This window comes from Meleagris gallopavo, chromosome 8 (genome assembly GCF_000146605.3).
Source record: "Meleagris gallopavo isolate NT-WF06-2002-E0010 breed Aviagen turkey brand Nicholas breeding stock chromosome 8, Turkey_5.1, whole genome shotgun sequence".
NCBI classification, from domain to species: Eukaryota; Metazoa; Chordata; class Aves; order Galliformes; family Phasianidae; genus Meleagris; species Meleagris gallopavo.
The window spans coordinates 12,503,386-12,560,097 of NC_015018.2; the positions used below are offsets into that span (position 1 = coordinate 12,503,386).

Below are 56,712 nucleotides of genomic sequence, written 5' to 3' on the forward strand. Positions count from 1 at the left end.
AAAGAAAAAATGAAGAAAAAAAAAAACATAACAAGATCAAAAAATGAGTTTTTCCCCCACAGTAGCATCCTTGTTTGATACAAGATTGAAGATGGTTGTTGTTACCTTGACTGGATGTATGCACTTGCATGCAGACACATGATATGTTAACATGTTCCTACTTCATTCTTTCCCCAGATTCTTCCCTATGACACGCTTTTCCTTGACTGCTTCCTACATGGCATAAACTGAATGGAAAGCCTTAGCAAGAGTGAAGGAAGCTAGAAGGAAGGCATCTTATGCATAGAAATAAGAACACTACTTATACAGAACAGGGGGAGTTAGGAAGGCCTAAGAAGAGAGCAATGATGGGCTATGGAGCCAGTTTGGAGAGACAGATGGGTTCTGCAAAGCTGGAACTCTTTACTCCACCATTGCTCTCTAACGCAATCAAAGGAATGCAGTTTCCTAGTTCACAGAGTCATCCTGGAGACTCTTTGACTGTTGTATTTAAATTTAATTCAGCTCACTCAAACTAACACTAAGAATCCATGTTCTGTCTGGAGTAACTCAGATGGAATCCATATATCACAGTGCTTCTTCCTCTGGGTAGTTATAGAAAATAGTATTTATATCAATGTCTTCAAACATCTCAATGATTATTAAAGACTTCAGGCTTTAATAAAAAGGAAAAAGCAATTCTGAGAGTTATTTCCAAGGGAACTGTCCTGAAGATGTGCCTTCCTTATGGTGCTGGTTGCTTGTCCTTTTCTACCCATATGAATTATGAGACATTCACCCAAGTGATAGAAATCTCATCACTTACCCTTATCTAAGAGATATTCTCTAATTTGATATGAAGGTGTAAAAATGTTTTGAGATATAGATCTCAGCAGAATTTACTGCAGATGCCCTTCAAGCCTCTTCCAGTGGAATCATTTATCAAATATGTGAGAATATGTCAGTGTGAGGATTTCTGAGCCTTGTTCTAAATTGCATTTTATATATGGATTAATGAATGAAGTAATAAATCAAGAAAGACTGCTGTGCTCCGATTACTCTCAGTCCCTCGTATACAACTTCCTTTAATGTCTTACCCGCAAGTCAGTGGGGAAGTAAGGGGGAGGAAGTAGCACAGAAAAAGACGGGACTGGATAGAATCAGAATTTCCTCCTTACAGTGATTCTACCTACTTGCTGCCTACTCTCTTGTTTTGATCACGTTCGCATTGTGCTGCCTAAAAGCTAGGCTGAAAACAGAATTCCTCTCTCCTCAGAAACACCCATGTGAGCTCTGTGAGCTCTGGGAATAGATTTCTTCACATATAGGGCAATTACTGGCTACTTTATAGAAAAATCTACATCTTGCAGCATATTACTTCTTTATCTAAAGTAAAGTGTGGAAATACATCCCAAATGTAGGCATTATACCTCATATTCCCTCAGAGTTGTCAGCTGCAGCCTTACTATTAACTTCAGTACTTAGGTATCATTGTAAAGGTCTCATTGATAAAAAGCACTGGTTCAACTGTCTAATCAACCTAAGAAAACTCACTAGAAGACCAACTGAAACCGAGTGAGAAAATCTACATGAAGGGATTGTACCTCAACTGTTTTATCAAATGTTATTGATGTGAATTTGCCCTATCTCTGAAACCAGAACTTCACAGAACTGCACTAACTTTCACAACACACACTAAGATAACTCCCAGCAGGCAGTAAGCAAGCAGAGTCCAAGAGGCTTTTCTAAGATTCATGAAGTAAATCTTCCTTCTGTACTTTGTGGGATCTGTCTAGATATGCTTACTTTTAGGCATTATAATGTCCTTGGAAAGGAGTGTAAATGATAGAGAGATATTTCTGGCTCCCTCAATGGACAAATGTATGACTCGTAGTCGCAAGTACTCTGACCGTGTTTGCCATTGTGTTGCAGGAAAATCCCCCTTGCCCATCCTGAAGTTTTTATCTTTTCCTTATCCCTCATTTGCATTCTCTCTTCAATTGAAACAACAACACGAGCTCAGCTCAGTGCTTGGACAGGTTGCCATCAGTATCATTTCTATCCTGAGGGTATCATTTCTATCCTGAGGGCTAGATCCATAACATACAATTGTTCTCCACAGCCTCTTTCATCTTTACTGTAGAGTGTTAAGGAAGATGCAAAAACATTTTGATGTTTTAACATGCATGACTGTAGAAAGGGAGGGTAGCGCATTTTAGCATTCAAAACGGTGGATTCCAGATTAGTAAGACAAACCTGGAAGAAGCTGGATAGACAGCCAGAAAGAGATGACATAAGGTACAGGAGAATGGATTTTAAATTGATGCTGAAACAAGCCATGTTAGCACTGATGGCGTGAATTCATAGTGTGTTTGCATACTGCAGCAAGTGTTTGTTTTTTCCTTGGGGACAGTTTGTGTTTGTTATATCTGACAAGAAGAAAGGTGAGGAAGGAAATGCTGGTATGTTTTAAAACATGATAGGGAAAAAAAAGTCTTTTATATTTTCCTTGTGTTTGGAGAGCAGTTTGCTGTCTGCAATTTAAACAGGTTCTAAGTGGTAAAGGGTGGGAATCCCTCAAAAGGAGAGACAGAGGAAAACAAAAGCACACTTGTGGGCTACAGTCAGAATGCTGAACCTAACTAACTAGTGATTTGCCCCTGTCACATCACATAATGCATTACCTGGCGTTTCCAACACATTAAAAAGGGAATTCAAGAAGTCTGTAGGTTGCTCAGACTGCATTTACCCTATAGCACAGGGTACCCGCCAATCCAGCACCAGGACATATATTCACTTGCAGTGTAATTTTGTTCCAAAACATCCCAACAATTAGGGTGGTTTTTTTTGCTGCTGGCCCTGTGCACACAGATGGTTTAAAAAACTGTGGAACTGAGAGATCCCACTGATGACAAACAGCAAAGGACAGGTCATTCTCCCTCATTGTCTGGGATGGCTCCTTATAAATAACAATGCTAAAATCAGGAAGAATTGTCTGAGTACACTGAGCAGATAAACTCACTGAACATACATGAACATATATGGAAGACTGCATTGGAAATTAATCTAAAATAAGTTTTCATACATAAGAGAAGTTATTTTACTTCTAAAAATCTTTTTAAATCTTTCTCATTCATTAAAAAAAAAAAAGAAGAAAAGAAAAAGTTTTTTTCTGATGTATAACAAGTTTTATGAGATAAAAATTGAGATGGAAAAAAAAAAAAATTAGTCCTTTGGCATGGAACTGTCTCTTACTGCTTGTTCTATGGTAGCCAGAACAGTGCCGTATCCCTCTGGCATACAAGAAGTTTAGTTCATTCCAGAAGCTCACATTGCAGAAAGGTAATGGTATTGCTAACTTCATCATTTCTGTTTAATCTTGCAGATATCTCTTTTCCTAACTGGAGATAACATGTTCTAAAAGAGACAGAGAAACGGTGAATTTTTATGCCTACAGAAGTGCTTAGAATGGGTTAACTACTCGCAGGTGACACCTGGTTCAGCAGGCAATTTTTTGCCCCATTCCTACACTAATGGGTGCTTAACAACCTGGGTAAGGAGAGAGTGGAATCACTGAGGCAAGGAAAGCTTTAGCAAACAACAGAATTTTCAAGAATTTAAGAGTTTGTATATTTGCTTTTCTCATGTAGAAGTCTTGGCCTCCATTTGGATTTACAGCATTAGGGAATGCTTTTAAGTATTTTATCCATGTATCAATTATTCTCTGAAGAGTGCTTCACTGTATATCTACAATATTGCACTTGTGCAGTAAAAACAAGCATCTGAAGAACCCTCATGAAAACACGTAAAAGCCAATTATTGTGATTTGTGTTTACATTCCAGCTGTCTTCTAATGAGATTTTTTTTCCCATGCCATTATAAATACATGAATAAATAAATAGAGGATGGTGCTGTCGCTTCTGGACTTGGAGATAAAGTTCAAAGGAGCATTGCAGTATAGCCTTAGAGTTGTGAGATTTTTCTGAAAATTTATCATCTAAACATATACTGGAGTGCTTTCATGACTTAAAAGATTGATGTAAAATACATAAGTAGATGCAGAGTGAATCTGAATTCAACCATTTGTCCACAGCAGAATGTTTTTTCCCAACTCAAAGTAACCTCAGCGCAGTTACTGATCTTTGATGATGAATGCATAACACATTCCAGGTTTAAATGGTCTAGATCCTTCAAAAGGACAGTCAGTAGGACAGATCCAGCTTCCAGAGCATTTCTTCCAGCCTGATAACATAACTACTTGATTTTGAGCTAGGGACTGATAACAAAAGGCTCTCACAGCCCTCAGGCCCAAACCAGTGGGAAGATCTATGGTCTATAGACCCTTGTGGATGTATGTCTATTTGCACATGCCTCTAGAAGCAGCTTCCTGTGGCAGCCCTACACAGGCTTCTAGCCTGTGTACTGAAAGTGTACTGAAAGGGCTGAATTCCCTCCTACGGGAGACAAGGAATGAATACACTGCTGTAATGCACCCAATCTGCTGCAACAGCACAGAGATTGTTCCTGTTTCTTAAAGGGCATCATGCATATCGAACACTTCTCAGTCTTAATTACAAAACAAAAAATAATACGATCTTCTTACTGTATGTCTTTATTTACCATCTCATCTGCTCAAGCATTTTAATATCCAAGTTTTAGTAAGAAACAGATGCCTTGGTTTTAGCACCTTCTTGTAATGGCTTAATATTCTAGGTAGGATTGAAGACAGAGGAAAAACACTATGCTGAGCACAACTTTTGAGCAAATGGGCTTGAATATTCATTAAACAACATTTAATTTAAACACCCAAACTCTTAAAGCAGCAACATATGGGCCTGTTTTATTTTACATAAACTGAATAGGAGGTTGTGCCATTAGTTTCTGCAGACATAATGTTCATTACAAAAGAAGTATGTTTTTCTTTAGGGAACGTGCCACCATCTCTGTGTCAGCGCAGCGCTGTGATTCCCCCAAAAGGTTCAGTATGCGGCACGTAGGAAGTACTCTTCTTGGCAATGAGCTTCCAAGTGTAAACAAAATTCCCATAGATCTTCATCAACAAAGGGAACCTGGGGCAAATTAAATTATTTAATGAGAAATAAACAAAGAACACAGCCCTCACTTTTCAGTATTTTACCACACTTAAGAGATTGCCTTTTCTACATAGCTTGCTACGTGGTTTTGCCCTTTATTCTTTGTGATTGAAAATTTTTGCATCATTAACTATATGATATGTGGTTCTACAGTCCTCTGCTGGCTAAATGACTACTTTGCACAACTCCTTACTAATCTAAGTACTTCCTTTCATGCACCTCCAATGAAAAACAGAAAACGTTTTTCATATCAGTAGCTTGTTAAGATGTTTTTGATTACTCCACAAATTCCATAAAACAAATTCCATAAAAGATACATGGTTGTGCACTGTCCATTCCAAGACAGCTACTGAAGGGATAAGGCAAATAAGAAAAGAGACTTTGAGTACTGAGCTGAAAAATAGGAGAAGCATAGCAGCTTCTGAGATTGGAGGGTCTGTTTTATCACTGTAAAACAGTATATCACTGTAGCTGTAGTATCACTGTAAGCTGCCATTAGTTACCAAGAAAAATTGAATAAGAGAATAACAAGTACAATTTAGTATTTACGTGAGAGGTGCCTGCTGTAGTGTTCTTCTTTTTCCAGTTTGAGTGCAGAAAAAAGAGCACGACCAGCAGGCCGGGGGACCTGATCCTCTCCATTCGCTCTGATGAAGCCACAGCTGGAGCACTATCCAGTTCTGGGCTTCTCAGTTCAAGAAAGACAGGAAATTCCTAGGGAGTCCAACAGGAGGCCACAAAGATGTTGAGAGTCCTGGAGCATCCCCCTCATGAGGAATAGCTGAGACACCACCTGAGGCTGTTCAGCCTGGAGAAGAGAAGGACAAGGGGCAGAAGAGTTCTTACCAGTGTTTATAAACATTGAAAGTGTAGGTGTCAAATGGATGGGGCCAAGCTTACAGCAGCAGAACAAGGGGCAACAGGAGAAAACTGCAATACAGGAAGTTTCATACAAACATGCAAAACTATACTGTGTTGGGGACAGAGCACTGGAACAGGCTGCCCAGAGACATTGTGGAGTCTTCTTCTCTAAAGATATTCAAAACATACACAGATAAGCCATGCAATAAGTAAAATGTTGCCCGTAGCCAAGAAATTGTGTTAACTTAAAAATTATTTTCTCTAAAGCAAATAGGAAATGCAACTAACAGGCATTCACACCCCTTAATAACAGGAAAGAATGGGCAGAGACAGATTTTTAAAACAGATTTTTTATTTACTTTATACTCAGTGCTAGATATTTATTTTTTAGCAATTCAAATCTGAGCAACTCAATTTCACAAAGTTTTCTCTGGTTTATGTACAGTGCTCCAGTGTTTGTTTAAACAAACGCTACAGAGTTGAGTGCTAGACAAAAATATACTCTCCTCAAAAAAAAAAAAAAAGCAACTTCTCAGAATCTTGATTTGTCACATTTTTAGTTGTTAATACCACAAAATCCAGGAGCAGAGCTTTCAATAAACTTTTCTTCAATAACCAGATCTGATCAGTTAAATACTTATCATTTGAGTTCAGACAGCTCCCAAGTTTTATGGTAACCCTCTCTATTTTTTAAAAAAGGCTTCATCTTATTTCTGCCCTGCAACAGAATCCATCAAACAATGTGAAAAACAGTGTAAGAACTACCATCATCTTGAAATCAACCTTTTCCCCCTTGAAATTTAACAATACTAAGCTACTTTCATTATGATTTTTTTTAAGTTGGTTATTAAGGCAAACAAATAAAGATCAGAAAAGGAAAATGTCAGACCCAATTTTCTACTTACAGCCAATGCTGTGCAGAAGATACAGATCTGAGGTCATTTGCTGCAGAAGTTTTATTATCTGTGATTGAAACCCGTTATCAAATCAACACAAATGATGCCTGGCTCAGCAAACAGGCTTGTAAGAATTGACATGAAGTGATAGCAGGGTAGTAACTCAGAACAATCAAATCAGACCATCAGAAAAGGCAGTGAAGCATGTTTCTCTTAACACAGGTATTTCCAGTCTGGCCAGTTCATTACATATCAAGCAGGATTTGAACCCAAGGAATACAATCACAAACCGTTATCTGTAACAAAGCATTGCACTAGCACTTTTCTTTTGCTGATCGTATGACATCTAGTGTGACAAGTCACAGGTGCTTTGAATATACCTCTGCCTCAATTCACTACTTACATAGGAGCTCTATGAATAAGTAGCAGCAATTGACAAAGACGATGGAGGTTTTTCCCCATCATTATTTGCAGCATTGGCCAAGAAACCCCCACCACACAATAGTCTCCTAGTGCACAGGATGCTTTTTAGAGCTTTTGCAGCTGTTTCACTAACCACAGCATTTTACAGAGAGCCAAGATAAATCAGGAAGAAGCTTATTGAGTTCCAGATGGATAGAATTCCACAGGTGTTTTGTCATCGTCTGGGTTTTTAAGACAGAACACTGTAGAGTTAACAAATTACCAACATACAAGTTAGGACTATATTTCCATTTAATCTCTTCAAAGTGAAGAAAAACAAAGCACATGAGAATACTAGAGCATGTCTAGTTCTGAGGTCGACCCGTCAAAGCTTAAACCTTTCTTTCTACTTATTAGAAGCATTGCAACCAATGCATTTACAAACATAACTTAGGTTTATTCCTATGATGTTTTGAATGAATAAATGAACACTGCATTATCAGTGAACAAAAATATTCCATACTGAAAACTTATGCTCACATTAAAGTCCACCAGTAACTGGAGCAAAAAACAAGCCACTTCCACCTGATTTTTAAGTGCCACAAAAATATCCACTCAGAACAGTCACTATGTGGTTCTGGTCAAATACAGACGTATGAGCAGAATACGTTTGGAACTAGACTTTCAAACTTATCTTATGAATCAAACACCAGTAGCCGCTACAGAACCATGTTCTATTTCTTCCATGTACAAAAACTGAAGACTAAAAAGTGAATTTTGTAGAAGAACAAACCAGGATAATAAGGGCAAATTAATTTCTTCTGATTTTGAATACAACTGGTTGAACTGCATATCTTATTACTTAAATACATGTGTTTTTCCCCCCCTGAGCAAGGACCTACAGTGCCCTTCGCACTCATCACACTGGTACAGCATTCTTCTTAGAGCATGTTATCTCACGTACTTCAACTCACATTCAGTTGCAGCTTTCTCCCACCTCAACATTTGCTCTCATGCCTGCTCCACGTCATTCCCAAGACAATCTCTTTCTCAGCTAAAGCCAAATTTTATCATGTTCCATTTGTGGTATGGTTGTTGTCCTTAGCTGACCTCACGACACTCTTCTCCTAAGATTTATGTGGGAAGCTGAATTTGACATGCTGTAGCTTTCTTTTATGTCTTCAAGAGTACACTCCCTCAGATAAGAACTGCCTTTTAAGGCATCACATACATCTCAGTGAACCTGGAGGTGGAACCTCACTAACAAGTTGGGCTACTTGAGCCAGCTTAATTTAAGTCACCCCCTAAGGCTTCTGTGTAATTTTTAACATATATCAGAGGAAGAACTCATTTTACCTCCCTAGTCAAGCAATTGAGTCCCTGTGACCACAAGAAAAATCCCTCCATGATTTCTGAGACATTTCCTTATGTTCTAAAAATAAAAAAATTCAAACAAGTCCTATCCATGAATATAGTGGAGTTAATGAAAGTCTTCCCATGCACATCAATTTACAATTAGTTCCAAAAATCTTCTACAAAAACCCTGTTGTCTAACTTAGGCTCCAGACTGCTCATTAAATAGATACAAAACATAAAAGCAGTCTTTGAAATCTGCATTTTTAGAAATTGATATTCTAATATTAAAGGCCAGGCTGATGTCCAAAAGGAGCTTACTGTGACAAAAAAAAAAAACTATCACTTATAAATGATGGGATGTGCTGAGATCAGCAGGAAATAAAAGGGTACCTTCAGCACACAGTAGGGAAAGAAGTGAAGATTCCTGCTCATCAGTGCTTTCCACTTAATTGTTCTACCTCCCACAGGAAAGGGGATTAACCTGGAGTCTCTCCACAGCGTGATACGTGCATTTAACTTTTGAATTACAGAACATCTGCTACACATTGCTTAGACTGTAGCATACAAAGGCAAAATGTTGGCAGAATAGAAACTTGCATGAGGAGCCACTTCTCCCTCCAGGCTGTGGAAGCACAGTTCTGACAACAGTTTGGTTGTCCACTATTTTTGAAGTTGAATGATAGCACAGCCACATTGAAAATGTTGCAGAATTGTGGAAAGATGGATGACCTGATTTGACCAATTAATTTCAATCATTCAAACATTTCCTTCCCCTTTCCCTATTTTTTTCTGCTTGATGCCTCCCACTGCAAGACAAGAGTACAACTTCTCAGTAAGTGGCTATAACCTACTCACATAACAAGGGAAGTCTATTGTTTGGCTGAATCACTAGGTAAATATTTTTTGCCGTCAATCTTACATTATCATAATGGAGCACCATAGTACCAGGCAATTACACAGCCTACTTTAAACCATTTGCTTTGAAATCTTATTGTATTGAGCGAACCTGTAATGAAAACACTTTAAATATTACAATATTGAGGAGGGAACCTTTAATTCCAAAACTAAATTATGCTTCAGGAATCAAACATCCTTTAAAACAGTATTTTTACAACATGAAGACTCCACAAAACCTGTCTATGCAAGTATTTATTCAGACCATTGATTGCTTAGAATTAAGGTAAGAGAGATTCTGAAGAGCAACTTAAATTTGAATAAGATTACTATACAGCTTTGAAGTAATCAACACACTTGAAAACTGCGAGGTCCTGATTAAGTTTCCATTCAATTAAAAACCTAACAGTAGAACCAATATATCACAGCTTCATATCCTCAACAGCTATTTTAAATGCTTACTTTCAAAGGAGTTGACCTCTTGGCCAGGACAATTCTGCTTCCTTCCAGCTTTTTTTTTTTCTTAAATGAAAAATTGTTGTAGTAATCTTCCTTATATTTGTATCACTGTGTTCACACCACCCCCTAGTGAGTACTGAATTACATTTAACATGGCTTCTCCAGTTTCAAACAGGTAAGAAGTGCTGTTCCAGCAGTTAATACCTTCAAGAGATTTAGGTTGAATTCCACCCCTCATATGAATAATGCTTGCTGCATATCTCTGACAATCCATTTGCAAGTCAGAAATTTACTCTCACTTGCTTAAAACACTCCAATGGACTGGAGATTTCATCATACATGAGCTATGTAGCAACACAAATCTCATTTTTAATAAGCTTACAACAACTCTTCAGATTTTAATTTGCATATATCTTTTTGAAGAACTTCTAAAAATAATCCCACTAGTTCAACTAAAGGCATTAGAATAGATTGTTTCATCCATACCTACCAGATCTCATATGGAATTGACTGGAACATTAGTATTCCCTTCCAATCACACTGACTCAAGGACTGCTTCCCCTCCTTGGCCTCCAAACACGATTCATCTTGCATGTATTACAATCTTCTACCTCAGTATATGCAGTATAATTTTTTTTTTTTTAAATGCACTTAGATTAAGATTGGATTAGAGGTTTCTTAAACTCACTTTAACACTACCAGAGAAATTAAAGATGCGCTTCACAGTTCACAGAGCAGAGACCCCCCCAGTCTGCCCTGAAAACCCAGGAGCGAAAAGCTAGTTGTACTAGACACTCATATTAGTTAAAATCTCAACTGTTAAGTATTCAGCTCTGAATCTCTCTGCTATGATTGTCTTCCTTCCACCCCTCCACAAGTAGAATATATACAGGCCATCAAACAAGCATATTTTAAAAGGGCTCTTGAAACCAGACTGAGACCACAAGACAAAAAGTATGCCTACCTCCACTGAATAAATACTGCCTGTTCAAACTTTAAAACTATTCACTATAGAAAACTGATTCATATTTCAGGTTAATACTCAAAACAAAAGATGTTTAATTATGAAAAGACTTTAATATAGTGCAAATAGCACACCAATATTGAAGTTCTCAAGCTTTACAAAATCATAACTATTAAATCAAAACAAAATGGCAAACCAAGATTTGACTGACATAGTTTATTTAATGTTAAAGCCAGATGAGCAGCTTCTTTCCAGAACAGTTCTTCCCATACTTCTTGATGGAATTATGTAGCCTGTAAAGAAAGAGAAAGGTCAGTTCCAGAAGATTACAACAGATTCCATACTCACACTTTTATGGGGAATGAATAACTTCTTTCCAAATATTGCTCTCCTTAGAAAAACATAAGATTCAAAGCTTCACAGTCCCATAGTCATGGGAACGAGCCCAGATAACAGCATTTCTCTAGAATTCAACAATCTAGAATTCCTCTGCCAACCTCCTGCTCAAGACATTATATTCACTGGAGCATCTGTAATAAAACCACACTTAGATCTGCAATGGTTACTGCCCACTGCATATCCATTTTACTTGTTTCTGCAGCAAAGACTAAAAACAAAGTCTAGCACTTGTCTGAAGTAATATCAGGCATCTAATTAAATATCACTAAAACAGAATTGTTTCCAAAGCTGAAGTTATACAAATCCAAACAGCCTCAGAAAATACGAAGTTACCCTATCCTTATCATATTTACTTTAGTTTCACTGCAAGTTCTATGAACAGTAAAGCAGAACTTGGCCCGAGCTAGAAAACTTCAGATTATCTATTAACCAGATATTTCATGCAAGTTCAAGAAACAAATAATCAATTCAGTAATAAGCAGAATAGTGATCTGTAAACATTAGTCTTCCTCATACTGATATAGAACATGCAGACACTGTCTTCACATAAACCAACATTAAACTTACATCACAGTATAACTACAGCCTAATGTCTACTTTTACAAAGTATCCCCCAAGTCATACCTGTTATCCATTTTCCCCACCTGAAGTACATCCAGTTACTGAAAAAGAAAAACATTTTATGAGAATGGTTTACTAATATTCCGCTACTGTAGATGATATAGACTTGAAAACACAATTTGCTTTTTCCAGTTACCACAATTACATGTGATAGGAAAACCTCTGAATTTTTACTACCGTAAAGGTTAAATACTTGGATTTCATGCATTCCCTCAAGCTTAAAATCAAATCTAAGAATGACTGTACAGAGCTTAAGTAACTCTCAGGATGCAGTTACATATTCACTTATAGCTGAAGGCTACAATGGTTAAGTGCTTAGCCATTCACATTACTGCTTGGTCATGTTTGAAAAAGAAAACAAAAACAAAACATTTCTGTTAAAAAAAATCCACATGCCAAAACCTGTCAATGTCTTGACATTAGAAGGCATGGGGTTTTATCCTTAAAAACGATACTTTCCTGAAGACGTCTAATCAAGTGCCTACAAACATCTGATATAAACAATTCTCACAGACTGCATAGGTGAACACTAAAATAAATTTCACGATTCCTATTGAAAATGCAGGTGGCTGTGAATAAGGATGTTATAGCACAATTACGTATAAGCATGCATTTTACAAGACAAAGCTTTAAGGCGGGAGTGTATTCTGCAATTCCTTTGTGATACAACAAATTTCCCCAAACAGATTTTCCAGAGAGCATGTTAATTAATTTGTCCTTAGTTATTAACACATGGATCACCAAAGGTCAAACAAAGAACAAGATCTTAACTATGCATACCCAAATAATACCCGAAGATAATTTTAAAGGACATCAAAAAACCCTTATACCAAAAAGCTGTCCCCTTACTACTAAGAAGGCATGCTAGTTTGACAACCATTTGATAAAGATGTCACATTTGCTTTATAGTCATCACAGCACACATCCCTACCCCTGATCACAAAAATGCTCAGAGTTAAGGAGATTTTAAATGAACTGGACAACTTTAACTCAAATAACAGTTAACAAATGTAAATACTAGACTGTTAACAGCTATCTTCAAGTGCCAGAACTCCTCAAGGCAATTAGCCATACCAGGTATCAGTGCAGCACTGACTCCCCTCAGTATTCGCAATAGATGCATGCTAATGTTACAACTACAGTAAAGGATATTTTGTACTTTTCTACTTTGAACAATGTATGACTTCACTATTCAACTAGCATTGAAATGAGAAGATGAAAAATGTTCCAGATCACAGCGAATAGCATCCTCATCTATCCAGTGACTGCAAGAACTTCATTTATACAAGACACAACACAATTTTAGAGTAGCTGCTGTCATTTGTATCTCTGCTTAGAATAGTTAAAAGTTTAATGCTGACAACAGGTGCAGTTTACAACTGCTGGCTGAACTCCATTAAGCTGTGATGCGACTTAAGTCCTCAAAAAGATGCATAAGTATTTTTAGCTTAAGGTCAAGTTACACATCCAATTACACTATACTACTCCTAACCAGAATTGCAGTATTTTGAATAAATATATCAAAAGCAATGAGCTGTCCTGCCTTCTTCTCACTGGAAACTCCACATTTTCCATGTACTTTCACTAGCTCAGAAAAAACTTCACTAATGTAGTCATCTGAATCCTTACAAGACAGAAGTTCGAAGCTAGCACATAAGCATGCAAGGGAGCACAGTGCTTCAATGTGACAGGATAAAAAAAAAAAAAGTGTTTCAGTGATGTATAATTCAGTCACACCCATGCTCGTTTTCAGTACCTGCTAGATACTTCATTTCTGATGGAGAATCCCAAGAAAGTAGGAAAAAAAGCAGAAGCGAAGATTACTGAAGTTCAAGATGTTAAAGCAATATAACAGTTACAGATCTATGCAATAAACCCAACAACCTCTTCTTATTCAAATGCAGTTGCAAAACCCACTTAGCAGCACAAGCCAGTGCTCAAACCTCAGTGTTATCTAAAGTGCAAGAAGCTGCTGAGCAAAGAGATCACCTTCACACCCAGTTTTCTCCTTTGTTTTGATGATTTTGCTTCATCATAAAGGAACTCGGTCTCTCCTCAAGCTGCATGCTTTCTAGATTTGTACTGACTAGCAGCCCATAGCATAGAAAGCTCCCAGCAGCAAAAGAAAAAAACCCAGTTGTTAATCAGTCCTTAGAACCAATATAAAGCACTACTGTTCCTTATTTCTACTTCGTCTTCACCACCTACAACACAAATCCTTAAAACTTAAAAGAATACTAACTTAATAGAATAAATGTTAGATATTTAGGTAGTCTGAGTAACTAGCATTAAGTAATTAATTTGTACATAGCATTACTGAGTTATGAGATTAGAGCATTACTGTTAGGTATAACAAATCTTAGCTTTAGTTCAAGTGACATGTAAGAAACAATCATTTAAGAAGCACTGTCTCATTTTTTATCAGCTAAGCTGCAGCAGTGAGGAGCAAAACTAAGCTACTGAGCTAATAAGCTATATATGACCACACAGATTACCTTCTGTGATCCAGTAGAAGAGGTAAAAGAAATGGAAGAAAGACAAGGTTATTCTGTTGAATAACTTCTTACCAACATTTCAAAAGTAACATGCCAACTCTAGCCTACAGATAATCTCATCATACCTTCTTGCCAGCACCAACATTTGCCTTAGCTGTACCCCTGACTTTCTTCATTCTGTTCTTACGTTCCTTCCGCTGCTTCCTAGAAGTCTTCTTCTTCTCATACAAACCATGCTAATAAAACACAAAGTTGCATTCAATATCTGTTCAGTGGTTTTCATTCTATGAAATACAATTGTTTTAGTACTTCTAGACTTCTCAAGTACTGTTTCAATGAAATAGCAGCTAAACAGCAAGACAACTTCATTTACAGATGATAAAATAAAGGAAACACTAAGCTCTTGCACAGACCAGCCCCACTGTTCAGGGTTAGAGTGTTTTAACAATGATTAAGGAATTCTTCTTTGCATTGGATCACAAATAACATCAGTTTGGCCATCCCAATTCTAACTATAGTACATTATACCAGAAACAATCTATTTTTCCAATGCAAAAGCTAATCCATGCTATGTTAGGACCTCTTACATAACACTAAATTCCCTATGCACAGCAATATCTCCATAAGACCACACGTATGTTGCTTGTTTGTTTGTTTTGTTACATGAAAATGAACTACTAAACACAGCCAAATTGTTTTCTGGTTACTGCAGAACAAATAACCTACCCTGGCAAGTCTGTGTTTTGGTTCATTTTTCTTTGCATAGTCCAAGGAATCGTAGATCATGCCAAAGCCTGTTGTTTTGCCACCACCAAAGTGAGTTCTGAAGCCAAATACGAATATAACATCAGGGGTCGTTTTGTACATTTTCGCCAGCTTTTCCCTGATTTCTGTTTTGGGGACTGTGGCCTTCCCAGGATGAAGAACATCAATCACCTAAAAAAAATTTAAGTCAATAAAAGCCAAAGACAGTCAATACCCAACACAACAACTGGACTCCCACCCCCAACTCAAAACCTGAACTAAGCCACCCTAGCCATACAAAGTATCATTATCCTAATCCAGCTGTGTTCCTAACAGTGTCCTGCTTCAAATGACAGGTCTACATGCTATCCCATCATGAAGATTTACCTTCAGCATGCAGGAATGTGTTTAAACCTCTACACACCTGACAATGTTAACACTTCAAAGGCCCCTTGCTTATAATGATTTAAAATACACGCAGTCAAGAACCAATAAACAACTGAAGATAATATTCAGTGTTTTTCTTACCATCTGCTTGCGCTGAAGCAGTCTGTTTGTCATGAACTTCCTAGTTCTTATGGTCACTGTGTCATTCTGCAAAACAGAGTACAAAGAAGTGATACAAAACCATAGTTTACAGAACCTAATGTATATATAATGCATGACACCACTGCAGTCACCACTCTACTTGAAGTTAACTGCATTCCAATTAAACACACTTGTCTCATGCAATAGGATTCACCCTAGAGAACTAGGGTACACTGAAGAACAGTCACTCCCAGCCCATGAGCCAGACAGAAACATATATATCACCTTTATTTTAACATACTGAAATAATTTTATTCAAACACATAGACTACAAAAAGGAAGCTATAACAAACTCACAGAATTATCAGGGTTGGAAGGGACCTCAAAGATCACTGAGCCCAACTCCCTGTGAAAGCAGGTTCCCTACAGCAGGCCACACAGGTAGACTTCCAGATAGGTCTTGATATCTCCAGATGTGGAGATACCACAACCTTTCTGAGCAGCCTGTTCCCGTGCCCTGCCACGCTGGTATTAAAGTAGTTCTTCTTTGCATTAGTATGGAATTTCTTATGTTCCAGTTGCTGCCCACTACCTCTTATTCTACTGCTGCTCATCACTGAAAAGAATCTGTCCCCCATCAACTTGACACTTTAGATATCTATAAACAGTGATGATTGCGCTCGTGGCTTTCTCTTTTCCAGAAAGAAAAGTCTCAAGTCTCTCACAGCCTTTCCTCACACATGAGATGCTCCACACCTTTAATTATCTCCAGGCACTACAACAAGATAAGGTTCTTTATGAAAGCTACACATTTTGTCTCGACAAGGCTTTTCAGATAGGAAGCACCAAAGAAGTAAAACACGAGTACAACCCAGAGTGCTCCACCAAAACACAGAGACACAGCACTTCAGTACCTCAGTGCCGCCTGCACCTACGGCCGCTCCCCCTGGCAGCGGCAAGGCGGCCCAGCAGGCCCAACACACGCCCAGCCTCGCTTCCCCCCAGCTCCTAGCAGCATCAACCAGGCCGCAGGAATGCCGGTTGTAAGCAACACCGTCCCCCATCCGCTGCACGCCATACCCGCGCAGTCCCTTGCAGGCAAGCCAGCCCAGCAGGGCATTGCTTCCCAAGAGGCTCTCAGAGCGCGGATGGCAGCACAGCAGGGCGGATAGCACAACCTCAACAGCCCCACACTCACCATCTTGTCGGCACCCTCCCTGCCAGCGAGCGAGAAAAGGAAGTGGCGCCGCGGCGCAGCCAATCATAAGGCGGTGCTGGGGGCCTTCAGCCGGGGAGGGGCCATGAGCGAGCCTGACTGTTCCAGTGCCGGAGCTGGGTGGGAAGAGTACGAGTGTATTGACGGGGTTTCACGTAGGGGTTCTGCAGCTAAGCAGGGTGCTTCAGTAGGCTCGCGCTGTGATCTGGTTCTGCTCGTTTGGCGATTTGTTCTGTCCTGCTCCCGGTGAGGGAAACTGGGGAACACGGGACTGGCGCGGAGCCTCGGACCCCGCACCTGTAAGAGGCCGTGAGCTCTCTCCGGCAGGGGGTGCTGCAGGAGGGCGCTGCGTCGCTCTCTCCATTCTGCTCCCATCGATCTATGGTAGGCGATCTGGTGCTGGTGCTGCTGCTGCCGCATGCAGTCTCCGTGCCGCCGGCGCCATGGTGAAGGAGCAGTTCCGCGAGAGCGATGTGGCCAAGAAAATGTGAGTGGGACCGTGGCGCGGGAGGCAACTGAGACCGGGTGGCTGGAGAGGCCGTTGGGAAAAGCGGTGATGTGGGCGGGGGGGGCCGCGTGTGCGCAGTCAGCCCTGAGTGACCCTGTGTGAACTCTCGCTTCCCAGAAGCCACATCTGCTTCGGGATGAAATCCCCAGAGGAGATGCGGCAGCAGGCCCACATCCAGGTGGTCAGCAAGAACCTGTACAGCCAGGACAACCACCATGCCCCGCTGCAGTACGGTGTGCTCGACCACCGCATGGTGAGGAGCCTCAGTTTCCTACAACGTCCCTTTTGGGGAATGGCATGAAGTAGTTACAAATGAGATATCTGAAGTTTACTATTCAAAATATTTGCAAATGTATTTCTACTTCCACAACATAGGCTGTTAGTTGCAGTGGGATCTGCAACTTGGCAATTTGGATGGCTCAGTAAAGCACTCTTGGGAGTTAGCAGACGAGATTTCTCTGCCCAATTCTTAGAGACCCAGAGACATTCATCCACAAAACATGGAGCTGAGGTCCGTGGGCTGCAGATCAGTTGCCACAGCTGCATGGTTCAGTGTCTGCTGTTAAGAGGCGCTGTGTGGAAAACTTTTCTCCCCCTCTACTCTGCTCCAGTGGGACCACATCTGGAATACTGTGTCCTGTTCTGGGCTCCCTAGTTAAAGAAAGATAGGGAACTTCTTGGGAGAGTCCAACAGGAAGCCACAGAAATGTTGAGGGTCCTGGAGCATTTCCCTCCTGAGGAAAGGCTGAGATACATGGGACTGTTCAGCCTGGAAGAGAAGGCTGAGAAGGGATCTAATCAATATGCAGCAGTAGGATAAGGGGCAATGAGAACAAACTGCAACACAGGAAGTTGCATGTAAATATGTAAAATAAATTCTTTACTGTAAGAGTGACAGTGCCCTGAAACAAGCTGCTCAGAGAGGTTGTTGAGTCTCCTTCTCTGGAGATATTCAGTATCTGGCAGGACTGCTGCCTACTAGACTTGCTGTAGAGAATTTGCTTTAGCAGGGAGTTGGACTCACTGATCTCCAGAACTCCCTTCCAACCCCTGTGATTCTATGATATGTATTTCATGAAGTGCCACTGACATGCTTCTGTTACTGGGAAAAAAAAAAGAGTGAGGGCTGTTGGTCTGCTATCAAGATAGTTGCCTAGCCTAAGGACTGTTCTGTCTTTTACATATTTAGCTCATTACAGCTAAAGCTTTATTCTGTGTATGTGTTCCCTTCCTTTCAAAGGGAACAAGTGAAAAAGATCGTCCCTGTGAAACCTGTGGAAAAAACCTGGCTGACTGTTTGGGACACTATGGGTACATTGACTTGGAACTGCCGTGTTTTCATGTTGGATACTTCAAAGCTGTGATTGGCATCTTGCAGGTAAACTTAATTTTTATTTGCCATCAATATCTAGGCTGGTAAAAGGAAATGATGGAAGAGAAATGAGATACTGAGGCGATACAAGAGGTACTGCTTGAAAAACAGTGGTTCAGAGGACAAATGTAAGATTGTGTTAAATATTTTATGCAATTTGTGTTTTTTAATAGGTATGTTTAAGTATCAATTCTAGTAATGTAAATGCATTAATATTATTCTTTGTGATCCAAACAGATTAGAATCAAAATGTAGAATCATTAATCTGATATCTTTCTCTAGTTGTTTGAAGTAAATGTGTACGACATAACTTGCCTTTTAGACCATTCTAGTGAATCACAGCTCTGTTTGCTTCGTATGTTTTTTTAAGTCTTGCAAAACTTAGACAAGGATTTTTTTTCTGTATTTTTTTCCCATGAACTTGTTTTTTTGTTGTTGTTGTTGTTATATAAATTCATCTTTCATCCAAGCCTACAGTATTTTGTTAAAAAATCCTGTTTGCTAGTGAAGAGCTCAGGTTGTGGTAGAGGTTACAACTCTGCATGTTTGTGTTAAACGACTGTGCTTACGTGTTCACATTAAAGATGATCTGCAAAACCTGTTGCCGTATCATGCTGTCAGTAGAAGAAAAAAAACAGTTTTTGGATTATTTGAAGCGGCCAGGCCTTACATATCTTCAGAAGAGAGGGCTGAAAAAGAAGGTGTCTGAAAAGTGCCGGAAGAAAAACACTTGTCCTTACTGTGGTGCCTTTAATGGTGAGCACTGACATTAACAATTTTTCATAATTCTTTACTGCGATGGTTTTTATCCTTGTTCTTTCCACAGTTAATGGATATTTTCTTTGTCTACTCTTAAGAAACAGGTTGTTGCATTCTTTATACCAAACAAAGTCTTATTGACATTTCACGTATGCGGAAGTAGACATTGAGCGAGTAACTTATTTTTTATGCATCTCTTCATTACAATGACCAATACTTAATACTTGAATAAGGTGTGTATTGAAAATGTTAAGTCATGGCCTGAAGCAGTGATTGAACACCTGGTGGGAAGGCAGGGCCAACCCAGGGGAACTCAGGTGCATGCAATGCAGCTAAGTGACCGAAAGGGGTGGAGCCAGGATCCATACCTTCCCACACTTCATTTAAGGATTGGCAGCAGTGGTTTGTTTCTCTGGAATTCTTTGTGTATCTGAGGCCTTTTGAAGATGAGTAGCATCTTTTCTTTGTTTTAGTGCCTACAGCTGTTGTATTTGAGCAAGTCCTTGCTGCAGTCTGGGATCTTGCTGTTCTACTGTCTTTGCTGTGTTTTCTATCATGCTACAGGGGCCAAAAAAAATAAAGTCCTGTTTAACCATTTGTTTAAAATGTGGCAAGCTGTTGTTGATGACTGGTACCTTATCTTGGAAGCATTTGTAGACTGTAATTCTGATTTTCATTTTTCATAATCCTGTTAAACTGTTCTTCATAGTGTTAGATATGCTTGCCATTTTCTGGGACGGTGACTTGATTTTGAAGCAATTCTTTATGTTTTTCTGTTGTTGTTAAGTTTTTCTTTAAAACAACAACAACATTTTCTTGCAGGAACTGTGAAGAAGTGTGGTTTGCTGAAAATAATACACGAAAAGTACAAAACCAATAAAAAAGTTGTAGATCCGATAGTATCTACTTTCCTGCAGTCCTTTGAAACTGCCATAGAACATAACAAAGAAGTAGAGCCCTTACTGGGAAGAGCTCAGGTGAGCTTTGTTATTACTTCAACTTTTTGCTCATTTTTGTGCATAATAATATAAAAATAAAGCTTTTGAAGGGTTTTCAATGTAGCAGTTTTTTGTGGACCAGTATTTTTAAATACTGAGACACATGAAGAATGTTTACTGTATTGTGACCATTACTTTGTTTCTTAGTGTCTTCTGGTATGTAGTTTTCTGCCTGTAAGTGAGGGGATTGTTCTTCATATGTGAGAATTCAAGAAGCTTAAAAAAAAAAAAAGAGGGGGAGAGGGGGCAGGACATGTAGATTCACTGTAGTCTGAGTTGATTGTAATATGTAGAAATTCGTTTTCTTCAGAAGAATGTAATAATGATGAGAGAGGAGGCTTAATCAGCTCTTATTGTTTCATACAGCTTTGCATTGTATGAAACGATGCAGTTTGTTCTGCATTGTTGTTCACAGTTGTTTCTGTTCTTGGTGAGCTGGGAAGGTATCAGGGTAGATATATGCACAGCAAAAGTAATGAGCATCTGGAGTTTTTCATACTGCAGAAGTAGGTGTACTAGAAGAGAAATGAAAGGCGTTTCTTGTCTTATTTTTTTTTAAAGAAAAACTAGAAAGTACTGTAGTTCATGTCAATTTCTGCTAATTAAGTAAGGAAAGTATTTTAAGTTTGTTGTAATGCCTTTATTACATTGCTTTAAGAAGTAACTATGAAATACTGCTAAAAATGACATAATGCTGATGAACAAAGGCAACAAAAATAGCAAGTATAAGAAACTATAAAGGTTGGTTCAGAATTAATAAACTAAAACTTAGCTTTATGTGTGTTGATAGTGGTTTTCTATTTGTCCTTTTTAAATACTGATTGTTCAACGATTGAGTAGACGAAGGGAGGAAGGAAGAGTTGCAAATTGTTACATGATGGCTCGATTTTTACCATTCTCTGTTGGATTTTGTAGGAAAACTTGAATCCTTTAGTAGTATTGAACCTCTTTAAAAGAATCCCAGCAGAAGATATCCCTCTGCTTCTAATGAACCCAGAAGCAGGTAAGCCTTCAGATTTGATTCTCACAAGGCTTCTAGTGCCTCCGCTGTGTATCAGACCCTCTGTTGTGAGTGACTTGAAGTCTGGCACCAACGAAGATGACTTGACAATGAAACTGACAGAGATCATTTTCCTCAATGATGTAATAAAAAAGGTGAGTCATCCTTCAAGCTCTCTGAGACTGTTACTTTCAAAATGTTTATTACTGACTATAGCAAGCAGTTTTATATGCTGCTCCCAGTCCTGCAAACAGTCTGTGCTGTACCACTGGTGTTTGGAATTCTATTGAAAGACATCAAGTTACTTCAGGTAGAGCTTGCTTTCTGGCTGCTTGTGTTATACGACCTGCTAAAAATGTACTGGAGACATGGGACAAGACTTTTCATCTTGGTTTTGGCCTGTGAATTCATTTTTTGTTTGATTGTAGGTTTTTTTTCTGCCCCCTTCTCATTATTGTAACATTTTTTTTGAATGGTTGCGTACAGTGTAAACATATTTATTGTCTTTTGTGTAAACCTTTCTAGTTCCTAACCTTTTTCTATTCTATCTGTTATTAAGAAATCAGCTTTCAGTTAGTGCATTTATCAAGCTGAATAGGAATATATCTGACAGTTTACCATTTGTTTATAGGAACTGTTCTACCAGACCAACTTTTTTCAAGATTTTCAAAACTGATCTTTTGTCAGAAAGACAACACTAAGTTAGCAAACTTCCCGTGATTGAAGAATGATTTAAGTACTTGATTGTTTTCTTGGTTGTGAAATTATATTATCTTCAGCAGATTGGAAAAATATACAATTTAAAGGAATTCATAGTTATTGTTTTTGTCAGCTTTTGACAAATGCACAATTTCTTTGTTGTTTTTGTGGAAAGACTTATACTCTAGCAATAGAAAGTTGCCTTGCCTTTTTCATTCTAATGAGTGTGAAGTTTTTTGATGTTATTTTCCGAAAAAGAGTTGTGCTCATTGTCAGAATTAAAACTCTTTACTAGTTTAATTTGTTGCTTTGTTTATTTTCTGAAATGGATGACTTTTTTTTTAGCACAGGATATCAGGAGCCAAAACACAGATGATTATGGAAGATTGGGACTTCCTTCAATTGCAGTGTGCCCTTTACATCAACAGTGAGCTTTCTGGAATTCCTCTGAACATGGCACCTAAAAAATGGACCAGAGGCTTTGTCCAGAGACTTAAGGGAAAGCAAGGTTTGTCTAGGAAGTTGGTTTTAATTAAGTTAAAACTATTTTCTATTCCAAAGCATCTCTTTGTTAGCATTGTGTTGTGCTACTGATATGTACCTTGAAAGGTATTCTAATGTGTTATCATAACAGGCAGCATTTTGAAATTAACTTTCTCTAAAGGAGTTCTTGTTTGTTTGTTAGGTCGGTTTAGGGGGAATCTGTCTGGAAAGCGAGTGGATTTCTCTGGCAGAACGGTTATTTCCCCTGATCCTAACTTAAGAATAGATGAAGTAGCAGTGCCTATTCATGTTGCTAAAATACTGACTTTTCCTGAAAAGGTAGGTAGCGCAGAGCCAAAACTTTTCTCTGCCTTTTTGTGTTTTTTTTTGGGGGGTTGTTTTGTTGTTAGTTTCTTTAATCGTATATAAGTGTAGTTGTTACTTACACTGTTCTTTTAAAACAGAATAAATGTGTTATTTATCTGCTCAGCATGTGATTTGACTGCTGCTGGTAAACAAAACTTGTACTATCGGATGTATACAAGTACTGCGGAAGCATGTGGTGTAAGGAGTGACAGACCAGGATAGAATGGTTTACCTTGATGTCTTCAGACTTTAAATATAGCTTCATATTTTCATTGATTTATCTGTTTAATAAGTGATTGTTTTATTTCTAAATTTCTTTCCCAGACTTTTCATGTATTTTCACCATTGCTGTGCTCTAAATTTTTCTCTCCTTACTTCACAGCTGAAGGCTGTGAGGGTAATTATCATTTGAGCTGAAAATTTGCAAATGTTTCATTTGTTCCTGTTTGAAATGTTTATGCAATAGGTGAACAAAGCAAATATTAATTTTATGAGGAAACTTGTCCGCAATGGTCCCGATGTTCATCCTGGAGCCAACTTCATTCAGCAAAGGCACACTCAGATGAAAAGGTACCGTGTTTATCTGTAATTATTCACTTTTCATCTTTGCTCATGAGCTTGTTCTTACTGCTGTTCTTTTGTATCTAAAGAGAGTGGCATCATTTTTTCTCTAGCATCTTTCATAAAGGACAGTAGCAAGAAAACAATTATATGAAGAGGACTTATGCATAACCTCTTCAGGTTTAGAGTGTGTGTGTGTGTGTGTATGTAGTGAATATATACTTAAAATTCGCATATTAATGATAGTGAACTGCAATTAGATTACTTTAGGGCAGTCTCTATTTGGTATTGAGGCCAAGATACCATAGGTAGTATAGAAACTTGAATGAGATGAATGCTTTACTGAGAGGTGGTAAGTGGAAGGAGACAATATTGGTCACTTTGTGCTGTCTGTTTTCACCCAAGGGCTATCAGTTTATGGATACTAAAAAGTAATTGTATGAGAATGAAATTCCCTGTTCTCCCTGATACATCTGAAATAATTGGTTTGTCTTTGTAGGCTTTCTTAGTTTTTGTGGTAATAACTGTCGTTTTTACTAATATCACAACTTTGTTACTTAAAATAGCAACTGATCTAATATTTAGTGATGCAGTCCCTACATTTTGTGATCTAGTCACTGCAGTACAAATACTCCAACATTTAATGAAGAAGCTTGCATTGTGTACACAGTATTTATTACAAGTTCTGTTTGTCTGTTTTTTATGATGCATTGTTGTGTGGTGTTATAAGATTTTTGAAATATGGAAACCGAGAAAAGATGGCACAGGAGCTGAAATTTGGTGATATCGTGGAACGGCATCTTATAGATGGTGATATTGTCCTGTTCAACCGACAGCCCTCTCTCCATAAGCTGAGCATTATGGCTCACATTGTGAGTGCACAGTCTCTAACAGTAAGATGGAAGTACATCGTGTGATTGTTAAGAGGCCTTCATTTGCAGCTGTTTATCTCTTGCATGTACAGAAATAGCTTCTTTTCTAACTGTGCAGTTGTGCTTTTCTGTGTGGGAATTGATGTGTGTAATTGGACAGTATGCTGCCAGACAGTTTTTTTTAATAGCTCTATTTGACTTCAGAATCTGTTTTTGAGTAAGCATTTCATTATTGTAGAGTTCTTGTAGCCTATACAAAGCATTCTGTGTAAATACTTCATAATAGAAGTTAGATGTATTTGTGTAACCAATAATGTGTTCAGTTTCTGTTGTTTCATGGCTGTGATGAGTCCTACAGTCAGAAATTTTGATGCATATCTGTAATAAACAGAATGTATAATGCCTACGAAGAAGCACTTGAGCTTAGTTTTTCATCTCTCAACATGCTTCGCTGCATGCAAAGCACTTTTTTCTCTGTTTGCAGGCTAGAGTAAAACCCCATAGGACATTCAGATTTAATGAATGTGTCTGTACACCATACAATGCAGACTTCGATGGTGATGAGATGAACCTTCACCTTCCTCAGACAGAAGAAGCAAAAGCAGAAGCACTTGTTTTAATGGGGGTATGTATGTAGCTCATGTACTGGGACTTTGCTAATGATGGCCATGCCTTGTAATACCTCTCCTACATGTGAGATCCAAAATCATCATCAGGTTCAGTGAGTATGGATAGTATGCAGCTGTGAAACTCCTTAGAAGCAAAAAGGAAAAGGGAATTGAGAATAAATCAGGGCTGTTAGTTTGACAGTAGACTGGATGATAGTCTAACACATGTGCATTTAGCATTCCTGGCAAATTCTGGATTTTTGAATAAGTACATGTTGTCAACATGTTTCTGCTTGACTACTATTATCAGTTGCTGCCAAAATAGTGTTTGTGCTGAGCTAATAGTTACTGGAGAAGACAGATGAGTAGGTTTTTATTTAGGAGGGGGAAAAAATGGAGAAAAAAAAATGGTAAGTAGAGGAATATGGTAGTTGTAGTGCCTTATCTCTAGCATGAAAGTAGAGTCAGTAGCACTAATTTGAGGATTTTCCAGTACATTGGTCCTCTCGGGTGACTACTCTTGTGCGAAGATAGCTGTTGTTTGCAGCATGTACTGACTTTCTGAGGTGAATTGGGAGCTTAAAAAAAGTAAGCTTAACTATTAAAACAAACAAAAAAAAACCAAAACATAATCTAGGTTTCTGTTGTCCTGTGAATAGTTCAGGTAAATCTAAGGCAGCCAGGTACTGAATAGATGGGATTATGGAGATGACTAACTGGAGCAGGGAATACTATGAGTGGGAGCTCCGCATCCTAAACTCAAAATTTGTTTGCTGTATTTGTTTGAGGAAAAGCAGTATTTCAGTTTGTTTGTGATACATGTTAAATCATAGTTTTTAATGTTTAGTGCATGGAAGTGATGTATTTTAAAAATATTTGAGTGAAGTGGATACATGTGTCAGTACCTAAATCTACCTAAATGGAATATCAGTGTTTTGCAGTGTGTAACTTTTAATTTTATATCATATAGACTAAAGCAAACTTGGTAACACCAAGGAATGGGGAACCCCTAATTGCTGCTATTCAAGATTTCTTAACAGGTATGTACTTAATCTTATTTTAGAGCTGTGTAATATAAGAATTCTTTGAGAATCTTTTTGTAATAATTTTTCTATACTAACTTAAAATTTGGCTTTTACAAGTAAAAGTGACTGTATGAGAGTAAGGCTATTTTTTTTTAGTCTGAAATAGAATGTTCTTCAGATACCTTCTGATACTGTCAACTTGAGTTGGTGCCATTTTTAGTAGCTTTTTATGGTTTCTGGTCTTTTCATTGTCAAAAGTGAATGCTTGGTATCTTCACATGTGTTATGTAGTGTAAATTAATTATGATTATGGTAGATGAGTTAAATCTATTAGCCTAAAATGAGTTTTAACCTACAGTAAGTATCTTCAGTTTGCATTATTTCTTCAAGAGAAGTAATGAATATATGAGAGAAAGTGTGCAAAGTCAGTGTTGAAGTTTTTTTTCTACTTATGATATAGTGTATGAAAAAGAATAGATAGTAGTAAAGGGAGAATTGTGATGAAGAGGGGTTTGGCTTCTTCTCCCAGACAGCAAACAGGACCTGAGGAAATGGCCACAAGTTGTGCCAGGGGAGGTTCAGATGAGACATAAGGAAAAATTTCTCTCAGAGAGTGGTCAGGCACTGGAATGGCCTGCACAGGGAGGTGGTGGAGTGGCCATCTGTGGCAGTGTTCAAGAGGCATCTGGATGAAGAGCTATGAGATGTGGTTTAGTAGCTTGTGGTAGCAATGGTGATGGGAGGTTGGTTGGACAAGATGATCATGTTGGTCCTTTCCAACTGTGATTCTATGATTCTGTGTTTCTATGAAATCTGAATATGATAGAATTAATTTCATCTGGAAAGCTGTGTAAAACCATTGTTACTTTGTGCTGTACATAGTTACTTAGTATCAGAATGAGGTCATTAATACTGAATATGCAGTAACCTCTGAATGTAATCACTTCTACATTTCAGGTGCCTATCTTCTTACACTAAAAGATACCTTTTTTGATCGAGCAAAAGCCTGTCAAATCATTGCTTCTATTCTGGTTGGCAAGGATGAAAAAATTAAAGTTCGTCTTCCTCCCCCAGCAATTCTGAAGGTGTGTCACACTGTTATTTAATATTAAAAACACTTCCTCTGTATGTTCTTTACCAATGATGATGATTTTGGCGAAGAGACCATTCTTATGTTTTCTGCTGTTTGTTTTGTGTTAGATACTGTAAGGAATAAAGTGCATTCATTTTATGAATTTATATGAATCTTTTTAACAAGGAGCAGTTTTTCTTTGACTGCTTTTGCTATTCAAAATGAGAAAACAGCTTTTTTTCTTAGCAGTGATGGATTTGCTTATGTTTAACTACAAGTGAGTGAAGTACATAATTACATAAATCTTTAATTTCTTATAGCTTCAGGTGGCATTACATAAATAAGTAACTTATAAATGATACCTAGCTTGTGAAATGAAATTGATGTAGCATCAAATTTTTTTTTCTTTTCTAATCAGGGAAATGTGACAATGAGAGGGAGCAATAGAACATGTCTCAGTAAATGGATGCACATACCCTTACATAAAGAACAGACACTTAGGAATCTGCATGTATATGTATATATTGTTTCTCTATTCAAAGGAATAGCATTATGTAGCTTTCTATTTAGTATGGAAAGATTAAGAATTAAAAACAGAATTTTACAATTAAGCTCTTACTTGCTGCTTCTAGTACTTGTATCATAAAATCTCTAACCCTAATTCCTGTCATCTTATTTTCCTAAGCCTGTAACACTCTGGACAGGAAAGCAGGTTTTCAGCCTCATTCTCAAACCCAGTGATGACTGTCCTGTAAAAGCCAATCTGCGAACCAAGGGCAAACAGTATTGTGGCAAAGGGGAAGATCTGTGTTACAATGATTCTTGTGAGTGACACTTCTAAAGCTGTGTTTTGGAAGCTTACAATAACATTGTAGATGTTCAAATTCAGACTGCTGTTGGATGTCTTTCAGAGGTGAACTGAGTGTGAGAATCTTTGAATAAAGAGAACTGTTGCTTGGTTTCTGAGATTTTTTTTGGCTGTAATTAATAATAAATTGACTGTAGTTTACTGTCCATGATTGAGGACTTTATTTCCAGATGGGTAAGATGAAAAGCTTGATTTCTTTAAAGAATTAAGTGTTTAGTGCTTTTATTTTATTTTTAAACAAAAAATAATTAAGATTTGTGAGAAACATTGTGAATAAAATAGATACACTTGCATTCTGAGGTGGAAGGAAAATACGTAAGTGTTCAGTTTTGTAGGTAAGATCAGTTTGTAGACTGTTCCTTCTTAAATACTCATTCATATACTTATATATATACTTATACATATTCTTTTCTTGAACAGAACTTTTATTTGAAGAACTGCTCTTTTATTTAAAGAGTTTGAATCGTGCTTTACAATTATTTTTGCTTTCTATTTCTAGATGTCACAATTCAGAATAGTGAGTTAATGAGTGGCAGTATGGACAAAGGAACCCTAGGTTCTGGATCAAAGAATAATATCTTCTACATTTTGCTGAGAGACTGGGGACAAGTGGAAGCTGCAGATGCCATGTCAAGGCTAGCCAGACTTGCTCCTGTCTATCTTTGTAAGTTTCCTTGTAAAACAATATCTTAAAGCAGAAATCCAGAACAGTCAAGCAAAATTTTTGCTTCAAATACAATGTATCCTGTTCAAAACAAAACAGGAAAAAAAAAGACAGTCATTAAACTGTCAAGTAGTGAAACAGTTAGTGTATTTACGAAGTGCTTATGTCTGTCACATGGTGGGAGGAAATAACAAAGTTCCAAATGACAAAATTTCCTGATTTTCATTTCTATTTTTTATGTATGAGGTTGAGCTAGCATTATAATCTTATTATTTTATGACAGCTAATCGTGGCTTTTCAATTGGAATTGGTGACGTTACCCCAGGGCAAGGCCTGTTAAAAGCTAAGTATGAGCTGCTGCATGCTGGCTATAAGAAATGTGATGAATACATTGAAGCACTGAACACCGGCAAGCTACAGCAGCAGCCTGGTTGTACTGCAGAAGAGACACTAGAGGTAAGCATTTTAGATTAAGTCAATACGTATTTAGAAAAGAAATTTCATGAATGTATTCACAGAATCTGTGAAGCTAAACGTTGTCTCCTGATGCTTAAAAGTATGAGTAAGTGTGGTCTGTCTGTGCTTGACTTTTGTTGTCTGAATATCTAATCCTTTAGATGCATATAGCCACCTAAATGTTAAAACGTTAGCTAGATGCTTAATAACCAGGATCCTTCCACCCCGCTCGAAGTATTGAGGTGACATTAGAATAAGAATGAAAACAAGATTAATTGCATTTACCAATATTTACTGAACTAATGGACAACAGTAACAACAATTAATCTAGTCCAAGAAACAAAACTCTTTTAATTAGACTTCTGTCTACAAGCAGTATTTTTTCTTATATCCTATTAGAGTAGCTGTTAAGTGGACTTCAGTTACACTTTTTTCTTTTTACTTTTTTTCTGTTTAAAAGAAAAAAAAAAATTAAGATCAGTTAACATTATCCAAAAGCTTAGGGACAGGATCTTAATGATATCTGCTGAAGAATACTATGTTAATTACATTTAATAGTTTTATACATCTGTTCTCTTGGCTATCCATGTATTTTCTTTGTTAGTAGGAGAAAGGGGTGTAGGGGAGGAAGTGTAAGAGGAAAAAACAAAGACAGGAAAACCCACCCGTGAAGTACTTCCACATTTGTCTAGTTACAGTTTGCCTGAAAGAAGTCTTCCCATGTTTTATGCTTTTCCTCTTCTCAGAGACCCTGTTTTTTTATATATTTAGTTTATAAAAAATCAGATACTAACATTGTACATTGTGAGAGCATTCCAAAATTACTGCTTTACAGTAATCTTTCACATAGTACAGCTTAGCTTAGTTCAGTACTTGGTTTAACTAGCTTAAGAGGTTGTAATGTCCCCAGATACTGCTGCATTAACCCAAAAAAGAATTACTTGGCTGCAAACTGGAAAGTTACACGAGTTATAAGTTGCAACTTCATCAAAACAAATTCCAGGCTTATTTCTCTTAATTCTATTTTTAATACTTACTGCTGAAAGTACTGCTGGGAAGTGGTAGTATATCGTTTGTGTATGGCTTTTTTTTTTTTTTTACTAATACCAAATCTGTTTTTGGATTTCAGGCCTTAATACTTAAAGAACTTTCTGTTATCAGAGATCATGCTGGCAGTGCCTGTCTCAGAGAACTGGACAAGAGCAACAGTCCACTTATTATGGCTCTTTGTGGTTCTAAAGGTAGGGATAGCTGAGTTCCAGAATTAGTCTGCTAATTCCATCTCAGTTAGAATTACTTCTTCTGTCATAATAGCTTATTTTATGCAGGCAGTTGTGCAATTACTAAATTCACATCCTGCAAATTTGAAGTGACTTCATTTCAGTCACTTTCGATTTCAGTAATTGCTAGTTGGCTCTCATTAACTGAAAATGAGCTGGTGAACTATTTATTGTCTTTAATTTTTTTGTACTAGTTAAAAAGCATCCTACTAGAACTTGTTCTTAAGACTTTTGTTGTACCTCCCACTTGAAGAATCTCTGTCACATGGAAAAATTAGCCAGAAATGATTCCTTGAGAATTAGAAGTAGCAAAAAGCCATTTTCACTGCAAAAAAAGCTTTTTCATTCTCTGAGGTTTATGTTGTTGTAGAAATCATGGTGAACACTTAACCCTTCTTTTAAAATAAATGCTGAAATATGCTTATTGGAGAAACTGTGATTCAGGATACTAAGGCTACGATCATGGCTTTTATAAACTAGAATCCATATCCAACAGGATAGTATTGAGCTATAATGAGTGTCCATGGCTCTGAGAAAATACAGAATTGTTAGCTGTCTTCAAATAAATGAAGGCAGCTCTGTCAGGGTGTTAATATTACTCATTTGTAAGATTTTTTTCCTTCCTTTTTAGGCTCCTTCATTAATATATCCCAGATGATTGCATGTGTAGGTCAACAGGCTATCAGTGGGTCCAGAGTTCCTGATGGATTTGAGAATAGGTCTTTGCCTCACTTTGAGAAGCATTCTAAGGTAATTCTGTATGTTAAAACACTGTAAAGAAAAGTGAAACAAATCAACTTAGAACACTTTAAGAAAGGTGCATAGTAAAGAAACAGGAACACATACAGTTAATGTAAAATGTTTTGAATGTAATGTGGAGCTTAGAATTAGTATTGTGAATTGTTGTGGGACACTTCATTAGCCTAAATATTTACAGCTAGAACTTTTTCCATGCTGTTTCCCATGGTAGAATTCTAATTTAGTAATTTAAAGTAAGTTTGTGTTTTTGTTTCTAAAATTTATTTGCTAATTTGTCTTGCTGTCTCTCACTGTACTGAGAGTTTTCAGTACACCTTTTGAGTGTATTATCAGTCAGTGAAATGTCAGAAAAATCGTTCTGGGGTATGTTTTTTTTCTTTCTGTACTAGGATATATATCATTGGATGCTTTGTACATAGAGCAATGAGGAGTCATGCACTTGTTAATGCAAATCAATGAGAATTGTGGTTTATTGGTTTGTTTTTCCTTAAATGCTCGTCTGAAGTTTAATGATCACCAGAGAAATTTCTTTACACCAGTCATCAATCTTGTTAACAGATTTAACTCAAGTGTGAGATAATAACCATGACACTTAAATCTGTTACTAAAGTCCAAATTTCAATTTATGAATTCTGCAATGTAAGATCTTACATATTCTGAGTAAATTCAAGAAGGAAAAATCTTCTTTGGTTACGTAAGGATGAAAAATTCAAGTTTCAACTCTGGCTTTTTTTTTATTGATTTAGAAAGCATTTCCTATTATGTAGTGGCATATGGTAGTCTTCAAACTTGAACCTTTTTGTAACTTATACATGATTCTGTGTCGTCACGGAGACAGCTTGGTGTTTTTTTGACTTCATAATGCCTGCATAAAGTTCATTGTCAAGAACTATTCTCAGTCATCATAGGAAAGCATTCACAAGAATTAGTTATGTACATATTTCCATATTTTTTCTGGATTCCTTGGTCTTTAGCATGAATGTTTGTATAATCCTTTCAATTATCTTATTAAGTGAAGTTGACTTGTTAGAAGTTGGTGTAATGTTTGCAAGAGTGGCTAGAGGCATGGCTGGACTTAAAAGTGAGTTAAAATCTGGTTTGGTAGTTTGGAGAAACTAGGTGAGGATACTGAAACCTGTGTCAGATTTAAAATACATTACGTTTCAGAGCTAAACACAACTGAGACAAATTGTTCAATGCTTGTATATCACCTATCTTTATTTTTCGTTATATATGTGAAGAATGTTAATTGTATTTCAACTTCTTTCCACTCTTTCCGGTAGCTTCCAGCAGCAAAAGGCTTTGTTGCTAACAGCTTCTATTCTGGGTTGACTCCCACTGAATTTTTTTTTCACACTATGGCTGGTCGAGAAGGCCTGGTTGACACTGCTGTAAAAACAGCTGAAACTGGATATATGCAGGTAACTGTCATTGGATTAGGAGCTTCATCAGTTTTTCCAAATGAGGCTATTAACTTTATGCTTGATGGGACAGGGGGCAGTGCGTGTGTTTCGTTTAGTTTTTATTATTGTATGTTTTTAATGTAAGAATAGTTTATATTGGGAAGTAGATTTTGATCTGCTCTCTGGTAGGTGTGAGGCTTGTGAGAGACGTCAAGCAATAGTGCAGTAATATGCTTGTGTTAAGCTGTTTTCTTTTGAATGTAGGTGATAAAAAGCCCTCATTCTAGCATTGAGGACTGCTTTCAAGGCGCTTTAATTTTTGTGCGGATATAACATAGATTTGAGCTGAATGCCTTTTCAGGTTTGATATTTTGATGAGAAACAGAAAAAGCATCTACAAGATGTCTGGATGATATAAATATGTCTAACCCTTTCTTTTAGTATCTGTGCTCTTTAGGTGGCAGCCTGTAGAGACTTGGATTTGCCAGAAAATGAATCTATGTGGGAGACAATAGCTAGCTAACACTGATGGAAGAATGGCAACTACTGGCTTTGGATGGATGAGCTAATTGTTTTTCGTCAGTGAAAGCAATTGTTGTCTGATTTTGTTGCTGTATGCAAAATTAATATCACTTGAGAAACAAACCTGAGTACAAGAATACAAAAGAATACAAGACTTGAGATTTTTTTTTGTCATGAATAACCACAAATAGTCTTTATTGCAATCTGGCATTCAGGAATTCTGTTGTTTAGAAAACAATAACAAAATTGTATTGTGGCCTGAAATACAATGTCTCTCACATTATAGGGAAGGTCTAGGGAACGTGTGACTTAAAATAGTCTTTTGTGCCTGCTCTGTCAAATGTACTTCCTGACTACATTTTCTATAATTTTTATGGTCCCAACCAATAAAACAATCACATTTTATCTTCCCTGCATCTTTTTTTTTCTCTCAGAGGCGGCTGGTAAAATCCCTTGAAGATCTCTGTTCACAGTATGATTTGACAGTCAGAAGTTCTACTGGTGACATTATTCAGTTTATTTATGGAGGAGATGGCTTGGATCCTGCAGCAATGGAAGGGAAGGATGAACCACTGGAATTTAAGCGAGTTCTAGACAATATCAGAGTAAGGATTAGTGACATTTTGTTCCAAGTGAAAAGACTATGATGCATGTGGGAAGGAGAGAAATTTTGCAGAGCGTTGTTTCAATTAAAGAATTTAAATCACTTTTTTGGCAGTCCTGATATCAGAGCCTGTCTGCTAAGACTTACAGATACCTTTCACATTAGGTATTTCACAACTGGAACTTAAGTGTATGAGCAGTGAAAATTTGCATACACAGGTGTATGTAACACTACATGGTAGCAAAGTTACTACTGATTCAGTCAGATGTTATGTTGGATTTAAATTACACAAAGCAGTTTTTATTTAATTCAAGACGTTTTAGTGCTAAAGTTTTGCTTAGATCATCCTAGCATTTTGCTAAATAACTCTTGAAATATTGTGATTTTTGAAAACAATATTGTTTATTTTTGGTTTTGCTTTCTTTTTCCCAACATGCATAAAACCTTTTGCTGAAATTACTGTCCAGGTTTCTGTAATCTGAGCGTTGACAGAATAAGTTTGTCAACTTATTCTGTCAAGAATTAGAAATCTGGATGTGTACAGCTTCAGATTTATTTGAACACAAATGTATATGGACTGTCTTTTCACAATCATCAAACATTATTGAGTTTAAAAAAAATACTTAAGTACACTATTAATCATTTGCATATATCTCTATTCTTTGTCTCTATATTGAAATTTTATTTTCATGTTTATAATTTTTTTCCTCTTAAGGCTGTATATCCATGCCGAAGTGAACCAGCCCTTAGTAAAAATGAATTAGTGTTAACGTCTGAATCGATCATGAAGAAGAATGAATTTCTTTGCTGCCGAGACAGCTTTCTGCAGGTAATACCATTATGTCACTTTCTTATTATACTGTTAGTAACCTTACCTTATAATTCAAGGAAATTAAATAAAATGTTTTTATTGATCTGTAGAAGCAATGGTTGAATTTGTTGCATTAGTAACAGGGATAGTAGTTAGCTCAGTAATATATTTCTGTACATTTTAGAGGTGGGGAAGTAGGACAAGTTGTTCTTCCTATGGTGCATGTTCACACCACAGTGATGTAAGTTAGTGATTTTTTGGGTATAAGTTATTGCTTTCGTTAGAGTTATGTAGCTGGAATTTCTGCTTATAGCACAACGGTACAGTTATGTGCTTTCTCTGGAGTGTCAGAAATTAAATAATCCTCACTGATTTCATTAGAAACTATTATTTAATCTGTTTCGTGTGTGTTCTGATATTATTGACCTTCTGAAGAGCTGCTTTTAGGCATTTGCTTGTTTTCCTCCAGTAAACTATATTATTAAACTTTTTTTATGTTGCTTTCCTTACGAACTAACCCAGCTAAAAAAACTTCAGCCATATGAAACACTTCACTCAATATGGCTTTATCTTTTGAGAAATATTAGCATATCTTTCAAGTGTGAGGAAATGTTCACATGACTGCTTGTGCTTGGAATTGTTAAAAAAAAAAAAGCATTGAGTATTGGAGTATTTGGGAGAGTATCCTACTTGAGACTACTTTAGGAGACAGATTAAAAACAGCAGAAATAAGCTGACCATGGATATGTAAAATCTTGATTAATCTTATGATTTTTGGCAGTGTCAGCGACATGTATTTAGTAACCTAGTTTTGAAGGGTTTGTTTTTAATAGATCAGAGTACTTTAGAGCTCTAAGGTAGCAAAACCGGTGAGTAATCTGATGTGCATTGCTGGAGCAGAGCAGAAAAATCATTTTGTATCTATAGTTGAAATACACTGTGAATCTCAACTGCACCAATATCAGGGGAAAAAATGAAATATGCCAGCGTTCATAGACAAAGCTGGTTTTTTTGAGGTGTTACTCATTTTTAATCATATCAGTAAAAGTTAACTATATTTATCCTTTTGAAGTGTTACATTTACATAGCATTAATGATAATGAGCTTCATTTTTGATTTTTAAGTTTCAAATACTGTTACTTTTTCTTATTTCTTTTCCTTTTTTCTGTTCAACCTTGAAGACATTAACTGAAACAGGTTATGAAAAATATAATGAGGTAATTGTAGCATGTGTGTGCACTGTGTGAGCATTAATGTTAGTGCTTTTAGCTACAGATGTGTATATAGTGCTAAAATAACTGATTAGCATATATACAGTACTGCTCGTTAAATTCTAATCTAGGTATCCATCGAAGTAATTTAACCAAGTCCTTTTTTTAATTTTGAAAACAATGACATGAATTCATCACTGCAGTAAGTTCCTTAGTAATCTGAGGATTTGAGAAAGCTTTCTTTTGCTACCTAACTTTCCTTTCTAGAATTCATTCTTTCGACTTGCATTAATGTTAACATGGGGTTTCTTATTTCTTCTCTTCCTCTCCTTTCTCTTCTGTTTTACGAGGAGGTTATCATAATGGGCTTAACCACTCTAGTCGAGAAGGCAGGATATGTAAATGACCTGTTTCAAGCAGACTGTGCTCATTCAGCTTGCACTGTTTTCTCACTAGAGGGAGATCAGCTAATGGAGAAAGTGCGTTGTTGGCTTGATCAACTTTCAGTATGCCTTAACATTTGATTACAGATGTAAGATGATTACAATAAATATAGCAGTAGGAAAACTTTCTTCATATGGAAATGAGGAAACTTTGATTTTTTTTTGGTCAAGAAAATTATTTTCCTATTCTCTGGAGATGACAAAAGATAAACACTGGGAGGTGTGGTACAAATACAGAGAAGACCTAGATAGTGGAACATGTAGAGCTTACCTCTGGATTGACTAGATTTGAATGGCTTCCTGCTGAATCACTTTGTATTTCAGTGGGCTTCCTAACTGAGAATTCCTATATCAGCTGTGGTTAACATACATAAATACTCCTATTAAGTTAGTGTTGAGAAAAATGATTTAAATAGCTGAGTGACCAGGCTTTGTAGACTGCTATTTTAATTAAGTGTTGGCTATTATAGAAACTTACTGAGTTAATTTAATGCCTTTTTATTAAACGTGTCGTGACTAAAAGACTTGATAGGTTTGGACTGTGTGAAAAAGATGACTTGGGAGCTGTATTATGTCAGTTTATGGAGCATCATGTTCCGAATGGTAATTCCATAAACAGGGACAGACTTGAAAGAGATCATCTACCTCTTCTTTTTATCTGTAGCCTGAACTAACCCATAGATGAAATAAACTATTAAGAGATCATGGAAAGCTGAGGGTCATAGGTCACTTTTCTCTATTACTTCCACATGAATAAAATGTTTTGATAATGAAGAGTTTTATCTTAATTCTTACCATTCTTTCTTTGTTCCTAGTACATGAAAGTAAAAGGTACTGAAATAAATTATTTATAATGTAGAATTGTATATAGAACATAATGGTTTATAATGCTAGAACTTGAATATATGTATTTTACTACTTAGGGACTGTAAAAGAATAAAAGTTGGCAATAAAATTGTCCACAATGCCATTTGCTGCCCTGTACTGCTTTGGTGTTGTGTATTTTCCTGTTGCAGACTTTCTCCATATGACCACATGACTAATTCTTCAGTCAGTATGATAGCCTCTCTTGAATTCTTGTGGTTGTTGCTATTATTGTCCCAGTCCCTCAGTTTTCAGAGAGTAAATAAAAAGATAAGAGCTTATCCTGTGGTGTTCTAGAGGGAGAAGTTAATATCATATTTTGTCATTTTCCCTTCCCACCCTTCCACAAATGAAGTGTATTTCAAGGTGGAATTACTTTTAAAGCATCTCTTGTATTTTTTTTCTACTGATAAAGAGTTACCAGCTTCTCTAAGTCCCGCAGTACTCTTTTAGTCATCCAATGAGAAGATTAATCTTTCTAGTGCTGCTTTATTACTTGAAACTTAAAAAATAATAAAATTTGTCAATTTTATTCAAAGATCTAATGATCAAAACTATTCAGAATAGCACAGTATTTCATTTGTGAGTTATGATTACTTAGTGCAGGGCAAAAGGGGCAGAAATGTATGAATGTAACCTGTTTCATCCAAATGAGAAACAACATAAAGCATCCATTTCAGCAACACACTTCTGTTGTCAGTTCCTTCATTTGATCTTAGATCTAATAGTCACAGGACATAATGAACTGTTTGCAAGTACTTGGAATGTCAGTAACAATATTCTATTGTGAGAATCTGAGGATTCTGTTAGGTTGTAAAAGAAGTATTTTGATAGTGATCTATGAATGGAATAATAAAAAAACGGCAGTTACTCAAATATTTACTTAACTTTGCAAGTTATTTTCAGTGCCCAGCTGCTGCAGGAGTTAGGAGTCCAACAGTGACTGAAAAGGTGATACTACATGATCATTCTGGTGGGCGGACAGGATTGTTAGGGCTAAAGGGGTTGAAAATAGACTCTAAAAATAAAACTTTTTGCTCTTCTGTAGAGGCTTGCTTACACTTATCATTGTTAAAGTGGATGGAAAGAATTTCCTCTTGATTTTTAATTTTTTTCATTTGTTTTAGTTTTCATTAGCTGTTATGGTAATGACTTGCCCTGAGTCCACTTTAATGAAAAAGTTCTATCATGAATCTCTTGTTTCATATCTATATCCTAAGCATAATACCTGAATGTTCCATAGAAGTGTTGGATGTTTTTGTAACAGTACTATTTCAGTTGGCATTTCAATCAAGACTATCACAAGTATCTTTGGGTAAACCTAATAAGAAAGTGACTGGTTTATGTATTAATCCATACTAAATGCTCTTGTTTGCAAAGCACCTCAGCAGTATAGAAAAATCATTTAAAGTAAGCAATATAGACTGACATATTTCTATCAGTTTTAAGGGGTTATTTTTTTGTATTTGACTTTTTCTGATTCAATCTCTTTCACCCCAGATAAACTATGAACAGTTTTCATCAGGAATCCTTTACATACTTCTCTTATTGCAGTCTTTCAATTTTGATTTATTTTGAATACTGAGAAATGAGTGAAGATGATTTTGTCAGTGGAGTGAGAAAATAAAATTTTTGAGGGAGGGGTTCTTCTTTTATATGACACTTTTGACTGGAGAAGAGTTTCAGTGAGTAGTGAGGAGGAAGAAAGAACTGACCACTGTCAAATCTCTTCATTTTCAGTATGTGCTCAGGAAGGATGCTTTTATTCAGTGTGGACCATACTCCTCTGTGTTGCTACTAATTCACAAAAGTGAATTTGATTTGCTGAATTTTAGTGTTAGTTTAGTTTTAATGTTTCTCTTTGTATTGTGCAGTTAATATATTGTTGTAAACATTTCATCTGGATCCCTAAGCAAGTAATCGCTGAAGATTTCAGTATAAAGAATGAATCTTTCCTTACTTTTGTTTCCATGTAATTTCAGGAAATAAAAAAATTCATCAAAGGTGTTTCTGAGAAGATAAAAAAAACTAGGGACAAGTATGGTATCAATGACAATGGCACGACAGAGGTAAATAGTTTCAGTTGGTTATTTATGTTGTTAATTTAAGTCTTCATAAGCTTTTTCTTTTTTCAACTGCTCTATTCTCTTTATAGCCACGGGTTTTATATCAGTTGGATAGGATTACTCCAACGCAACTAGAGAAGTTTCTCGAGACCTGTAGGGACAAATACATGAGGTAAATGTTTGGCTTATTTTATCTCTATTTATATAACCAGCTTAGTATTTTTGCTTTCTTTACCATCTAGGAGTAACTCAAATGCTAAAAACAACATCTTGCTATTTTACTCCATGGATTCTGTTGTAACTGCAACACAAATAAGTAGTTGACCTCAATGACCTCAACAAAAATTGGAAGACCAAAGTAGGGTGTGAATAAAAAGAAAGCAGAGTTGAGTCTTGTGAGACAGTTCTTGAGATTTGACTGATACAGTTTTCATCTTTCTGCTGTTGATTCTTAATCAGATTTTGTTAGATGACTCTCCATTACTTGTTTATTTCACTTTAACACTGCAGGAAGATAGTTTGTATTTTATATTATGTTTCTTCTTACATCAGGAGATTTGACCATAAAATCTAGCTGCTTGTATTCAGGCATATTTCTTTTGAGATAATAGGAGTCATACCGCTGTAGCAGAGAAGCTACAAAAATAATAGGGGGCATGAAGCATCTCCCTCACGATGAAAGGCTGAGAGACCGGGGATTGTTCAGCCTAGAGAAGAGAGGACTGAGAGGGGATCTTGTCAACACTTCTAAATATCTAAAGGATGAGTGTCAATTGGCTGGGGTGGGTGCTTCTTCAGTGGTGCCAAGCGACAGGGCAAGGAGCACTGAGCACAGACAGGAACGCAAGGTTCTTCTGCACATGAGAAGAAACTTACTTTGAGGATGATAGAGCACTGGAACAGCCTGCCCAGAGAGGTGGTGGGGTCTCCCTCTCTGGTGATAACCAAAACTGCCAGGATACTTTCCTGTGCAAACTACTGAGCTTCAAACGGGAGAGGTTGGACTTTATGGATTTCCAGAGGTCCCTTCCAATCACTTTGATTCTGGGATATCTGCAGAGGCACGGTTTTCTTTTATAGCTAATTACAAGTTATGTCCACAGATCCTGTTTTGATAGCAGATTCTCATAAAAGCCAAAAGCAGTGTGTTCAGAGTGGGAGAAGATATCATGTAATACCCAGCATTTTTACATCCACTGGTATAGATGTTCTCTTCCTCCTCTGATTGCAAGAGACTGTTGCCTCCAAAGGCTCTGTGAGAATAGATGAATGTCTGTTTCACTCCATAACGGTGTTAATGGTTTCTCTTGATCTAAGCTGTCCATGGAGAGCTATGTCACATTTTGTACTAATGTGTTCTCAAATCTGTTATGGACTGTTTAGAAGCTTTTTTATTCTTTATCATAGTAAAGTAGTAGTAAGAGATGCGAACATCTGCAATATCCATGAGTTATTTACTTAAAGGTCTCCAGTCTCCTGAGATTTGCTCACTGGTATACAGTTGTTGGTGGCATCTATTTTGTTTGATTTTGTTCTAATTGGATTACTCACATAATCTGAAGATATTTGTCTTGTGTTGTTAAACATGAAGAGCTAGTAACATCACATACTTTGTGAGCTTAAGAATATTAATTGCAGGGTCTGAAGAAAATCATAGGAGGAATGTAAACCATTTTGAGATTGCGTGGTGTACTGTAGTCAGCTTCATTTTCTGTCTTGTAGGGACAACCAGTAGTTCAAGTACATACATTTTAGAAGGGAACAAATATGGGATGCTCCCATTAAATGTGGAAGTTGAGGGGGAAGTCATCAGTTTAAGTTTTATTCTTAAGGTGAAAGTAAGGAGGCATTAATGTCTGGATTTTGCTCTAACTAGAAGTAGTCTTCCTAGTAACTTATTGAAGACTTAATAAAGATCTCTCCTGCTTAAAAATATAAAGGGGAATTTTGAAAATATTGGTAGGGGAGTTCCCTGAATGGGGAATCTAGAATTGCTGTCTGATAGTTTTGGGGATGAGAAGACAAGCATTTTATTTTCTATTCCAGATGTTATTGTGAGGCTGTGGCATGTCTATATGGTAAGGCATCCTCTTGCCTTGAATTAGATCATTGCCTTTGTGCATTAGTTACCTTTTAATCTCTCCTATTGCTTTTTTATTTAAAAGCAAAGCAAGCAACCCCCCCAAAAAAAGAACCTCACAAGTAATAAAATCCTGTTAAATCTACCAGAATAGTCTCTATCTTTGCTTGTGTAGGATAACCTTGAGTTCCATGTTTCTTGTGTTTTATGAGACTCTTTCTTTCTTTGTCAGGGCACAGATGGAGCCTGGTTCTGCAGTAGGAGCTCTTTGTGCACAGAGCATTGGTGAGCCTGGCACACAGATGACTCTGAAGACTTTCCATTTTGCTGGGGTAGCTTCAATGAACATTACTTTGGGTGTGCCAAGAATCAAGGAAATTATTAATGCTTCAAAAGCAATTAGGTGCCAACATTTACTTGTTTATTTTTAATTCCTTAAGTGAAATCTGATGGAAAAACATAGTGATAGTATTTTCCTATTGTCAGTAACATACTAGGCAATACTGAATCCATACAATACCCAAATAAGAAGAATCTAATATCTTTGCAAATAAGTGATGATTTTAAGCCAGAAAATAGAACAGTTTTGTGGTGGTTTTGCTTTTTGTTTTGAAAATTAAATGAGACAATTTTTTTACTCAAGTTTAGTACTCTGTTGGTATCTGTCATATTGTGAAGCTTTCTAGTGATAGTTAAAGCTACCCGCATATCTTTGAAGTTATTCTTTAAGTAATACCAGTGTAATGTAGGCCATCAAAATAGTAACTGTTATGTTGTTACAATCTCTTGCGTATTTGCTTAATTTTTACCAACCTGAAATACATGAATATTCCTTAAATGTGTCTGGGAAGACTCAAAGTCTTTCAGTGTTCTTAAATGCCACTCTTAGACTTCATGAAGTGAGCTGTAATTCGTGTTGCCATCTCTAATCTAGTTTAGTAATTTTCCACCCCTGTTTTCTTGTGTGTTTATTCTTTGTAGCACACCTATTATAACAGCACAGTTGGACAAAGATGATGATCCTGATTTTGCCCGCCTGGTTAAAGGAAGAATTGAGAAGACTTTGTTAGGAGAGGTGGGAAAAACAGTGTTATTGGTAATGTCTTAAATATAAATATCAGTCAATTACAATAAAGCATTTTAACCATCCTTATATGCTAACTATTATATCTTCAAGATATCAGAATATATTGAAGAAGTGTTTCTTCCAGATGATTGTTTCATCCTTGTGAAGCTGTCTTTGGAGCGCATTAGACTACTGAGATTAGAGGTGGGTTTTTCAGCTCTTAATCAGAACATGGTTTTGGAAGGCTCCAGAGGGTGTCCTAATCCTTACACAGAAATTAAAATGAAATAAAAAAAATGAAAAGTCTATGAAAGGGGAAATAGAAAGTGATCAAAGGATGTTCTGTGGCTGTATTACATCTATATCTTTTACCTTTTTTTTTTACTAATGAAGTGGATAATTTTCTATGTATTTGGAAATGAGAATGTAAATTAATTTCTTGGTGTCGTTCTCAGTGCAAGAATATTAATTTTTTTCTGTCTATTGGGAACATACAGGCCTGTATGTACCTTCAGCATAGGTTGGTGTATCATGTAACTTAAGAGTAATTTTATGGGCTTTTTTGTTTTGCTTTTTTGCATTCCATTTCTTGACTTTTCTGTTGGGAGGGCAGAAATATTGTCTACTGCATGTCTTTGAGCAGATTTATATACGTTGAGATATTCAGATGTTTGCTGACTGATTCTTGTCACAGGTGAATGCAGAGACTGTGCGCTACTCAATTTGCATATCTAAACTCAGAGTGAAGCCTGGAGATGTTGCTGTCCATGGAGAAGCAGTCGTATGTGTGACGCCTCGTGAAAATAGCAAGAGTTCAATGTATTATGTATTGCAGTCCCTGAAAGAAGAACTACCAAAGGTTAAAACCAAGGCTTTGTTTTGTGTTCTTGTGGGATATATTCAAATTATTATTGCTGAATATTTTGGTGGGAAGCTGAAATAGTTGGTTTTGATATTGACAGTATTGAAGATAATCTGAGTTCAGAACTTTTGATTTTGATGCTACTGCTTTACCACTAAAACTAAGATTCTGTTAGTAATCTTTATAAGTAAAATTGTAGCCTTGGTATTTTCATTACAGCTGGTGTTTTTGCAGTTTTATGAAGAGGCTGGCCACTTTGACTTTTAATAATACTGGTAATTTACTTACTATTGGCAGAATGTTCTTTTGGTTGTGTAGATCTACCATTCAGAGAGACGGGGTCTGTATGTGTGAGGATTTGTGATGGCATAAAATAGAAAATACAGGTAGTGTGTAAGGTTACTGGTACAGTATGAATGTCATATTTCAGTAATGTAGATAAGAGCCCAAAATCTGATTTCATATATTTTTAAATTTGGTATCCGTTCCAAAGAGTGAAGTTTCAAAATGTTCAAGTTCTGATTAGGGTTTCTGTTTTATATTGCGTTGCTGTAGATATTGAAGTAACTTTTTTGTTGAAGTAGCATTTTTGTTTTGTGCAGGTTGTAGTGCAGGGTATACCAGAGGTTTCCCGTGCTGTCATCCATATTGATGAACAAAGTGGTAAGGAAAAGTACAAACTTCTAGTTGAAGGTGATAACCTGCGAGCTGTTATGGCTACTCATGGAGTGAAAGGAACAAAAACATCCTCTAACAACACTTACGAGGTAATGTGCAGTTGGTATAGTTGTTTTTTGGCTTTGTTTTTCCAGTAGCATCCCTATTACAAGTGCTTTTTTGTGTTTAGATGCTCCAATGTATTTATAACGAAGACTAATTTCACTAATAGTTATCAGGATGCATTAACACAGGAGAATAATTTGACTGGCATCACAGTTCAGAGTTTTTTATAAATATTTTTAAAGCAAAGGTGTACAAGATGCTATTAATGTCAGTGTTATCTGACATTGGGTGGTATTCAGGCACATGTATTGTCAAGGGTCATTCATTAATTCTACATAATCTTTCTTATAGGTAGAGAAAACACTTGGAATTGAAGCTGCTCGAACCACCATTATCAATGAGATTCAGTATACAATGGTGAACCATGGTATGAGCATTGACAGGAGGCATGTTATGTTGCTGTCTGATCTTATGACTTACAAGGTTCGTACTGTGCATTTTCATTTTTTCAGTCTAACATTAGTCTGCTTAAACAAATTAATTTTACCATCACTGATAATCTTGAGTCAGATAGGGAGATAGGAATCAGTTAAAAGTTCAAAGAGTTGTAACTTGTACCGACTAAATATTGTTGATTGATGGTGTATCAAACAAAAATGGCTGATGAATCATGGGGAATGGGTGAAAGTTCTATTTTGATTGAAGACATGTTGATGTAATGGATAGAGAATCATAATCTCATACTGGAAATCAAGCTTGAAAATAACAGAATGAAAATCAGCTGGGTAATTCTGCATGCAATTTAAGGCTTGCTTTGCAGAAAATTACATGGGGTGTGGTTCGAAGCAGCTATAAACTGTGCATAGGAGTCAAAGAATACAGACCTTACAAATAGAATCAGATTGCGTTTAAGAGTATCAAGAAGCTTCCAGAACTTTTTATTAAAAGAATTATCTCTGTTATTGATTTCACTTTTTTTGCCTTCACATCCAAAATGTTTTTTCAGATGTATTTGGGTCCACTTAGTAAAGTCAGATTTTCCACTATTGCCTGCCAGAGCACAAGGGTTTGATGTGGGGGAAATGCATGAAGAAGTTCAGACATCTCTCAAAACTGTAGGGCTTTGTTGTACTGGGCAGAAGCAGTCCCTGGGGCTGGCTGTGCAGAGCTGCCACACAATGAGGAAAAAGGGCATCGGAGTGCAGCACTTTACACTTTTTGGGCTCCTACCGTGCATTCTTTCAGCACAAAACTGCACTGAGTCTGTTATAATTGGGATGTTTGTTAGAAACAGAGGCAGAAATACACCAAGATAGTTTTAAAAACAGAAGTGTTTTTATCTGGAGATTTTACAAATGAAGACTTAATATGTTCTGTTGTTCTCTGGCAGCTGAAGTCAGATTTATTGTTAGACAATAGGCAGTAGTTTCAGTATAGTGCTTTCATAGCTCTATCTGAGACACCACAGAAGTTTGTAGCGCAGCAACTAGCTTACTTGTGTTTTTTTCTCGTGTCTGTGTTTATTTCGTTCTTGTTTTGATAGTCTTGTCACAAAATACCTTAGAGTCTGTATGTTTCTATAGCGCATGAATAATATCTTTTAACTTCTTGTTACAATAGAACTACTGACTTTCAAGATGCTTAGCTGTGAAGCAGCATATTATGAAAATGCTATCTAATAGATAGTACTTTATCTACTACATGTACTATGTACTTGTCAGAGTATAAAATTACTTTTTTTGTTGTTCACTTGATTTTCTTTTTAAGCGTAACTGACCTTGAGCTGCTTTCTTTGGGTTTCTCCATCAATCAAGGGTGAAGTACTGGGCATTACCAGATTTGGACTGGCAAAAATGAAGGAAAGTGTGTTAATGCTGGCTTCTTTTGAAAAGACTGCAGACCATCTCTTTGATGCTGCTTATTTCGGACAGAAGGACTCTGTTTGCGGTAGGTATTGCAAATCCTTTTGTAGTTTGTGGTCCTTACCCTACAGCTGTAAACATCTTCAAAGTATATTAGATTTTTTTGGCATTTTTAAGCTTTCTGTTCAACTTAGGTGTCAGAAACTTCAGGTCTGAGACTGATCTATATTTCTTGATTCTAGAAGTGTGGTAGATGTTTCTGTGCTACTTATCTCAATTGGACGTGTTTAATGTTGCTTAAGCACATTTACTTATGTGGATTTTCTGTTAAACTAAACAGAGAAAAGGAGAGGCCTAAGATTTTATGCTCTTCATCATGTCTTTAAGGCTTGTCATCCAGGAGCTGTAACTCCTCATTGTACTTCAGTAGCACCAAGAAACTAATAAAACAACTATGATACACTAAGATTTACTGCTTGTGTGTATTTGAAGATGATCTTAAAAAGCGTAGTCAGTTTTACTCAGTGTTTTGTAGACAGAGTCTTTTCAGATTTGATGATACCTATTAGAAACCTTTATATAACCTGTCTGCATTTTAAGAAGTCTGATAATTTCTGGCTGTCCAGTAGTGGGATTCATGTGTGGGATTTCAGTATTTTTTTTTTAATTCTGTCCAAAATTAAACCAAAAATACTGTGCAAACTGATTCCACTCTGCATAGTAGTGAAAAGAAAGTATTTTCTCAGAATTCCCACTGAGATAGTAAAATCTTGTTTGGAATGGTGTAGAAACTAAAGATCTTTTCATGTTGCCTTTTATAAAAATATTTTGATTCCAATATGTAAACAGAATGGACAGAACAGAAAATTGTTGCTTGTCTCCCCAGACTGAAGTGATCTTGCTGTGAAAAAGTGATCTTTCTTGTAAGAAAACTTGCTGTGTAACTGCCCGACCTGGTCATCACGAGTTATCTTTTGAATTGCTATGAGAACACTCTTACTCACATTTTTGCATCTCCAGAGCAGGGAAACTTAATCATTGCCAAGAAGAATGAGTAGGTGCTCAGTATTAACTATAGGTGCTGAACTGAATGGCGTTTCAAGTCAGTGCTTCTACAGAATGTGTGGATGTAGTTTTGGGTAATGTGGCTTCTGAAACTCTTGTATTTTTTTCGACTGAGAAAATGAGGAACAGCTGATTTAATGCTTTACATACCTAAAAGATAAGCAGTTTTTTCTGTGTTGCTGATGCCAGCTTTTAGTGGGCAGAGCAAAATCCTAGTATATGTTAAAATGAACATGTATATAACATGCTTGTTTGATATAGCAGTGCTTTCTGCTCAGACATTTCCTGCTATATGTGACTACTGCCAGATGCTACAAAAGGACATGGGGAGAAAAGGGCTCCTGGTTGTTTAAATTGAGGTATTGCTAGGGGAGAATGGTTCTCAAAATCTAAATGTTGTTTCCATGGTTCAGGAGTTGGATCTGCTTGAAAAGTTATTATGTAAAACCTGGAAAGCTTTCTTTCAATAGGTTTTAAAAAGGTATTTCCTTCATACGTTCTACATGTATGCTGTAAAGGCTGTTGAAAGAAGTAGGCCTAAATGTACAGTAAGCAACCTAAGATTTCTGTTGTGCATAAGACTTTTAAGTAGATAATGCTAGAAACTACATAGTAGAAATGCAACAATCAGCTAAGAGCAAAAATATTGAATCTTCATTTGTAGGCATAAAAAATCAGTAAAATTTTGCTAGAATTTTAAGGAAATGTGTCTTCAACCTAGTATGTTTGTTCAAATGCACTGTTTTTTACTGCTCATAGGATTACCTGTTTCCTGTTTTGTCGTTGCTTGTATTGGTTTGGTTTGCCTTAATGCATACAAGAAGGATCATATTCTCGTATTCCTGAGAGTGTGTGAAAGTGTTGTTTGGATTAAAAGTCTGAAGAGATAAAACACTAATTTCTGATAGTTTACTTTATATGGCATGATGCTCTTTAGAAAAATTGAGTAAATCAGAATGTCTGAGATGTCAGCACATTGCTGTGGAGACTTAATAGCAAAGAAAAATAAAGCAGACGGGCCAAATATTTAAGTTCAAACCAAGCAGTTTTTGAATTAAGAAAATGCAATAAATAAAAATAAACTGAAGTAGTGAATACACCTCTTCCACTAGGAAATTGCAGATTCTTGAAGGGAACTTGGCCAGATTTGACTGAATTATTTTCTCCAACTCAAAGTGAATATAAAATGAATTTGCTGTGCACCTTCTGGGGTTGTCACCAAGTGGAATGCATCTTTTCTAAAAACAAACCTTCTGGTGCGGTTACTGACAGAGGTGGTATTGAAGTTAGGTTGAATTTTTACGTATCTAGAATTTAAGTAACACCCGTTGAATAACATACTGATCTAATGTTCTGATAAGCATAACATTCAAATTAATCTAGTAAAGAGAAATTGGTTTTCACATGTGAGATTCAAGGAGATTGATAGGGGATATGTTCAGAATGGACATGTTAAAGCAATTACAGTTTATCTGAACTTTTGTTCTTCAGGTGTTCAGTGTGTTGGTTTGCTTTTTTCCCCTCCAGGTGTTTCTGAGTGCATCATCATGGGAATCCCAATGAATATTGGAACAGGACTTTTTAAGCTTTTGCACAAAGCAGACAAAGAATCAACCCCTCCTAGGAGGCCTCTGGTATTTGATAATAATGACTTTCATATCCCCATTGTTACATAACATTTGGGCATAATACAAGGTAGAGGGGAAAAAAAAGAAATAATGAGGAAGCATAAGGAATGTGTATTATCAGTTCTGTGAGTTTCAATAACTGAATTGGTAAGTGAAATACTAGCAGAAGAATTGCCTAATTATTTAACATCTGTTGCTTGTACAATCTCTTAAAAGGAGAGATTTTTCTGTACCAGAGGGTGGAAATAGATGTGAAGTGTATTTCACCTGATGGTTTTCTTTGTGTGCTGGGATTTTCCATGGTACAAATAATAAAAGTAGAAACATGCTTTGGAATGACTTGAAGTTGTTAGTACTTTCTATGGAATTACTTCCCAGGCTAGTTGATGCTGATTTGTATAGGAACAAAGTTTTTCTTCACTGTCACAAAGAAAGTTCTGAGTTTTCGGCATGCAATTCCTGCTGCCTATGAAGTAAAAATAGTGTTTAGAATATAATATACATGTTACAACATCCAAGGCCGTGTTTTTTTGTTTTTTTTTTGTTTTTTTTAAGAAATGATTTGTTATCTAGATTACTGAAACTGATGAGAAATAATTCTGCTTCGGGTACTCTTGTGGCAGGGCTGAACAAACATTGAAAAGCATGTCAAAACATGGTGTTGAAGGAAAGGAAGTGCTGTACTTGGAAGTATGTGCTCTGTGTGGGTGGATCTCAAGTGTCAAAGCTACTGTTGCCTTGCTTTGTGGTTCTGTAGGCAGTGCAAACTTCTTGTAAGCGAATAGTATAGCTAAAACCTCATAGTAAAGCTGCGCATGTTTGGGAAAATAACTCCACAACTTGCTCATTATTTCCTGAGAACTGGGTTACTCTGGAGGCTGAAGGGAATAGTGAGCAACTGATGACTATGAGAAAAGTATACTTAATGAAACTGTAATATTGGCTACAAACGGAAGTGAAGAGTAATTATGTTTAAGTATTTGTTAAAATTTGTGCAATATAATAGCTTGCTTTATTTATAGATATTTTCATTACTGTTAATGCGTTAAAGTTGTTCTTAACTCAGTACTGGACAGATCTATTCAGACTTGATTTAAAAAAAAAAAAGCCTGCTGAAGTATTCTGGAACCTTGCACACCGTGTATTTGGAAATGACATCTTAACAGAAGCACCAGAGATCATTCTATAGCTCCTCAGAAGTGAGACTTGAAGAAAACCAGAATTGAGTTGCTGATTTCATTTATTCTGTTAACTTAAGTGGTGTCAAAAGCATCTGAAATATTCATTCTTAGCTTGTTGTTTTTCTTTCTGTATTTTTCCTTTATCCAAAGTTTTTAAAAAAAGGTGTTTTCCTCTCCAGGATTGTGCTTTAGGACATAGCTATAAGAAGTGGCAGGTTATAAAACAGTTACTAAGTTCTGCGAAGATGATTATAAGGACATGATGAACTATAAATAGACTTTCATAATATAGCACTTGTTGTTACACTGCTAGAATCTGCTACTTAAAGCAGCCTTTGTTTTGCAAGTTTCATAAGTGAGCAGGGTTGTCTGAACAGCTCAATTCCATTTTGATACATAAAGCAGAAATAGAAAGGAAGCTGCTTTCGTGCGTGGACATGTAATTTAAAAGTGTTTTAATCTTTAGCCTATTAGACTAGTTTTCAGAGTGAATGCACATTGTAAATTATTTCAGTGTAGCATGTTTAAGCTTTAGTTCTGTGGAGAGAAACTGTCTTGGTTCTTTTTCTTGTCAGCAGTACTTGGATAAGGAGTGTACTTTATAACATCAGTCAAGAAAAGTAAAGTAGAGAGAAACTCAAGTTGTACACTCTTAAAGTAAGAGGAGGCGGCTAAATAATCTAGCATTTAAAAAGGAATGAGTCTGTTCTGCAGTTTGTCTTTACATGGCAACCAAAAGAGAAGTGTAATGCTACTTAACCAGAATGTAAAACCTGTTGTTTTAAATTGAGGGTTCCATTGTTCTTAAGTTTTTTTTAAATCTATCAAATTGTTCAGAGAAGACCCAATGTGAAATTCAGTGTTGCTGTTCTCAAATGTTTTTGTACTTTTTATGTACTGAAATATTCTTCTGATTAGATTTTGGCAGGGTAAAGATTTGGAATGTAATGCATTTGGTACCTGCTCTGAAAGCCATGTGTATTTTGCTGTTTTAACAGTTAAAGAATTCAGAATAAATTAAAATTCTTTGATCTCAGTGAGATTGCCTGTTAACAATTTGTCTGTGTAGATTCTACCTATTTCTTTTTGTATGGGAGTATAAGACAGGTAGGCACCAAATGGAGAGCAAGCCAATAAAGCTTTCCTGTGGATAAGTACCTAATTTTGTCATGGGAAACTGTCATGAAAGAGCTTGGCATTTTTATGAGTACCTTCTGAAGATTCTTCTGTAATTTTAATTGTGTGAGGTTTGTATTGGTATGAGTGGCCACCTAGTTTTCTTCTGTAAATATGGTGAAAAGAAGCTATTGAAATGGTGGCTTTACTCTTTTTGTATGTCTTAAGTATTCAGTAAATTACATCTGTTATCATTGCCTATAGTGTGACAATAAAAAGAGGCAGAGATTATAATGTAAACCTTGTGTTTGTTTATTGATGCATTATAACTTGTGCATAATAGATTTATGGGTGACCTGACCCTCTCTCTCCCCCTCATCTGCTTAGTTAAGACAGTTGACAATTACTGAGTTTTCCAAAAAAGAAGTTTCTGGTAGCTGGAAAGAGGCATCAGTAAGTGCTTAATATACTACTGCTATACTTCTGAAGTGATGACAGTTTGGGATCTAAGTGTGCTTCTCAAAGGAAGAGAAACAATGGCTCAGAGCCATTGCAGTAGGCAGTTCCTCAGCTTTGTAGCATTGGTTATCACTGTGCTTGCAGACAGGAATGCCTTCAGAAACTCGTAGCAAATGACAGTATCTACTTACGTGCCTAAATTCTTCTGGAGAGAATATAACTCATGAATATTGTATTTTGAAAAGAATTAGCTAAAACTATGTATTTAGACCTGGAAAAATCTGTCAGTAATCAAAGTGTGGAGGGGGAAAAAATAATGTAGTAACAATTTGCTTGGGATTTTCTGTTGCCTAAGAACGAAAAAGTTAAAAGGGATCAAGTCAGAAAAAAATATATTAATGCTTTAGTGCCCAAATACTTTATGGTCACTGAGATGTGGTTACAGCATTGATGTAATTGCAGGGCAAATTTATCTTGACTATTTGAATAAAGATCCAAATCTCACAGGACAATCTGAAAGAACAAAACAAAACCGAACAGCCCTTCTATTCAATTGCTAGTGCTTGTGAAAATTAAGGTTTCTAGTAGCTAATAAAATGAAAAATTTTAAAGCATTCCATTGAGTGTGACTAGATCACATTCTATATTGTTTCTGGAAAAGAGAGATGAGTTGCAATTCTCTATTTTTAATTAAGGTTGGGTTTGTTTTTTGTTTTTTTTCAATTTTGGAGCTATGAGAGAAGGAAGGTAACCTGTCAAAACAATATATGTGAGGAAGGAAGGTAGAGGAGAAAAGTCCTGATGTGCTGCTTTCATGAATTGGGGAAGGCTTGCTTTTCTTTTGCCTCATCTTCCTTAAAAAAATAACTTTTAAAAAAAATGCAGAAATGATTGTTACCGTCTGCATTTGTTCTCTATAGTGAATGTTTAAATAATAGCTCCAAGATCTTCTCTGAAGCATGAAGTTCTGGCAGCTCACTGGGTATCATCTCACATCTGCAGCTGCTGCAGAGCACTGAAGCAAAGATGGCTTAATAATGCTTGAAGGTGATGCTGAGAGATGCAAGATACCAGTGTCTAGGACTGAAAATAATATGGAGCAGGTCTTGTGTGTACTCACAACTGGAAACAGGAAAACATGAAAAATGACTTCCTCTTCACTGCCTAAAAGCTATGAAGTTGTTGTAGCTTTGTGAGTGCCTTTCTGCTGTGTAACTCAGTTTACAGGGGTCTTTTGAACAAGAACTTAGACTGTACTTCAGAATTCTGCTGACTATGATCATCTTTGAATACAGCGTTGTCCAACCCACTTTTTGTTCTGATTATGGGGTATAGCTATATACATAAATTGGTCTGAAAGTAATGCTTCCTGTTTATTTCTGTGAAAGCAACAACAGTTACAACATGTACAATAACACTGTTCGGAAGAGCAAATTCTCAGCTACAAAAGTTATTTTTCAACTTTGTCACCACCAATTTGTGAACATGAGCTGGTTGAAATGCTATTCATGTCATGTGACGTGACAACTGTGCGTGGCCATCTGGAACACAAGCTTGTCTTTCATGTTGTTGTCACTACTGCACTACCCACCACCTTGCTGTGCTCACATCCGCTGTTTGGTCTCTATGAGCATTCAGCAAGTGTTGATATATGTCCATGGGTGCCATTTTTTCTGCATGGAGGAATTGCATTCTACACCTTTGCTTTATCTACATGTCTGTATCAGGTACTATTGTATCAGACTGCCCCACTGCTGCTATCTGTCACACTGCAGGAAAATGTAATGGGAGATTGTTGGAAACGTTCAACCTCTATTGCCATACCACCAATATCCACCTGTGACATTGTGGGCCTGTGTAATTAGGAGATACTGCTTTTGGAACAGCCCAATATCAAGCATCTGTATTCATCAAATGCTTGAAGATGCTTCTTAATCCAAAGAGTCTGTTTTGTGAGTCTTGTAAGCCTGCAAGATTGGAGTGTTTGCTGTTTCTTTTGGAAGAAATGATGGTATGTGTGATTGACAATAGCATGGGAATAGAGTTGTTTCTCCAGTTGTTGAGGATAGAAGGAAGAAAAGTGGAAGACAAAATGCAAAAAGTAACAAAGGAGTATGGAAATAGAGTGGAAGTTCATGTCTGTTTGTGGAGACACTTGCCAACTAGGTGAAGTGGCACATAGATGTTAGTAATCTCTAGAAGCTGTCCTAGTGAAGCAATGGAAATAACAGAAAAAGAACATGTATTTCTCAGAATTCAGATTTCATCATTTTTACTGGAGATCAGGCTGTGACAACTGATAGTTAAATCATCATTTACTCATTAGGTGATTACTAATAATGAGTAATAACTGAATTATTTTCCTTCAGTTATCAGTACAATCTGGTTATAGTAGTCATTCAATCAACTGTACAAAAATATAGCAGTTGAATTACAGTGACATGCAGTTAAGCGTAAAAACTGCACATTGAATTCTAGTACAGTCCATGCGTGATATACGAATATATAAAAGTGGGGCAGTTAGGAATCTGGTTTTGATAACTCTGGTTAGATCACAAAGTATTCCTGGAAAATTCTTATTTGAGAACATTTAAATAGTATGAAACTCCTGCTGCTAGGTCAAGATATGGAAATGAAATTAGTTAATTTGCTAGTGGTGTAGCCTCTCCCACTAGAAGACAAGCTATGATGTCTGTGAAGATCTTTAGCAGAGCCTGTTGTGATTGGACAAGGGAAATGGTTTCAAACTAAGAGAGATTTAGATTGGATAAAAGGAAGAAGTTTTTATAATAATGGTGGCGAGGCAATAGAACAATTGTCCAGAGAGTCAGTGGATGCCCTAACCTTGGAAACATTTGAAGTCAGGTTGGACAGGGCTCTGAGCAACTTCACTGAGTTGTAGGTGTCCCTGTTCACTGTGGGGGAGTTGGACCAGATGGCCCCTAAGGGTCTCTTCTAACCCAATATGTTCTGTAATTGTATGATTCTATATTTGCAGTGAATGCTTACCACCGCTGAGAAGTGTTGGCGAGTCCTAGTGTACAAGTAAAAGACCGAAGGGTGTGCAGCCTCTGTGAGTGGCTTCATTTTTCTGCTGAAAGCTGGCATACACTGCTGGGCCAGGTTCATTTCATCTCCACGTTGCCTGTGTTTTGTCAACTGGAGATACTAGCAACCAGAAATGAAGCTGTTGTGAAAGGAGCAGGTAGCTGAGTTGTTTACTGCAGATTTTTTTTTTTTCCTTCCTGGGAAAGTGGGTATTGTCAGCTAATATTCCCACGCATATGGTATTTTTATCTGCTTACACCCTTTTTTAACTGTTACATTGTGCAAGTTTTAAAAGTAAAATAAAGCAAGTTAATTGCCGAGAAATACAGAATAATGAGACTGCACTGAGGTAAACTTTAATGGTCCCAGAAGGTGCTAGGCATATGTGAAACTTCAAAATTCTTTGATTTGTTATTTGGTGTTGTGCTCACATCTCAGAAAGTACTGCTGGAAACTCTTGCTGGTCTTTGCTGTGGTGGGAATGGCCTTGATCATAGCTCTGCAGTGAGATGGTGAAGGGTACAGAGAGCAGAGAACCTTTTTCATGCTGCTTGCTACTTGACCCCTGCAATTTGCTAGTGCAATGATGTCAAAGTGTTTGCAGTATATACATAAAGGTACCTTGAAAAATCCACAAGTCTTTTTACCATAAGCAAATCTTCCAGGTTTTTAGCTCATACAAATATTTTCCAGTTCCATCAGTGACTTACTTTATACTTCAGTTTAAAGAAGATACTTAATTCTTCTGACTTATGCCACTGCAGTGCATTTTCTAGTTTCCTTTTACATTTATTCGTTTTCTTCCTGTCCTTGTTTCTCCCTTCTGGGCCCTGGTGACTGTCACTGCTGGTGACACAGCTTCCCTGCAGCAGTGCTATGTCAACCATAGTGTGCCACTGGCTGGCTTCAACTCAGCCATGCGAGGTTGCTGTGAACCCTTGCCTGGAGGATAATTAAACCACTCGAGGAAAAAACACTTCCTCAGCACATCTGGATGTGGAAATGTACTGCCATCAAAATTACCATTATGGTCAAATAACTTCTGAGCTGATGACCTTGTTATGTAAGAAAGTGTATTTGTGCTCTGAACAGAAATACAGGGCTAGATGGGGTTTTCTGTCATCACTGAAAACTCTTCATCTGCTTGATTTTCCACTTTTCTCTCTGGTCTGCGTTCGTTCCTTCCTTTGTACCCAGTGCAGATGTTTCACTTGCTGTGTTTGCATGTGTTCTGTTGAGAATAAGAAGAGATGCTCAGTGCAGGAGCGTAGTGACAGGTAAGTGTAGGATCAGCTGCTCCTGCTGTACGCTTGTGTGATCTTGGGAAATCCATAGGCTCTCTGTACGTAGGTTGCTCTGAAAGGAATGCCTACTATTTATTTCTACAGAAACTACAACAGACAGAAAGAGTACAATGATGCTATATGATAAAGCCAATTCTCAGCTACAAAACACCATTTTTCAACACAGCCACCACCATTAGTGATGCATATTCACCAGCGATGAGCAAAAGCCTGCATGCCACACTTGTAAAAGTCTGCAGTGGTGTTGGTGAGCTACTGTTGCTGTTGCCACTGCTGAAAACCACTACCCACCACCTGTGTGCTCCCATCCACTGTTTGGTCTCCAGAAACGTTCAGCAAGCGTTGATGAATGTCTGTGGGTGCCTTTTTTCCACATGGAGGAATTCAGTTCCACACCTTTGCTTCATCTGCATTTACGTGTCAGACACCATTGTGTCAGACTGCCCCTCTGCTGCAACAAAATGTAACAATGTTGGCAGGAAGATTCAACCTCTATGGCCTGGGAGGTGAGCAAAGGGAAGAAGTTCTATTAGTACAAATAGCCCATGGTTAAAAGGATAATATTTGGCTTGCCTTGCTGGTGAGGTGTATTTATCCTTTGCAGAATATCCCTAGCAGAGTTGGAGGCTTTTCTATTCAGTTATTCTTTTGTATGGTATTTTCATTACCAAGTTGGAGCTTAATCCGAGTCCCCTGGAAACCAATTAAAGAACTCTCTCTAGCTCAACAGAACTGGATGAGCTTTGATATATGCTTTATAAATGTATATCCGTCGATCCTCCTCTGGTTAATGCACCTCTCTACATTTCAAACAGTCACACAACATTTTTCTAAACAGTGTTGCTGTGGACGTGATCTGGGAAGGAGCATTTTAATCCAAATCCTTCTTAAAGCTACACATGCAGCTCAGGACTTTGTCTCAGATGCTTCAGCTTATTTTGGGACACTGTCTATATGTTCTTTTCCATTTAGTATTCAGGTGTGTGATTTTTTCTTATTTATTTTTTTAATGGAATGATGTAAAACAAGGATATTTTGCTTTTGTTGTTGCATTTTACCAGCTCCCCAGTGACAAATCTGCAATGGCAGATGCTCTGCCTTCCAGTTCAACACTGGACAGTTGATTCCCCTCTGAAA

At 37.0% G+C, this 56,712-nt stretch overlaps 2 protein-coding genes across 5 annotated transcripts; one reads left to right on the forward strand and one right to left on the reverse strand.

Annotated features, from left to right (window-relative positions):
• Positions 1–11,105: 11,105 nt before the first annotated feature.
• RPS24 (ribosomal protein S24) lies at positions 11,106–16,979 on the reverse strand. Of its 3 annotated transcripts, XM_003207929.4 has the most exons (8): positions 16,890–16,979; positions 15,692–15,757; positions 15,146–15,355; positions 14,545–14,655; positions 14,420–14,422; positions 13,681–13,698; positions 11,928–11,965; positions 11,106–11,197 (listed from the first exon to the last, which is right to left on the reverse strand). In XM_003207929.4, exons 1-6 carry the CDS (start codon positions 16,890–16,892, stop codon positions 13,693–13,695), a joined length of 399 nt encoding a protein of 132 aa, XP_003207977.1. In that variant the 5' UTR covers positions 16,893–16,979; the 3' UTR covers positions 11,106–11,197; positions 11,928–11,965; positions 13,681–13,692. The 3 variants fall into 3 exon arrangements, with proteins under 3 accessions (XP_003207977.1, XP_019473111.1, XP_003207979.1); XM_019617566.2 differs by lacking the exon at positions 14,420–14,422; XM_003207931.4 differs by lacking the exons at positions 13,681–13,698; positions 14,420–14,422.
• A 73-nt stretch (positions 16,980–17,052) lies between these two features.
• On the forward strand, positions 17,053–50,684 carry POLR3A (RNA polymerase III subunit A). Of its 2 annotated transcripts, XM_010714342.3 has the most exons (32): positions 17,053–17,394; positions 17,533–17,668; positions 18,656–18,793; positions 19,372–19,543; positions 20,369–20,523; positions 21,460–21,699; positions 22,589–22,751; positions 22,929–23,065; positions 23,559–23,662; positions 24,384–24,525; positions 25,010–25,150; positions 26,104–26,173; positions 27,116–27,243; positions 27,916–28,054; positions 28,598–28,762; positions 29,046–29,218; positions 30,348–30,459; positions 31,130–31,248; positions 32,541–32,678; positions 33,617–33,787; positions 34,502–34,615; positions 35,779–35,814; positions 39,098–39,184; positions 39,271–39,353; positions 41,494–41,664; positions 42,243–42,336; positions 42,439–42,531; positions 43,022–43,186; positions 43,792–43,956; positions 44,264–44,395; positions 45,727–45,859; positions 48,367–50,684. In XM_010714342.3, exons 1-32 carry the CDS (start codon positions 17,351–17,353, stop codon positions 48,513–48,515), a joined length of 4,209 nt encoding a protein of 1,402 aa, XP_010712644.1. In that variant the 5' UTR covers positions 17,053–17,350; the 3' UTR covers positions 48,516–50,684. The 2 variants fall into 2 exon arrangements, with proteins under 2 accessions (XP_010712644.1, XP_010712645.1); XM_010714343.3 differs by lacking the exon at positions 35,779–35,814.
• Positions 50,685–56,712: the final 6,028 nt, after the last annotated feature.

Bases quoted from the DNA above. Each gene is read 5' to 3' on its own strand.
- RPS24 (XM_003207929.4), bottom strand. The intron at 15,356-15,691 runs GTAAGAAAAACA...AATTTTTTTTAG, and splicing joins TGCTTCAGCGCAAGCAGATG to GTGATTGATGTTCTTCATCC. The intron at 14,656-15,145 runs GTAGGTTATTTG...GTGTTTTATTAG, and splicing joins CAAAACACAGACTTGCCAGG to CATGGTTTGTATGAGAAGAA.
- POLR3A (XM_010714342.3), top strand. From the start codon at position 17,351: ATGGTGAAGGAGCAGTTCCGCGAGAGCGATGTGGCCAAGAAAAT. The intron at 42,337-42,438 runs GTGGGAAAAACA...TATATCTTCAAG, and splicing joins AGAAGACTTTGTTAGGAGAG to ATATCAGAATATATTGAAGA. The intron at 44,396-45,726 runs GTTCGTACTGTG...CCATCAATCAAG, and splicing joins CTGATCTTATGACTTACAAG to GGTGAAGTACTGGGCATTAC.